Source organism: Glycine soja, chromosome 12 (assembly GCF_004193775.1).
Source record: "Glycine soja cultivar W05 chromosome 12, ASM419377v2, whole genome shotgun sequence".
In the NCBI taxonomy this organism is placed as follows: domain Eukaryota; kingdom Viridiplantae; phylum Streptophyta; class Magnoliopsida; order Fabales; family Fabaceae; genus Glycine; species Glycine soja.
Window position 1 is genome coordinate 15,016,738 of NC_041013.1, and position 72,089 is coordinate 15,088,826.

Sequence of the window (72,089 nt, forward strand, 5' to 3'; positions counted from 1 at the left end):
AAGAAATTCTATTTTATTCCCTATCAAATGAATAAATCAAATATCTTTTATTTTTCTTCAAACCATTATTTCTCATTATTTATTTCTTTATAAAAACATGATCATTTTTTTAAAACTCTATTTATTTATAAATAACAATTCTTTTTAAATTAGTTTATGAAAAATGGGATGTTACAATCTTGATCTGAGCTTCTACAATTTACTTCAAATCCCAGATTCTATTAGGAACATACATTCATTAGTAAGCTTAAATTTGGGAGGAAAAAAATTTGTGGCACTACCTGCTACCATCAAGGAACTTTCCAAACTTAGAATTTTGAACTAGGAGCACTGCAAGTAGATGAAATATTTGCCCGAGTTTCCAACAACAAAAGCAAAAAGAAATTGTCTCCAGGGATCATACATCTTTGATTGCCCCGTATTGAGTGAGATAGAACACTGTTATAGCATGGTTTTTTCTTGGATAATGCAAAACCTCGAGGTAATGACTCCACCCTTCATTTCCTATCTTTCTTTTCATGTGTACACTAATTATAAATAACTGAATTTTCTGGTGTATCAGGATTCCTTGCAACCCTCTAGTTCCTTAGGTAAGATGGATATTCTTATTCCTGGAACTCAAATTCCAAAGTGGTTCAATTAACAAAACGCGAGTAGTTCAATAAGCATGGACCCAACTCCTGTTATGGATGATCTGAATCTGATAGGTGTTGCCTCCTGTGTACTATTTGTGACACATGATGATCTTCTAATTTGGGTGATAGATGGCATCCTCGTGATTGTCCAAGTTTTGGATACGGTGTTCGAAATAAACAGCTCGGGTGATTGTTAGTAATTTTCTTTACTCGAGATCTTTTCATTCCTCTAGTAAATGAATGCTCAAATGAAATGCGCATGACCTTGATACGATGGAATTCGCACCCCTCATATGTACCCTGGGACACCCTCTATCCCAATATACATATAAATAAATAAAACATATAAAAATATTGATCAACAAATTCACGTGGTTAAAAGGTTCACATTTACTTCACTATTACAAAATAAGACTTATTAAAAACATATGCAGTTCAAAACAAGACTGTCAAAGTTTACAAAAATTGTTTTTGATAACTGCTAAATAAGAATTTTTTTTATAAAAGTAGAGTTACAATATATTTAAAAATAATTATTTAGCAATTATCCATGCTTAATTATTAGGAATTGATGTTTTTTGTTTATGGCTTGCAGATATAAAAAATGAAGAGATTAAAAGCAAAAAGATGCAGAAAATACGAAAAAATATGAAGATTTTAGCATCATGCCCAGCCCAAGACGTGCTCAGTGCACTCGAAAACAGGTACCTGCGCTAAGCGAGCAGCGCACGCTAAGCATGAAAACAAGCCCATGTGCTAAGCAAGCAGAGCGCACTAAGTGCGAGTACACAGGCCCAAGTCCACTCCAACAACTATAAAAAGGAGTCAAGCCAAAGGAAAAAGACACATCAAGTCTCAGAGCACTCTCATACATACCCAAAGCCTGAGAACTCTTCCTTATAGAATTATTTTCTCTCTCATCATTTTTTTTATTCTCTTCTTCCATCCCTTGTCCTCCACCAATTCTTATACCCCCATTTTAGTGTAAGGCCCTTAATGGCCATGAGAGGCCAAACCCCTAGTTTGGGCCTGATAGGCCTAAAAATCCAAGAAATGTATGATGTACTCCATATTTATCAATGCAACAAGTGTTTTCTATCCTATCTTTTCTTATTTATATTTCATGCATTACTCATCTTTAAATTATGTTAGGGGTTAAAAGCTCGATAGAGGGTAACTCTTAATAAAAATATAAAGAAGATATGCATGCATCATTTTTAGGGGTTAGGCGCTCGACAGAGGATAACTTCTAATATAACTAAAAGAAAAAGATATGATAATAAAATCATTGCTAGACATAGAATGATCGCATTATACCCATGCATTAAAGCACACATCTAGAATTTAAGCTTCATGCATTTTATCTAATGAATCTTTGCAAAGGCATTTGAGGGATAGATAGGTAAAATAGGCTTGTCATCGTGAGGCATCATGAGCAAGTAATTAAATAGATGTGGGTAGGATACATTCACCTAATTGATAAATAAAAATCCAAAAATCGTACATCCTAAGAAATACAAGGCATGCTAGGTCCTAACATTTGCATTCTAGTGAATTCTCTAATTATTTTGCTTTTGATTATTTTCTCTACCATTGTCTGTTATCTTTTCCTATTCTTTTACTTATTTTATACCACTCTTTATTTTTTTCCTTACAAATTGAAAATTATACAATAAAAGTACAAAACAAAAGTCTTGTGGAATTCGACACTTGAACTTCTGAGTTTTACTACTTGCACATTTAGTGCACTTGCCAAACCGTTAAAAGTTTTGTTAAATCAATGGAGTAAAAAAAGAAAATAACATCATGCAATTAAAGTAAGAAATCATCCTCAATATAACATCCTATCAAAGCATTGTGTCCTAACGTTCTTTGCCACGAGGTTTTTTAAAGTTATCCATCTAGTCATCTGCTCTCACGAACACAAAATTCGAGATCATCATAGGATCCAAACACAAATAGTACACAAGGAGTGAGTTATCACACAAAAAATAACGAAAAAAATAAACAAGGCATAATCAAAATAAATTATGGAAATATTTATACCATAACTCAACTTAATACAACCCACATCACTTCACCACTTTATCTTTAAAATTCATTTTTCAATCACTAATCACATTACACATGAATCACACACTTGAGTCAAGACACAATAACACTCATTAATTTCATAATAAACAATTAGCAAACATTATGCAACAATTATACTAAGACTCAAGCCTACATGCTATGTGATACCATGTTAGTGAAAAACCACCTTAGGACGATTAGAAGTACATAACAAGACACACCACACAATGGGTATGTCAAGTCACTCTCACTAAGTAAAGTCATAAGGTGACCAATCAGGGTCACTTTGTTTTGCGAGAATACTCCAACCATATGGGGTCAACATAGGCTTTAAGGAGCACTCAAACCAAGTGTCTTTACCCCCAAGGCCTAGACTCCGAAGAATTTGTTAGGGTCTCACCTTCTTGATTCAGGTCCAATCCCTAAAACAATTTTTGCAAGTTTCTCATGAATTATACAATACTCATGACCTCACACTCATGTTTCAAAAACATTTAACACATTGCATTATAATTTTACACTGGTTCCTAACTAAGAACCTATACTTTCTTTTTAACACTGCACATAAATATTTTTCTCAATATAAACACTGGTCGTGTTATTGTATAATTCAGAGTTCACAACACAATTATTATCACATCAAGTGTTCTACACACACTTATTCACAACCAAATATCATGCCCGCAATTTAACATCTCATAATGTCACAATCCAACATCACAAGTTTACATTATCTCACAAATGAACACATGTTCAACTTTGTACTTATACTTGATTTCAACAATAATATTATAAGCAGACACTGTTCATGAATTATACAATACACACGACTTCACACTCGTGTTTGAAACACGTTTAACACATTACGCTATAATTTAACACTGATTCCTAACTAGGAAACCTACATTTTTCCTTTAACATTGCGCATCAACATTTTTCTCAAGATAAACACTGGTCAGTCTGAAAATTAACCTAACATGTCCCTATTTATAACTAGGTACTATCAACCTATTATTTATGTTATTTTTCTTTATTTTTTTATTTTATAAAAAGGATCTCTATTTTATCTCCATGAATAAATAAAATCATTTTCATTTTCCTTCAATTTATTATTTTAAAAAAGCTATTTTTCCTTATTTATTTATTTATAAAAATCTTAGTATTTTTATAAAACTCTATTTATTTTTAAATAAAAGTTATTTTAATTTATATATATAAAAAATGGGATGTTACACACCCTCCCCATTTGCATTTGGAGGTGAAGAATTGTGGGCAAGGTTATCAAACTCCAGAGTTTACGCAAACTCATGAGAGTTCCATAGACTCAACTCATAGACTCGCAATAGTCTACTTATATAAAAATAATAACAAAATATCCATAAATAACATACTAATTAAACATTTCAATAATGTAATAAAGCAAAACAATAAATCATAAAGTTTAGAATATTTAAATAACCAAGTCTAGTAATAATACATCACTACTAGATAATAACTTACAAACGTTATGGTAGTGGTAGATCATTCTCATTGAGGGTTTGATGTTATTAGAGAACAAGGGTTTGATATTATTAAAGGTGAGAATTTTGTATTTGAGAATAACACACAAAATGAAAGTATGTTGAATGCTAAACAGACAAAAAACAATCAGAAATGACTTACATTTTGATCTAATTTTTTTAACTTGCTAACTTGTTGACTAAGTGGTAAATTCGAGAGTCTACCAAGTTTACTTAGAGTTTATAGAGTTTGTCCAGAGTCTACTAAAAAAAGAGTTTACTCAAGAGTCAATTCACAGAGGACAAGTGGACTCGTAAGAATTAGCGAGTTAACTCAAGAGTTTAATAACCATAATTGTGGGTATCGTTGGATATTTGAGGAGGATCTTCAACAATTCAAATTAAATGTGATATTCAGTGGAAATTCTTCATCTCGCAAGCGGAAGCGTTTGACAAGTGTGATTAACCACAATTCGATCAAAGAAATTCCAATCCATTTGAGGTAAAATTTAATAAAGAAAGGCATGTCCATGGTTCTATGTGTGATGCATCTTTCTCCCTCTAAAGACATTATTTGGCAAATCCCAACGGTGAAAACGTGCGCAAATGAATCTCGAACCACATAACAAAATTGCATGATAATCCAAAGGTTAACAAGTTCGAGATCGTAGTTTTACTGAGACAACTCAGGGTTTCTACGTGAAAGGAAAAGTTACAATGTAAGGGTATTTCTCTCAGCTCCGACATGTTTTCGTAATTCCCAATGGTGAGAATTTTAGGGAATGAGTTGCGAACCTGGTGCTTAAATTGTATGATGATCCAACAGTAAATGAGTCCGAGATCATTATTTTTTTGGGATAGATTTGATGGTATGAGGGAAAAGAGAAGGTTTTGGGAAGAGGAGAGAGGAAAATGAAATTGGGAGGAAGAGGAGGCTGAGAAGCTATCATCAGACCTAACATTTCTCTATTTATAACTAGGGTACTTACAACTTATTATTTACTCCATTTATTTATTTTTATTATTTTATAAAAAGAACTCTATTTTATTTCCGACGGGAAGGTTTGGCACCTCGATGTCGGTTCTTCGCCACCTTGGGTTGTAGTATGTTCCAAGGGTTGGACTGTTCGCCCATTAAAGTGGTACGTGAGCTGGGTTTAGAACGTCGTGAGACAGTTTGGTTCATATCTGGTGTGGGCGTTAGAGCATTGAGATGACCTTTTCCTAGTACGAGAGGACCGGGAAGGACGAACCTCTGGTGTGCTAGTTATCGTGCCCACGGTAAACACTGGGTAGCCAAGTGTGGAGCGGATAACTGCTGAAAGCATTTAAGTGGTAAACCCACCCCAAGATGAGTGCTCTCCTATTCCGACTTCCCCAGAGTTGAATAAATAAAATACTTTATTTTCTCAAACCATTATTTTAATTAATAGAGCATAGATTAAGAGAAGAAGCAACAATTGCCGAGAACGAATTTGTTGACACAGTAACAACAACTGCTAGTGTTCAATTCATTAGAAACCTAACAGAATAGTAATTCAGCTATTGAGCTTTTACTTTTACTTTCCTTTCTTCTAGTAAGCTTGAGAGACTGATGTAGTATGGTAAAAAAAGTCATTCTAAACATATGGCTGAAGCTTGAAAATTGTCTGTAGCTTGTTGTGTGTTCACATATTTTGTGAGTATATGATGTTGTTCAATAATATTGCCTTTATTCAATCTGTAGAAGCGGTTAGAGTCCCTAATAGAAGCAGAGAAACAAGCACTGCTTGAAGAAGTTGAGGAAGAGAGCAGTCACTAGCTAGAGGTACGCAGAGGAATTGGAGTAGCTTGTGTGTGTATATACACTAAAATGAAGTTTTCCCAAAGTAATTGAAATAGAACTTTCAATCTATATGGACTAGTTCAGAAAGGTTTTAGCTATGTTTTCTTCAATTTACTCAGACAAAAGGATTATACTTCAAAAACCTTAGTATTCTACTCACAAAAAATTCCAGATGGAAGCAACTCTGTAAGATATATCTATAATGCTTTTAAGTTCTAGGTCTCTTATTTTCAACAGTAACATTTTTTTCCTACTAGCTTTACCCATTTATATGCTACAAATTACACCAAAATCTATTTTCAATTTCTTCTACTCCTTCTAATTTGTTTTCTATGTAAATTTTAGGTAACCTGTGTGGCATCCTGGAAATTTCTACCCGAAATTTTTGGAAACGATGTATTTTGAATGATGATATATATATATATAAGTATTATTCAGTGTATATGCATATATGTTCTTGATAGAAGTAAGAATAGTGGGGACAAGATATGCGGGTTAGGCTAATTAAGGAAGAGAAATCCATAACTGGGAGGTTATGGGTTAATTCTTAATTAATTAGTTTAAAAATCATCGTTTTGCGTGTGGGGTTTTATTCTGAGCGTTTTGATATATATATTGATTACTTTCGAAAATTGGCCCCGACGGACGCAGAGAAACGCGAGAAACTGGAACCAGAGAAATGGCACGCAAACCGAGGCAGGATTTTAGCGTTTCAAAGGTCAGATTTTTCTCACTTTTTGTGACTGAGTATGAGTCACATCAAGAGGAAAAAGTGAGCCCTTTTTGCTCCACTCAAATGGAGACATGTGGCATAGCTTAAATAAAATAATAGGAAAAGAGAAAACCCTTTTTAAAACCAAAAGCTGTTCTCCTCTCTCACGCAGCCTTCTTCTTCTTTTCTCTCATCCACCATTGTTGCCCAACAAAGCTTCAACCTTTGGTGCCCATTTCTGCTCCAAATTGCGAAAGGAGGGCATTTTCGGAGTCGTGAAGCGCGTCTCTACGTGGGGGACTTCGAAATTTCAGGTTTGGGTGGACTTCTTTCTCTCTTGGTTTTCGTGGGTATGGGATTTTGGGAGATATGATGGGTAGTTTTGCTAAGTTTCTGCTTCATGATGGTTATTTGGGAAGAAATTTGTTGAAAGCATGTTGAACTTGCCATGTTTGGATGAGTTAAGCTTACCCATTCAGTTTTAGGGTTTTTATGATGATGCTTGTGATGTTTATGTGCTGAAATTGCTTATGGAAAACTGTTAGAGATGAAGGGTAGAATTAACCTAGGGTTAGAAAGTGAGAATGTGGTGTTATGAGTGGAAAAAGAGTGAGGCTTTGAGAGTTGGAAGGTTAAATCTGGATTCTGTGGTAAATGGAGGTTAAAATGAGTTAATCCTAGCTTGAAATGCCATTTAGAACATGTGAGAAAGTTTGGGCTGTGCTAGAGAGGAAAACAAATGACCAAAGTGAACAAAGAGCCATTTCTAGGGTAAATTTGGGTGTTGAAGAGTCAAATTTTGATTCGGTGAGATTTTAGGCGTAAATCCAGTTTGAACAAGTTTAAATTGATGTTATAGACTTGTGTGAAGTGAGAGTTTGCTTCAAATTTACCTCATTCTCAATTTCACTTTTCAAACCTTGAAAATCCATTAAATTGAGGGGTTTTGGATACCTAGATTTTGTGTTGCTGTGGTTTGAAGCTTGACTTTGGTTTAGACATGATTGATACATGATTTGGGACTTGTAGGATTCGATTTGGGCAAGATTGGATGAGGGAAAGTGTAATTTTCGAAATCTGCACTTATGCAGAATTTTGCTGTCAAATAGGTACAGCAGAATTTTGGCTTTGTGCAGAAAAATGCTATGCATTTGCTGGTTGTGGAAAGAGTAGTGCAGAATGAGTTCTGGATGTTTGCTAGTAAATCCCAACGGTCAAAATGTAGGCTTATGTACTAGAGATTTCCAGTAAAATTTCCGAGTCGATCCAACGGTTAACGAACTGGAACGAAGGAATTGTTACTGGGGTCTTTAAGTGAGAAAAGCTGTGATTTTGGTTGGTGTTTTGGGCAGAGTTTTCTGCCTTTGCCCTGTTTTATTGGCGGTGATAGTTTGTGTTGTTTGAATGTTGAATTACTTGGATGCTGGGGAAGCTTGGGAGGATTGATGGGGACCCGGTGTTGAGAGAAACGAGGATATGGGCTACGTGGGAGTACGTGAGCTCAGTTGGAGGTGGGCAACAGGGGATGGTGGGTTTATGCGCGATTTGTGGATGTGGAAAACTTGTTGTGCACCATCGCCCGACCGCCACCTAGTACCACATGTGAGGGGTACCCCATAATCCTACAAGCTTGAGATGAGGAAGTGTAGAAGGGTGAAACTTCCTGCTTTTATTCGTTGACCACAGAGTGGTACCTGGAGATATGTCGCGGGGGTCAGGAGACCTTGGGGACGTCAGGTGGGGTGCTATTGCCCAAAACCAAGCTTGACCAATCCCGACCCAACCCGGGCATAGTCAGTCAGTGAGAACCTGTGATGTACCTAAACAGGCGAACTTATGGCAGTCAACAGATAAAAGGAACAAAGACCACAAAGCAAGGAGGCTTGTGTGGTGGCTGGCCAGCTATAAACTTTGATTGATATATGGGATATGGGCTCTGGTAATCGATTACCAAGGGTGGATAATCGATTACAAGGCTTAAAAATGAAGACAAGAGGCTAAGATGGTCTCTGGTAATCGATTACCACGGGGTGTAATCGATTACCAGGCTTGAAAACGAGGTCAGGAAGCTATGAGGGCTTCTGGTAATCGATTACCAAGGGGGTGTAATCGATTGCCAGGCTTAGAAATGAAGGCAACAGGTTGTAGAGGCCTCTGGTAATCGATTACCAGTCTGTGTAATCGATTACACAAAGGAATGGGTCACTGGTAATCGATTACCAGGTATGTGTAATCGATTACACAGTGCCTTTTTCAGGTTTTCATGTCCTGAAGCTGTGTAATTCGAGTTTGGCCTCTGGTAATCGATTACCAAGGTTGTGTAATCGATTACCAGAGATGAACAGCTTTAAGATACCCCTTTTACTTGCATGTAGTGGTCATGAGACGCATTGTGTTGCAGCGTAGTTAGATTCTCGTGAAAGAGTCTACCCCTTTCTTTTCTTTCTTGTAGATCGTGATGGCGGCGCAGCTAATCCATGATCGAGTGGAGATGGAGTGCCTAGAGGGAACTTGGGAGACCCTCGAAGGCAACACGAGGTGCCGATTTCGGGGCACGATTCAATTTACGACTACTTCATTGGTGCATCCAGATGAACCGGCGCGTATGCTTCAGCGCACTGTAGAGTGGATACTACCCACGCCTACACCATATCGTCTAGTGGAGCCAGTCCAAGTGATCGAAGTAACGTCATCCGAGGAAGACCCAGAGGAGGATCTCGAGGAGCTACCTCCCGAGCCTGCTGTGGATGCTCTTAACTTTCTAGAGGGTGATGAGGACCCACTTCCTGAGGTGGATTCCCCCGAGGAAGTCATGTCGGCATCTGAGGCAGACTCTATGGAGGATAGTGGCCCGGGAGAGATGGCGATCAGTGGAGGCTCTTCATCATAGTGGACAACTCTTCGGACTAGTTTTATATACTTTTGAGGGTGGGTGTATCTAGGACTGACTGTTAGGTTTACTCTTTTGTTTTTGTATGGGTACCTGTTGTATAGGAATTTGATGATTGTATACATGTGGCTGAAGCCACCACTGTGGACACCTTTGCTCTGGATGACACTATGTATTTTGTAAAACTCCTATATTTTGGATAGCTTTAAATGATGAATGTATTTATGATCAATCTTGTTATTTGAAAAGAAAGCATTAGCAACTTTATTTGTAAAAGAGTTTATCGACCGTATATTATTCTTTTATTTTCACGTGACGACCTAAAGTAATGGCTGGTACATTCTTCCTTTTGAAACAACAAAATAGTTTAGAGATTATGAGCGGTAAGAAAGAAATGACTCCGAATAGAGTTGTGAACTGGCCATTCAGGACTCTATAGTGAGGATTTTCCTTCTAAACCTAGTTATGGTGAAAAGAGAAAGAAATGAAAAAGAAAAAGAAGAAAAAAAAATTTACCATGGTTTTTGTTATTTAAATCATTACTATCAAACCAGTCATTAATTTAGGGACGCCACAACCTGCAGTGTCAAAGACAAACTTATGACAAATATTGACTGAGACTTGCTTTCAGTTAGTCAAATGTGTAAGCATCAAGCGTCCAGCATTGACCAGATCTAAATTGTTTCACTATTATATCCTGGAAACTAATTTTAAAGACCCAACATACCTAACCTAGGTTAGTTATAAAAACTATTTGGAATTGAACTTAACTGATAACTAAATTCAACAAGGCAAACATAGGCACAAAAATAGGCGGACAACGGTACCATATGAATTAGTAAATGCTGGGTTCAACCATTTTTCTATCATGGAACGAAAATAAATGTTTCATGGACAGTGTGGTACTTACCTTTGATGGAAACTTCACTGATAGGTGAGCTCTAGGGTCACTGTAAACACAAACCCACAAAGGCACAGTGCAGCTGAGCTCCAGGGTCACTGTAAACACAAATCCACAAATAGCATTGAATCCCCATGAGGGTGAAATAATCAAACTCGAAGACAAACAATTAAGATGCTATTTTAGCTTAAAATTTGTAGCAAAAATCAGAAAGGCAGCTTGCAACGAAAACCATTCAAACAAAGGAAGAAGCAGACGCCACTCGAAGCGAAGCAGGGTGCTCACTCACACTCTACAATGGGGGAAATCACAACACGATTTATGACCAGAAAGCACAGAAAGAAGCAGGTTTGCCCATGTACCTAAATCGTGACAATGACGAACACGAACTCGAATGGGAACTGCTGCGAACTCGAACACCAACTCGAACGAGAGCTGGTGCGAACTCCAACTCGAACACGAACGGGAATGACAGCTTCAGGAGGACAAATAACCTAAGCGATGAGGAAGAAATGGAGAAAGAGTTTTGGTTATTGAATGCGTGGAGGGAAAGTTAAGTAGTTCATGTCAACATCGTTTTAAAAAACTGATGTTAACTTTCTAAAGTTAACATCGGTTTTGCAAAAACCTATGTTAACTAGTGGATGTTAACATCGGTTTTTCAATAACCGATGTTAACATATTAATGTTAACATCGATTTTTTAAATAACCGATGTTAACATCGCCACCGCATTTGTGTTAACATCGGTTTTTTACAAAACCGATGTTAACAGTTACATGTTAACATCAGTTTTCTATAAAACTGATGTTAATAAACTAATCTTAATTACAAGTATGCCACCACGCTTTTGTTAACATCGGTTTTTTCGGAAACCGATGTTAACTTGGCGATGTTAAATGTATATTTTTTAGTAGTGTAGCCAAGTGCGGAGCGGATAACTGCTGAAAGCATTTAAGTAGTAAACTCACCCCAAGATGAGTGCTCTCCTACTCCAACTTCCCCAGAGTCGAATAAATAAAATACTTTTTTTTCTCCCAAACCATTATTTTAATTAATAAAATTATTTCTCCTTATTTATTTAATTACAAAAGCCTCATCATTTTTTTTAAAACTCTATTTATTTCAAATGAAAACCTTTTTAATTTAATTCACGAAAAAGGGATGTTACACCCTTAATTGTTTAATATTCCGGTAAGGCATGATTAATTCAACTAGTCTCTCTTGATGAAAACCTAATGCTAAACACATGAAAGGATATTTTTCCCAAAACATATATCTTAATTCATTAGAAAGATGATGGAGGATTACTGAAAAGTTCACATCCCTAAGAATGGGCAAATTAAGGTGATTCATGTATTTTTTGATAGAGCATCCATAATCAACATTGTTTCTAGAAACTCTTCAGGACTTTCTTCAATAACTAAGGCTTCAAGATTTTTTGGCTTCCTAAAGTATTGTAGAAAGTAAAGAAATGTTAGGTTTTTTTTTAATAGTTTATAGATTTTGGAAAAATTACAACATAAGATTTTATAATATTAAAAACTCTTTACCTTATTTTTTTATCCTCACTTTTGGGGGACCTTTGTAGTCCCATAACTTACTCCTTTTTATTGGTTCCTTGTGTGATTTTTCTAAGACAATACTCTTTTCTAACTCTTTTAGCACGTCATGCATATGAATTTCGCCCCAACGATAACAACTTATTAGTGTTTTTTCAATGAAAATTTTCATACCAATGTCAAGATAAAAACCTTGAAAAGCTAGAAGTTTCCTCACTATCTTATCCTATATTCATAGGTAAAGAAGCAAGCAATATGTATAAAATTTTATTTTTTATTTTTTTTCCAATCCATCAAAACTTATGCACAATATATAGATGATATCATGATATCTTTGGATTTCCTTTCGGTCTAGCCAATGCATTTCTCCACTCACAAATGTCTCAATCAAACAAAAACTACCCCAACACTTCAATTGCTAAAGGAAGGCCACTAACATACTGTAGTACTTGGTTTGTCATCCATTTATAATCTTTCACAATATCATGAGATTTGAAAGCTTTTCTACAAAATAATTGAAGAGCTATATTCGTATTTAGGAGTTTAGCATTATAAACTTCATTCACTCCATAATTTCTTAAGATGTGTCTATCTCTAGAGATTATGATGACTCAACTACTCCCAGCACCTACATATCTAGGGTCCAAAGCCAAATTTTCTAATTGATCAACAATATCAAGAATAATAAGAGGCTTTAAGTGACACAGCCTAGTTCTTATCAACATGGTTCCTTGGCAAAAATTGTTTATCTCGATATTTCCTTGGTATAGAGCTTGATGTAGAAGTTGTTTCTGCTGTCAATCCAAAATTCCAATAAATTTTGCTTATGTCTTCAATGAAATAATAAAAATCATATCGAAAAGAGGTTTTTATTAAACAATGCAGTAGTCAACTATAGTCTTTCCCATTCTACCTGCCCCACTAATTCCTACAACTGGAACAATTTCATTTGAATTTAGATTTAAAAGCTCTTCCATTTGTATCCAAAACTTCAACAATTTTTTCAATTTCTTCATGTTGTGGTTTGAAACACTAAAGTAGAGCCAAAATACCAAATCATCACTAAGAATTTAGACTTTCAAAAACAAAATTATAATACATATGATAAATGCTGTGGCGAATGAAAAGAATGCCAGCCGTTGGTGCGCGAAAACGTATATTAGTTAAAATCTTTTTCCAATTTTTAGGAGTCCGAGGGTTATATAAGATTGTTCAATAAATTGTTATTGTGTTGCAACTTGGCGTTTTCCTCTGTAGTGCTTAGACGCTGCTCAACCAATTGATGAGAAGATTAATCATCATAAATTACTTTTTTTTTTGTACTGTGTGAAGGAAATAATTAGAAAGACTTTGAACAAGCACGCGTCAACAGGAATGAATTTTACACGACTAGAATGAGTCACATATAGCTGATATTTTTAAGTTTTTTTACTTTCAATTTGTGGGGTCTTTCTTTGCATTGCATGACAGTTGCATATCTTTTGAAGTTCTGGTTCATATTATCCTGATGTCTCATGTCAATTATGTCCTTTTCTAGTAATTAAGAGTGATGACTTTTTTTTTCTTTTCATCATGACATTGGTATAGATTATTTACCCGCTTTTCTCATTATTAATATTTTTCTGGAAACCTAATTATCTTAGTGAAATCTCTCTTAATCATTTTTTTTTCATTCACAATACTCATCTAATACCTTACTTGTAGATCGAGTCCATGACCAATTAGATCAACAACTTATTAATAGACTCCCTTATTTATAAGCTGATAGATAAAATATTGTTTATTAGAATATAAAAAAGATATATATATATATATATATAATGAAAAATTATTATTAAATGATTATATGACATGATACCAATTTTTTTTTCTCTCAAATCACATTGAATTATCAAATTTTATAAAAGATAAACTTCATGTTATGAACTATAAATCTACTATCAAGAAAAGCATAAGGTGTATAGCTGCTTTTAGCAATGAGTTCCGGAGCTGATTTTAATCAATATCCACTCACTTCAGACTTCACAGTATATTATACTGTTGCACCCGTATCCAATGCATTTCTGTTGTCATTTGGTCTCTGCAATGGAGACAATAAAAGACCATTAGATCAATAGCATTAATTATTAAACTTGAAAGATCAATATTAATAAAAGACCAAATTTGACAAATCAATCTATATTTTGAAAGTATGTAAAAGACACTTACATGGTGAAATCATCAGCAACTATATCGGTAATATCATTGGTTGATTTTCTTTTGGAACAAGCAAGGCATGAGTTCTTCGTTCTAACTGTGACACAGTATAGGCAGAAAGCAAGCACAAGCAATCAGCCCCTTCAGGAAGAGGATTTCTGTGGGGAAAAAGAAATTCTAGCTAACAACGCAGAACTAAAAAAGACTAGGTGAGAGTGAATGAAATTTTTTCTGAATCATGAACGAATAAAGATTAAAAGAGGGGAATAATCACCTTACTGACATAGCTAATCTTAAATATTAATGCTCTTATTTCATCAACTTTATTAACAATTGCCTCAAGCTAAAGATCAATATCCACAGTGAAGCACAAAATAGATAGGAGCTGCAGAATTAATGTCTACCGTACTCACCGCCTTACCCCTCATTCTTGGACATTCTCCACCGAATCATCCCACGCAGAAGCTTCAACTGACTGCAATCTAATAGGTGGACTAAGTTCTGTCAAAAATGGAAATGCTGTTAGCTCAAGAGTCAAGACCAAGTAACTTTGCTTTGAATCTTGCAATTCATCCAAGCCCTGGAAATTGGTGGAGCGATTGGTGGCTCGGGTACTACACTCCTGGAAATAGAAAGGGTTCCGTGTAAGGGTTTAAGATAGTCACCATAGGGTCATTCAATTTCTCTACAACCTCAAGTCTTTCTTTTTTTTCTTTCTCATAGGAAATAATTTCTGGAAAGTTCTATAACCAATATGTTTCTGGTCTCTTTTACAAGTTCTTTATCAAACATTATTAAATATTCAATGCCTAGTTTTATATTGTTGTCAATTAATTATTGGAAACTGAGAATGTTTCCACGGTATAATATGTATTAACTACGATGAAATTTTTAGATGCCTATGAATGTGTTTTGGTTTGATACAAATGTTAAGAGTAAGAGTTAAGTGGTCTTCCATAATTCTATATATGTTTGCATAACATTTTCTCAAAGATGGTGAGTGTACTAAACATGTACCAATGGGATAGAACACACTTGCACATATTATAATATACAATAACTCTTAAGTCTACAAGCAGATTGTCAAGGTATTTTAGGCTTCTGTCAGAAAATTCTAAATGAAATACCAAATAGTTCTCTGTAGGAAACTGATGAAAGGAATTGGATTCACTCAATTATTCCAAGCAACAAATGGATTATGGTTAGAAACTTCTATTTTAACATAGCTATTATGACTATTAACAATGTTCTCTAGTAATATTGACTTCAGTATCGAAATATAATAGAAAAGAAAAATCACCACTACATCATCAATTGAAGAAACAAAAAACAGAGTATATATAAATGAATATAAAATTAATAATAATAATAATTGTGCCTTTGAGTTAAATCTTACCTAAAATGGATTAGAATTTCTTGGATGGAACTGTGGTTGAAAAGAAACTACTAGCTTTGGGTGAATGAGCTCAATTAGCGTTGTTAATCACTTGATAAAAGCTTGCGCTTCCTAGATGAAGAATTTCCTCTGAACATCATGTTTGGGTTTAATTGTTGAAGATCTTCCTTAAATACCCAACGATACCCACAACTTTTCACCTGCAACCGCAAACCTTTAGGGTGGAGACGTATCAAAGTTGTGAATCCCCTTGTATCAAGACCATGCATATCAGTTTCGTCTTCTCTTGGAAAAAGAAGGAATTCTTCCCGAGAGGCAAACAAAATCAGCAAGTGATCTAATTCACCTGTGACCAGATCATTCTGCAAATGTATTGGAAGTAGTTGTGATGTTATAATCAAAACCTGTCTATTTTGAAAACTGTATCCAATACTTCCAAAATGATCTATCCATCTATTACCAATATTAGACGGATCATGATGTGCCACTAATAATGCACAACAGGCAACACCTATCCAATTTGGGTCTTCCATAAGAGGAGACGGGTCCATGCTTATTGAATCACCCTCATTTTGTTTACTGAACCACCTTGGAATTTCAGTTCCAGGAATAACAATAATAAGCCTTTTAAAGGAAAGAGAGGATTGCCAGTGTACCTGATACCAGAAAAATACGTTACAGGTAGACGTAGAAAAAGTAATATAGAGAAAGAAAGAGAGTCGTTACCTCAAAGATTTGTGTCGTCCAAGAAAAAACCATGCCATAAATAAGTTCCATTTCACTGAAATTGGGGCAATTGAAAGTGATTAATTCCCCGAAATGTTTGCGATTTTTTTTCTTTTTTGGTGTTGGAAGCTCGGGCATATATTTCAGCTGCTTGCAGTGCTCTAAGTTTAGAGAACGAAGTTTGGAAAGTTGCTTAATGGTATTAGGTAGTGTCACAAATCTGTTTCCCCCCAAATTTAATATTAGTAAAGAATGTAAGTTCCCAATAGCATCAGGGATTTGAAGTAGATTGCAGAAGCTCAGATTAAGATGACGCAAGCATGGGAAACGAGATAAATAAGGAACCAACAAACCAAGTGAATCTTCGTGTTTCCAAGAGGAGAAAATATAGAAAGGCAGCATTAGCATTTGGTATACAGAGGATGTTGATAATTGGATGGAACTTCTATTTTCATCAATTTTTTCCATATGTTCTGTCTCCCTTGGTTTCTGTAACAGCCTATTATTAAGTAATTTTGAACAGCCTGAGAGATTAAGGTCCACAAGAGAACTAAGCCCAAAAATGATATTCAGATTAAGGAAAAGATTTTTACAATTCCTCAAATTAAGAGAAACAAGCTCTCTTAGAGTACCAATGGATGGATCGATGCGTACAATTTTTGTACATCCTTCGAGATTGAGCCTCCTAAGATGTGGGACTCCACTTAAGTTTGGCATCTCAATAAGATTTTTGGAGTATTTGAGATCTAGAGTTTCCAAATTGGGCAGATACTGCAAAAGAAACCAAAGTATGAAAGTTATTATATCCATTATTTTTAAATTTTCATTTCAAAAAAGAAAGATAATCCGTTGTCTTTTTTAATTTTTCAATTGGAGGAGACAAAATTAAAAACATTTAAAATTTCACGTGTTTCTTTAATTGTGTTAAAGAAAGTTTAAAATAATGAGATGAGATAAAGTATTTTTTTATTTGTTGATTTAAAGACAAAGAAAGTTAAATACAGACAATATATTGTACCTTTGTATCTTTCCACAATTCTTTGATTATGCTATAAGGTAGAATCAATTCTACAAGTTGATCCGGATGAAAGCTTGATGGCAAAGACGTGAAAGGATAATTATTCCAATTTAAATATGTCAATTCATTAGAAAGAGAATTGAGGATCCCTGAAAATTTCACATTCTTAAGCACGAGTAACTTAAGATGAATCATTTTTGATAGAGCATCTACTTTCATTGTTTGTCGTGAAAACTCTTCTTGATATTCTCCTATACCAATAACTATCGCTTCAAGATTTTTGGCTTCCTAAAGCAATGTAAAAAAGAAAAAAAAAACACGTTAGATTTTTATAATAATGCATATATTTTTGAAAAAAATGACAGTGTAATTTTTCTATTGAAAAATACTTTACCTTATTTTCTATCATAACTTTTTGGAGATCCTTGTAGTCCCATAACCTACTCCACTTTCTAGGTTCCTTGGGTGCCTTTTCTCGGACAATAGTCTTGCCTAACTCTCTCAACAAGTCATGCATTTGAATATACCCCTTATGATAACTTATGAGTGATTTTTCAACAAGAACTTTCATACCAATTTTGGGATAAAATCCCCGATAGCCTAGAATTTTCTCAGGAGTTGCACAGGGGTTATAAAACCTGAAATGAACATTTGAAAGGAAACAAGCAATATCTAGAAATATTTCTTTTTCCATTGTCTCCAATCCATCAAAACTTATTCGCAATACATCCATGATATCTTTCCTTGGATTTTCTTTCATTCTAGTTAATGCACTTCTCCACTCAATAACATCTCGATCAAACAAAAATGAGCCCAATACTTTGATTGCTAGTGGAAGGCCATTGACATACTTCAGTACATCAGATGTTACCTCTTCATACCCTTTCACAATATCATCAGACTTGAAAGCTTTTTTGCAAAGTAATTGAAGAGCTTTATCCTTATTAAGGAGTTGAACATTGTAAACTTCATCTACTCCATAATTTCTTAAGATATGCATATTTTTAGAGATTATGATAATTCTACTCCCTTCACCTAGATGTTCACGATGCAAAGCCAAATTCTCTAATTGTTCAACCTGATCAACATTATCAAGAACAATAAGTGTCTTTAAGCGACGTAGCCTAGTTCTTATCAACATGGTTCCATGGGAAAGATTGTGTATCTCCATGTTTCCTTGATTTAGAGCTTGACAAAGAAGTTGTTTTTGTGCACTTGTTGCTCCAAAATCCCCACAATTTTTGTTTAAATCATCAATGAAACAATGAGCATCATATTGAGGAGAGATTTTACCAAACAAAGCAGTAAAAAGTGTTGTCTTTCCTACTCCACTCATCCCCCAAATTCCCACAACGCGAGCAACATCATTTGCGCTCAAATCTAGAAGCTCTTCCAATTGTTTCACACGAGAGTTCATATCAACTAAATCACCACTGAAACTCCAAATTTGATTATGACCCAGTAGGTTCATTACCTCTTCAACAATTTTTTCAATTTCTTCATGTTCTGACCTAAAACACCAAATTAGAGCAAAACCATAATTATCATTCATCACTAAGTGTTAAGAGACTTTAAAAAATAAAATCACATATATAATATAAAAAATATGGCCAAGTACTTACTTATTTTGTACATCCCAACCACTACGATTGCCAATTGCTTTGAGAGCTTCCCTCCATTTTTTTACCATTTCCAAATCATCTTTGAACCTTTCTTCGTGTTCAGCAAAAGTTTTTCCAAACTTTCCACTCTGTTTCCGGACCTCAGAAGGAGTGACATCATAGAAAATAGGGAGTACACTTCGCCCTGTTTCTTCAACCCCATCAAAAATCTTTGTCAGCTCTTTCAAGCACCATGTGGATGATGCATAGTCTTTTGAGAAGACAACAATGAAAACATGTGATCCTTCGATTGCCTGCAAGAGCTCAGGCTCCAAGAGTTCTCCTTTCTTGATATTTTGGTTATCCCTGAAAGCAACAATGCCTTTCCTTTGAAGAGCAGCAAAAAGATGATCAGTGAAACTATTACGAGTATCCAGACCTCTAAAGCTCACGAACACATCAAAATTCTTCGTGTGTGATGAAGAGCAAGCCATTGCAGAAGGTGAAAACTGAACCTGCTTCCTGAAGATAATTGAAGAGTGGGACGACAAAGTGCGTAGATAGTTAAAATTTAAAACACTAGTCTGCTGCCGGTAGGCAAAAATGTAAATAATTGGAAGACGTGTTCTAAGGTATAGGAGTCAAGTCATAGGGACCATAATACTGCATGTGTTTAGAACAAGGCATATAACGACAGCTAGGTATAAATTATATTATTTTATAGACTAATGTTACTGTCATTCATAACTTGTCATAATTGTTTAAAAAAAGGAAAAGTCTGGCTGTGATATTTTCATTTGTAATATACCATCAACTACTTTCTATTCGTTATTAAATGTGGTACAAAAATAAAAGCAAAACTTTTTTTTTTTATAAAAAAAATACTGATGAAAGCAGAAAAGGAGGAAAAGATCGGAGATTTTAGGTATGCTTATGTGTCCTCCAATTTAAATAAAAGTTGCATACTTGTAAATTTTATTGTTTTTATATATCAAAATGGGCGTTATAATAATATGTACATTAATATTTAATTATTAAATACTCACAAGCAATAAATAATATGCTACAAATAAAAGTCTCACAAAATTTTTAAACAAAAATTGATGACAAGTTATGAGATGATAGTAACATAATCATTTTATAAATTAATATAATTTTGTGTGTATACTGTATATTTATCGTCATCTCTTGTGGAATGTTTTTCCTACCATTTAGGTGTTGTTTCTAGGAAGCCTCCCATTTTGCTCTTTCGCAATCGACTTTAAGAAATTTCAATCAACTTCACTGGAAATTTCCGAGAAATTTCCTTCTCACTATTCTTGAAATCGATACTTCAAGGACTTGCACTATTTTGTGGTATTTGTTCGTGGGAAAGGCTTGATTAGAAGCTGCTGGAAGGGCGAACGAAATAATAAGATGCTGTTATAAGCTTATAACTAGACTTTGAACCCGTGATTTTTTTAAAATTATATATATATATATATTATTTATATAAATAAAATAATTTTTTAAAATATTTTGTATTATGTTAAACATAATTATATTATTAATGAAAAAATTGATTAATTTATATTTTTAATTGAGCTAATTTTATTTTAAAAATTGAATGTATTAAAATTTATTTTAATTTTTTGTTTATTCAAGTAATAATGACGATGTAATATTTTTGAAAAATAAGTGTACATAAATTAAATTATCTATTTTAAATATTTTTAGTAATGAAATAAATATATAAATATTAAAATTGAAAAATAATGTTAAATATTATATTTTTAATGAATATATGTTCTCTTTAAACTTATTAAGTCTCTTGAATTACACTATAATATATATATATATATATATATATATATATATATATATATATATATATAATATACAATATTTATTTAAATTTTAGTATTAAAATTTTTAATATTTTAATATTTTTAAATTTATTGAAATAATATGAATTCTATTAAATTGATATGGTCATTAATTATTTTTAAAATTATAAATTTACTTATTTTGAATATATTACTTTTGTATAATATTTTTGAAGTTTTAAAGTAATTAACGTAATATAAATCAAATAATCCTGATTTAATTATCATCATCATTATTATCATTATAATTATTATTATTATTATTTTATGTTCTCTTATTTTAGTTTTATTTTCATTGCTTACTAATTTTCAACTTATTTATAAAAATAATTATATGTTTTAAACTTTAAATATCTTTCTTTATATATTTATTAACTTATTAAATATGTCACCAATTATTTGTGTTTATTATTCATTTTTAATATGTTATTAACTATTGCATTCTATTCTATTGTTTCTTTGTAATAATAATTATATTGTTACATACGTTAGCTATTTAAAATTAATGTTATTTAATTGATATTTATTATGTCTAAATATATAAGGATATTGAGTTATAATCACTACAAGAAAAATGATTTATGCCCACAGATAAAAATCATCACTAGATGTTAAAAATACATAGATAAATGTAATAAAGATTTTGTCTTGCGGACATTTTGACCATCAACTTTGAGGGAGCATAGATTATAGTCTCTCGATATAGGGTTTTCCTACGAATTTATTTTTACTTACAATTACATTTGATTGTTGCTATATATAGTGAATGTGCGTAGGTAAAAGTCATTAACTTACATCTAAAACCTCTAATTATAGATAAAAACATTAACTTGTACCCACAACCTCAATTTGTAAGTAAAAGTCATTAACTTATGTTTACCATTGAAATATGGTAGATATAAAAAATTTAATTACTTGTACTTATAGGCTTTAATAGTAGGTAAAAATCACATAATAGAAAACTCACATTGCTCGTTATCTATTGAGTCCAAGTACATGGCTTCTCTCTTAATCATAATCAAACTTTTCCACTGCCTTGACAAACCAAAGAGGCTTCCATTCAATTTTTACACATTGAATCTCCCAATAATCTTATCTTCACAAAAGCTTTAGATCTTTTTCCATGTACAAAGAGAGCATTGACAAGGTTTGTCTCAATTACCAGGTGAAGAAAACCAAGATAAAGAGGAAAATGAACAGTGCCAGCAAACCCAATATCATGGCCATTTGCACTAGCCTTCTTCATGACCATTGCCACTTTTTTCTGATATCATAAACAATGAGACACACTTCGACTTTCACATTCAGCATTAAAAATTTTCCTGTATAGTAAGGAGCTCTTCATGTATAGAAAGTCCAACACCTCCTATTATTTGTAGACTTAAACTAAGCTCATCCAACTCCTCATCTTGTCTCCTATCAGGACCAATAGATAAAATAAAAGACAAAAATAAAATAGAAACCAGAGATTGATTATTTTCCCAAAACTCTTGAGCACTGTATTTCCAGCCTTTATCTGTGTTAAGGCTACCTGCCAGTCTTTACTCTCCCCCATTTTCTTTTTCTTGCACAGAAAAAAAGGGAATCCACCATTTTAGTTAATATTTCTTATTTAATAGAAATAGTAGATCCAAACAAAACTCAAATAATTAGCAAAAATGATATTAAGAAATAGAAATTTATAATTTGTAAAGAAGCACAAGAAACATAAGCTCATGTGTCCACAATTTCATACAGAGGAGCTCACTTATGTCTCAGAAAGCATAGAGGAGGAGTGGACAACATAATTCAATCAACTTAAGAGGTCAAACTAATGACCAGAAATATACTTTCCACCTTGGATGCACAAAAGTCACGGTCAAGTCAAACAGTCATTTCCAGCATAATGATGCAAGTCAATGGTCATTTCCAGCATGTTTAACAGCCATTACCTTGGCAACGGAAAGAGTTTGTGCAGAAACACTGCAACTCAACAATACTATTCCTTGCAAGCTACAGAGTATCAAATAAAACTCGTCAGTAAACAAAAACATAATTCTCCCGAAGACAAATATGACAGAATGCTATAGTGAGAGAATTACCTCTGAATGGGCACAGCAACAAGCAAACCATCCAGTACGGCACATAAATCAGTAACAGCATGGCCACGCTCCTCTGCCTTACCATTAGCCTCTAAAAGACCAGCCTTTGGAACAGAGGATGCAGAACAAGAAAGTAAAAACCAAGTGTAACAGCAAAAAAAGGTATAAATCATAACTTTATTGTAATCACTAGACTTTATTTTATTTACTTGAACAAGAATTGCCTATACAATAATAATTTTAAAAATGCTTTATGAAGATAGAGAAAATTATACAACTCTGAGCCTCTGATAAATATAAGAAATACCTTAATTGCAACCTCGCAAGTATCAAGAAGTGCTCCAGAGTCAGTATTCCATAATCGAACGTGTGAAAAGCAATCCACATTACTTTCATCTAAAAGAGATTCATAAAGAAAATAAACAGGGATGTTGAATGAATTACTAACTGTGAAATCACCACTGCCAGATAGAAGAAAGCCTTGAGTGCATTCCTGAGACTGAATAAAGGCAAGGCAGAAAACAAACCTGCAAATAAATACATTTTATTTATATAGTAGCAGTAAGAGAAACTTTTATTGAGCAAAAAAAACATGTCAACTTCACTAATTCTTCTAGAAGAAAAAGTAGGGAAAAAGGAATCCGGCTGAAAATAACTGAAGTTGTAAAATTCTTATAAGATGAGCTCAAGTACTCGAAATAGATCATACCGAAAAGGACTTACTTAGTATTGTATAATACTTTAAGTGGATGAATTACCAATTACGTAATATACTCCGTATCCGCAATCATCAAAAGTTGGTATTGTCAGTCAATGAAAGTCATCAAATTCAACAATAATAGAAGAGAATCTTACTCTGTACGGCCGAGACCGAAACTTTGTATCCATTGAGCTCCATTTCAAGGCTTCTTGGAAAATTAGTAACCTGTGATGTGCATATAATGATTAAGAGGAACCATAACATAACACAGAAGAATTTTTTGAAATGTTAGCATACTTGAATTTTGAAATCGCAATCTGCGCTTAAAATATAGCAACCATCCGGTGAAAATTCCTGCAGAAGATAATCACGTAAAAATAGTTATAAGAAAATAACTAACTTAACTAATCTATGGAAAAAAATTCATATAATAAAATCTCTCAATTTTATGATACAGATTAAAGATACATGTCAGTAATAATCACTAATTAAACTTGTAATTAACAATAGAGTTGAAAATAAAGGAAGATATTCTACTGAGAGAGTTATCAGAAGTTTCCTCCTCATTGTAGCATTTTCACAAACACCTTATGGGAAGTTAAATATGGACATAATAGTATTTTTGAAGGAAGACATCATATTCGTTCACACATCATCAACAACAGCAACGAGGTATGAATCACCTACTCAAAACAAGTTCTGTTGAAAAACAACAGAAGAGACTAAACAAAGAATGAAGATGAGAAGCAATATTAATCCCTTCCCTATAGATACAGACACGAAGCCTTCGAATTCTTCAAATACCTTCACATACAAGCACGAAACCCTTAAATAACGATATCATAACGGTACTCTCGGAATCAGAGACTCCTCCGTTTTCTTAACGGTACTCTCGCAAATGGCGCTGATATTGCATTTTAAGAATCGATGGTGTGAAAACGGAACAACGGTTAAGAATGGTTTTTGGATTTTGGTTCCTCCACTTACCGGCGTGAACCACGTGAATATAATGATAGCTGCGCAATAGAGAGGGACGAAGGCTTTGAAGCGTTATCGCCGATTAACTAACAGATTCCGGTGGTGCTGCGGAGATCTTTGGGACTCGGGGTTTTTGGGGACTATTGGGTTTAGGTTCATGCTGTAACGAGGTCCTTTTAGTGCCAAGCTAATTTTATTCTACTCTTTGTAAAATAAACATTATAGAAGTTTTTATGTAGAAGTCTTTTATAATTTTATTTACATTAATTGACTGTAGGTATATTTTTTCTTTTTTTGGAATTTTACCTTCACCCAAGTTACCTATGTGTAAGGTTTTTAAGATTTTACACACACTTACTATTCATAGGTTGAATTTTTTTATTTTATTTTATTTTTTCTACATCAAATAATTATATATACAAGTCTTTGATTTTATCTATGATAAATATTTGTAGGTAACACTACTACAATAATGTCATTTTACTGTAAAAAAAATGCAATGCATTCTACTTCGGTTTTGAGATGACCGATGTAGAATGTTCAGCATTCTAAGACGGTTCGTAATTGTCGTAGAAAAAACTTTCCTTATTACGACGTTCCGTATGACAATGGGTGATTAACCGATGTAGAACGCCACTTGGAACTGATGTAGAAAGGATATATTGTAGTAGTGTAAAAGTTTTTCTTAGGTTTTACCTACCTAGATTAAGCACATAGGCAAAAATGTCTCCAAGCAATAGGTCATTTTTTTGTAGTGAACTTCTTATAATTGACTTTTATAATTAACTATTGTATTATTAATATTATTGTTGTTATTATTATTGTGTAGTATTTATTGTCAATTTAATTATTTAAATTATTTATTGTAATTTTTAGCATACATTTTAAAATTAAAAATATTATTATTAAATTGATTGTGTTAATGATAATTATTAAATTATTTACACTAATAACATGTATTTTAAAGAAAATAAACTAGTCAATTGATAGTTAAAAATTATCATTGGATAATTGATTTGAATTCAAAAAATAAAAAATTATAATTGATTTATTGAAAATATGATTGATAAAAAAAATAAAAATGATCACAATAATAAAATCTCTTTGTGTCTTGTTAAACAAATATAATGTAAAAATAAGATTTCTAATATAGTAGTTATATAAGAAAAAATATGAAACATATAAAAAAAAGTTGAATAAAAATAATAATTAAAACTTATAATAACAAATACTAGAATGAAGAAGAAGAAGAAAAAAAAGTAAAAAAGGAGAAGCTAACAAAGAGAAAATAAAAAATAATGAAAGACAATGAGAAGGATGATTCATATAAGAACTTCTCATCTGATCTCATTATATATACAAACAAGGCTTTGACTGTCTGTTGTATTTCCTGCTGACACTTGTCCAATAAAAAAACAATAAACCCTCCAATCCTTCTTTTTCCACTTCAATCCATGTGCCTTGCCCATTTTTACTTTTTTTTCTTTTCCCCTTCCCATTATTTTGCCCTTCCCTCCACGTGTCCTGCCCGGGTTTTTCCATTTCTTCTTTTCCCATTCTCACTCTGTTCACTCTTTTTGTCCTTTGGGCTTGCTTTCTGAACTTTCGGTTTGTCTTGCATTTGCTTTTTTTTTTTTTGCGGTTGGGTGACCTTTGTGAACGTGTTCATTCTCTATTTTCCTTTTTCCCCGTTATTTCTCTTACATTTTATTTGGGTTTTTGTTGATGGGTTTTTGTTTTGCTTCCTGCTCGCTCAGCTTTTTGTTTTGTATTTTGCTTCCTTTTCATTCTCGGCCCTTTGCATGTAATCATTTTATTTTTGCTTTGGTTTCTATGTATATTGCTTTGGACTGAAAAATTGAAAAAAGGCGTGACCTTTGTCTGATTCTAATTTAGTTTGCTACTGTTTATCTTGCCTCCTCTGTGGTTTTGCCTTTCTGTTCGTTTTGATGTCTAAAAAATTTTGGCTTTGTATTTGGTTCCTTTTTATTCCCTCTATTCTTCTGCATTTTTCTTTTCCGGTTACACTTGACCTTTTTTTCTTGGGTTTTGTTGATATCTATTGCTATTTTGTTCTTCTATATCCAGGTCTGGAACTACAATTTTGTTCTTCTTTTTCCAGGTTTGTATTTGGTTCCTTTTGGCCTTTATGTTTGTTTTCATGCGTAAAAAGTTTTCACCTTTGTATTTGGTTTGGTTTTATATTGTTTTGGACTGAAAAAAATGTAACCTTTGTCTGATTCTCATTTTGTTGCCTACTGTTTATTTTGCCTCCTCTGTGGTTTTGTGTTTTTGTTCGTTTTGATGTCTAAAAAGCTTTTACCTTTGTATTTGGTTCCTTTTTATTCCCTCTATTTTTTTGCATCCTTCTTTTCCGGTTACTCTTTACCTTTTTTTCTTGGGTTTTGCTAAACGTCTTTTGCTATTTTGTTCTCCTATCCAGGTCTCTATTTTTCTGCATCTTTCTTTTTCGGTTACTCTTTACCTTTTTTTTCTTGGGTATTGCTAACGTCTGTTGCTATTTTGTTCTCCTATCTAGGTTTGGAACTACGATTTTGCTCTTCTTTTTCGATTGCTTTCATTGACCAAGTTTGTATTTGGTTCCTTTTGATTCTCTGCCCATTTGTTGGTTTTTAAAAACGTCTCTAATCACTAAATGCTGCAAATACACTATTTTTGGGTTTGCGTCTGTCTATGTCTTCCATTGTCAGTGGTATTTTGTCTCCTACTATTTCCGTGGTATTTGGTGTGTATTATATGCTATTTTTTTCCATGGCTTTGTCGATGTCTTCCATTGTCAGTGGTATTTGGTCTCCTACTATTTTTGTCGTATTTGGTCTGTGTTTGTTTGTTTTCATTCTGAACAAAAGGTTTTGGATGTTGGTATCCCTCCCGTTATTTGCTCTTGTTTGCTATTGTTTTCAGTGTACCAGTTTGTTTTTATTTATTTTAATTTAAATTTAACCAGAGGGTTTTGAATGACCGGGCTTTTACTTCAACTTTGGTTTTACTGTGTTACCCAAGTTTGTACATTCTTTCTGTTTGGTTTAAACAGTTATTGTTGTGTTCTTTCTGTTTGTTGTTATTAGTCATTTGTATTGTATGTGATGTCACTTCATTTTGTGGTTTAAGTTATTCAGGGTACAAAAATTGGGGCTACTCTCTGGCAAGAATTGTTCACTGAGTTGCGAGACAAGTTACATTGTGGTTCTTCGTATTTGATTCAGAACCTGAGGATTGTTGACAACCAGTCTGAATACAGAGTCAGCCCAGTTCCACTTTTGGTTTATTTCCTGAAAACTACATTTGTCAAGGAAATCCAGCATCCAGAAATTCCTTCTAATATTTACCTGATTACTCCTTTTGTTGATATAATCTCTGGGGTGGCACCCTACCATACTTTAGTGGGTCAGTTTGTTTAGTTTTTCGTATAACCAACAATTTGATATACATCTTTTTCTGGGACTAACATTTGTGTTGGGTGACCATGTTTGGCAAGACATTGTTGGTGTGGTTGCTGATCTCATTGATGTTAAGATAGTTAATCCCCCACAGGATGACAGTCAGGCTCAGGGATAACAGGTATTCAAATGTCCTAATTTAACATATATATCCTCTCAGACTAACCAAATCAGACCATTCCAGCTTCTCCTTATTATTTTATATGATCAATGGGTTAGCAACAACTAATATGCTAATTGTGATTGTCTGGTGATAGTAACTGCGAAATTCTAATGGCTATTTGGGAGGACTATGCTATTCAACTTCATGATGCTATTGACAAAAACCTTTTGCTTCAGGAACCATTGGTTGTTATGTTGACCCTGGGTAAAATCAAGGATGCTACAGGTCAGTGTGGTGTTGGTTGGTCTTTGTTTTACAGATTTATTCACTTTGGTTAATAAATATCTATGTTGTTGATCATGTTGACGGATATCATTCCAGACAAGTATCCTCTAAGCGTCCAAAATGTCAAATTTGGATCTAGATTATTTGTGGACACTGACATTGCAGAAATACAACAATTTCATCAAAGGCTTGCCATTAATTTTACATTTTTAAAATGTTGTCATGCTACAGCTCTCATTTTTTTACTTGCTTTGCATTTTTTATATGTTGTAATGCTGCAACTCTAATTTTTTTACTTGCGGTCCATTCAATTTGTGTGTCCCATTTTACTGTGGTGGAATAACCCATGATAAAGGTTGTTCTCAGTCCCAATCTAGTCAGAGTAATCTGGTGGAGAAGTTTTTGCACAATGTTCAGGTGGTCAGTATAGGTGAAATTAATAGCCTCAGACAGGTTACTGATTGAACAGTGCTTTCCTTTATGTGTGCTTTACCCCATCTTTGTTTCGTCACCTATTGTTTACCGTATTTCAAGATTGTTACTGCTTGGCTGTTGAGACAGTTGATGAAATCATCATTGATGCTCCATGGAGTTATGACAGTTGTCCTAACTGTACCACCATATTTGATCCATCGAAATGTGGCTCAGCTTGCCGTTCTTGCCAAAAAACACTGTGATCGATACAGTTCCACGATTAGCCATGATTGTTTTTTGCACTAATTATTTGCTTACACGTTTGATTGAATTACCAAATTTTGTTGATACTGTTATGGATGTCAAGGTATAAGTTAAATGTTAGGATGGAGCATAATAGGGACAAAGGAAACTTCCTTTTCGGGGATGCAATATGTATCAAGCTATTTGGTAAGACTGCTGCCGAATGTCGAGATGAATTGATAGCGGTATGTTCTGCACGATACAATCATAGATTAAATAATATTGTGGTTTGTGATTGACACAAATTAATTCCCCTGTGTAGGCTGGGGACGATATTAAGGAGTTTCCACCCCGTGTTGATGAAATTCTATCTAAAACTTGGGTTGTCAGATTTAAGTTCCGTTCATAATTGTGCCAATCATCTGTGTTGGATGTTAGTGAAGAACCCCATCATATTCAAACATTGACAGCCACCCTTGGGTTGAAGGTAATAACTAATTAAGTTTATCAGAACATAAGGTCAACAGAAAAAATGGTGTTTCTCCTGTGTTAATATTTTTCATACCGGAAGAATCAAGTAAGGGAAAGGCAATAACTGTTGAGCCTGAAAGTTCACCGCCAATTTTCCATCCTACGGCGGGTATTTTGTTTCGATATTTTTCTGGGTGTAGGATTGACAGATGTTTTAAACTATTATTATATGACAAATTTTTCCTTATCATATTGTTGTTAATATATATGTTGCTAAATGGGTCCACAGCCATTGTTGTCACAGTCCGCTGATTATGATCCAGGAAACTCAACCTGTTTAACTCCAACCAAAAGGATTAATTGTCAACAAACCAGTTCTAATTTAGATTTTGATGAGTATACACAGTATTAGCTATCAACTAACAAACATATCAAAGCTGAGTAATTAGTGGTTACAGAATCTTGTGGTATTAGCCTGTATGTTTTGTTTTACATCAATTTGATCGTTTTGAATGTGCTAACTCAGTACATATGACAATATATTTTGTGAAGTCCACCATCATTTAATACCAATGATGTATAAATAATCGAATGTCAAATATATATGTGAATATGTATTTATCCTTTGACTTTTGTTTGTTTTTCATCCGTCTCATACTCTTTACTATCGCCATTGCCATCATAATTATTAAATCAATTAAATCGGAGCATAACAATTGACTGTGCATTTTACCATATAATAACATATAAATAAATTCCGTTTGCTTTGTTTGGATGTTACTAGGTCTACATTGAATGTGTCACGAACAAAATACTTCCTTCGTTGCTTTATCCTCCTATCATACTTACTGGCGACGGTTATAAACTCATCCTTACTACTAACATCGGTTATTTTCACAAGATTATCAAAATATTAAATTAATATTAATACTATGTGTTACTGTCTTAATATATATCCAAATATTGGGATATATCCAAATATTAGCTTATGTGATTTAATGTTTTTATTTATTTATTTTTATATTCATATTTATATTTTTATATTACACACACACACACACACACACATATATATATATATATGTATATTAAATATTCATATTTATATTATATATTATTATATTATACTATATTATATTTACATTTGTTGTGCTTTAATGTCACAGATGCTTATTACTTTACGAGGGATGCAGCTTCCAATATGACTTTAAAATAAATCGGAACTTACGGAAACTATCAAGATCCATTCTTTGTAGTGTGTGATTATATTTCTTAGGAAATTTATATAGCAATTTTCGGGGTTCTGCCTTTGTCAGTGACCACAATAGCTATAGCTTACAATCCTTTCTCTGTTGCAGGTAAGATGACCATCATATCTTCACATGGAGATATTGATATACAAAAGCACGTCCATCCCATTATATTTAACTGCATTGGTTTAAATATTACTGTTGCCAGTAGATGGTGTGCATATCATTGATCGCAGATCTCAATATCTTACTGTTAACCTGAGGCACAACAACCTGATGCCTCAACATGAGGTTGTCTTTTATTACCAGCCAAACCAAGGTCTATGGCTGATCATCCTGAGGGAAGACATCGGATGGGATGAAAATGAGTCTACCTAAATAAGAGGGATAACAGTTATAACAATGTTTCGCTGCTTTGGTTGTCCATTAGAAAATTTATATGTTTTTTGCTTTCATATGTGTTGGGATATTAGACAATATCATATTTGTTGTTCCACTTGAATCAATATTATATATGGTATAATAAACATGTTTCTTAATCAACTGTTCAATTTCTTGGTTTTTGTGATCTTAAATTTTAATTCAATTATTACTATTATATACATGCGTAAAACATTGTCTACCGAGGCACAAAATCAATTCTATTTATTTAGTCTATAACACAACACAATAAAAGTTCATGAATTCATCACATCAGTTATATTAATAATTAAAATCCCATGCTTAAGCTATCCCAGGCATCCACAAATTATTAATCATGTGCAAAAGAGTAACCACAATGCCGTTAATATATGTTCATTGGTTTGTGAATTTTTTAATACTTAAAATTATTGTTATATTGTCACTAATCTCATTAGCTGCAAACGCATTTAATGTGTACAGCTAAAAAAACGTATGGTATGATTGTTCTGCCTTTTATAGGCGGCTATTTTTTGGGATGCCATGCTCCATGCATTTAATGAAACAAATTTAGATACAACTTTACCAGCAACACTGACTAACCTTGATTGTTTAGGTGGTTTCACCCCGTGTATAATCAATCACCACCCAAACTTACTTCCCTCATTCGACAGCCTTTGTCAATCCTCCATTGATGTCAATCAATCAATATCAATATTAATGCTATGGAAACTATTCTTCAAAAATTTTTGTTACTTTCAATTCATCTGGCAATGCACCATTTAATTTCAAAGATTTTGTTTCCTTCCTCATCAAAAACTGAATGTATTCAACTTCAAAAACAAGGATGATGATCATAAATGTTCACACATAAGAGAATTTGCAAACCAAACATTTTACAGCAAGAGACCATTCGCACTAGACCAAACCATCGAGTATGAAATTTAATGCGTGTTTTAATACAAACTTTTGTATTCTTTTATGCTATTGTGCTTTTTCAATTGCAAATAAATATCCCTTTACTCGCTCATCCAAATGGCTGTAATATTGGTATCATTTTTAAATCCAACTACTATAACTACTTATTTAAGTCAGTTTCAACGTCTGATTTTCATGTTGTTTGACAATTATAAACCATTTGTAGCAGAAATCAAACTTCTGATGGACAACTATGCTGAACGAAGGAAGCGTAGGAAAATTATTTTACAACGAAAAACACAACGTCCAGTCACTAATGATAACAATTAATACAAATTTGTAATTCATTTATACATTATTCAAATTAACATTATACTTACAAAGACTATTATTATAGACAACTTGTAGTATACCTCACAATGTAGCCCAACCATTAACCATAATAATAACCCCACTACTACAAGCTCCCAATGTACACCACCAACATACAGAACTTATCGCATCATTTTCAAATCTTATTCTACAGTCAACTTATATATATGATGTCGTATTGTGTGTTTATTATTCAGACAAAAATAAGTCAATCAAATACTTTCAGTTGATGTGTTTTATACTAAATAAATATATATAGAATACTCATTGAATGACCCAACGATAGATGATCTTGATGATTATGATGAGCAGACCATGATAACCGCCTCATCTGCATATCAAAATACAGGTTTTACCTTCCAACTTAAAAATGCATTCAAATGTGTTTGATATATATAATTACTGATAAGTTATTTATAGGTGGTGCTTACATTGATATTGGAGATCCTGTATGGGAATGCCCACATTGTAAAGCTATGATGTGGTATGATGAGAGGATAAATAAAGACAGACAAACCAAGAAACCAAGGTTTTCATTATGTTGTTCTAATGGAAAAATACAATTGCCTCTGTTGCAAAAACCACCCCATCCATTGAATTACTTACTTTTCAATAACCAGGATCCTACAACGAAGAATTTTTAGTAGAACATACGAACATATAATCTAATGTTTGCATTCACATCACCTGGTATCAAAATTGACACATCCTATAACACTGGAAAGGGACCTCCAACTTTCTGTATACATGACCAAACACATCATCTTACTGGAAGCCTCCTCCCTATGCCTAATAACCCACCCAAGTTTGCACAACTATATATGTATGATACAGACAATGAGATCAACAATAGACTTTCACAGAACCCGTCAGTATTTATACTTATGTTACGCCTATAAAAAATTACATTTTCAAATGTCTGCCTATTCTGCTCTGACTAATTTTTAATTTACAGCATGCATGGTATGCTTGATGAACAGATTATCATTGCAATAAAAAACATGCTTGATCATCACAATCATTATGCCCAAAAGTTTAGGATGGCAAGGGACAAATTGCAATCTGGTGCACTTTCAAACCTAAAGCTAAAACTGATTAGTCAAAGACAAATAGACGGAAGGTTATATAACTTACCAACTACCACTGAAGTTGCTGCTTTGATTGTTGGTGGTGAACACTCAGTTGATAAAAGAGATATCATAATAGAAAAAAAAAATCCAGAATTCTGAAGAGAATACATGAACTTCATCCTGCATATTTGCCTTTGCAATATCCACTTTTATACCCAAAAGGAGAAGATGGTTACAGAGTAGATATACCTCATAAAGATCATGCCAATATACATACTGCAAAGAGGAAAAAAGTTACGTTATGCGAATATTTTTGTTTCAGGCTACAGTCAAGAACCAATGAAGCACAGACTATACTTCATTCCAGAAGATTATTTCAGCAATGGATTGTTGATGGATATTGTATGATTGAGTATCATAAACTGAACTATGTGAGGCTACATCAACAACAACTCAGGGTTGACAAATACATCAATTTAAGTGCCTTTAATGATCATCCTCAAACACTTGGTAGGGATAAAGGAAAGAGAATCATACTGCCAAGTAGTTTTTTTGGTAGTCAAAGATATATGGAGTAACTCTATTTTGATGGGATGAAAATTTGTGGACATCTTGGATTTCCAGACTTATTCTTAACAATAACATGTAATCCAACATGACCAAAAATACAACGCAAGGTCACACAATCCAATCTCACCGCTCATAATTGCCCTGATATTATCACACGAGTTTTCAAAATAAAACTCAATCAATTGATGAATGACCTAAAATATGGCAATATCTTTGGTAACATTATTGGATGTAAGTAATAAAAAGATCTATGACTTTTCTCCTACTTTGTAAATTGATGTTTATAGTATCACTGATCCAACTTTATTGCAGTTATTTAAACAATTGAGTGGCAAAAAAGAGGATTGCCACATGCCCACATTTTAATCTTTCTGCACCCTTCAAACAAATTACCAAATCCAGAAGATATTGATCACATCATTTCAGCAGAAATACCTAACAAACACACCCATGTAGAATTATTTGACATAGTCTCCAGCCATATGATGCATGGACCATGTGGGTTTGCAAATAAAAGATCACCGTGTATGGTCAATGGGAAGTGTGTTAGATGTTTTCCAAAAAAATTCCATGGAGCAACAATTGCTGACCAAGATAGATTCCCAGTTTATAGGAGAAGAAATGATGGACGTACAGTGATGAAAAATGGTATTGAACTAGATAACAAATTTGTTGTACCGTACAATCCACAACTGTTATTGAAATATAAAACACATTTAAATGTGGAATGGTGCAATCAAAGTACATCAATTAAATATCTGTTCAAATACATCAACAAAGATTCTGACCGTATCACAACCACTCTTCTTAATCATCACACCTCGAATGGTGGCCTCTCTCAGGTTCAAGATGAAATTAAACAATATCTTGATTGCATGTATGCTTCTATTCTCACCTCATTAAAATAACAACATCATTTCACATAACTTTATTTATTATAATATTATATATTAAGCTCAAACTTACCTACATCCGACTGTATCTTCATGAATATATCTATCCTGCTTGAATCATTAGGTATGTATCTCCCCCAGAAGCATGTTGGAAAATTTTTGCATTCCCGATGCACGGACATTCCCCAGTAGTGGAGCGGCTATATTTCCACCTTGAAAATCAACAACATGTTTACTGGACAGATGATCAACAAATTGGTGAAGTCCTATCAAAAAACACAATCAAAGAATCCATGTTCACATCCTGGATGCATTCTAACAAAATATGTTCTTATGGACGAGATCTTACTTATCATCAATATGTCTCAAGATTTGTTTATGTTGCCCGCAAAAGATGCTGGCAACCAAGAAAACAAGGGAATACAATAGGCAGACTCATATGGGTCCCACCTTCAGCTGGTGAATTATTTTACCTCAGAATGATGCTATCCACTGCCAAAGGTGCATAGTCTTATAGTGACATTAGAAAAGTCAATGGTGTGGTATATGGTACATTTTGGGAAGCATGTTTTGCAAAAGGCTTTCTAGGTAGTGATCAAGAATTTATTAGTGCTTTACAAGAAGCTAATAATTGAGGCACTGCACACTACCTAAGGAAATTATTTGTCAAGCTTTTATTTATGAACACCATGGACAGACCAGAATATGTTTGGCAACAAACATGGCAATGGATGGCAGATGATATCAGATTCAATCATAGAAAACAAGGTAATTCTATATATTCTAAACAATTATTGTTTACTCATAATCATTATGTTTATTACTTTACTAATCACAGGTATCCAGCTTACTGAAAAAGAAACAATTCATTTATGCTTGACTGAGATTGGGAATATGCTACAAGCTAACAGAAGAAGCCTGCGAGATTTTCCATCCATGCCATACCCAATAGGATATGCACCCAACCAACACCATAATAAACTCATCCACAATGAAATGGCATATGACAAACAAATGCTAGTAGCAGAATTCAACAGAACATACCATTTGCTCATAGGTATTCACAAATTATTTCAAATTTTATTAAGCCACTCCTCAATCACAATAGTGCATATTACTATTTCTTAATTTGTCAATATATAAATACAGATGAGCAAAAATCTATTGTTGATACCATTATCCGTGTAGTTGACACTCAATCAACTGGAGTTTACTTCCTCTATGGATATGGTGGAACTGGCAAAACATTTGTTTGGACAACCTTATCATCTGCTATACGCTCCAATGGTGGAATTATTTGTACAGTTGCTTCAAGTGGAATTGCTTCATTACTATTACCTGGTGGTCAGACAGCACATTCCAAATTTGCTATACCAGTGCCTGCAACACAGAATTCAACATGCAATATTCATCAAGACAGCGAGTTAGCTGAATTATTGAAGGTTACAAAACTAATAGTCTGGGATGAAGCTCCAATGTGTTACAAATTCGCTTTTGAGGCACTAGATAAAAGCCTTAAAGACATCATGCACAACAATCTGCCTTTTGGAAGCAAAATTGTAGTTTTCAGTGGTGATTTCTGACAGATATTACCTATTGTTCCAAAAGGTAATCGCTCAGACATTGTTCATGCAACTATAAATGCATCATACATTTGGGACCATTGCCAAATTCTTAGATTGACAAAAAACATGAGGTTGTTATCAAGTGCTCCCGAGCAGCCCAACAATCAAGAGCTCAAACAATTTTCAGATTGGCTACTCGACATAGGAGATAGCAAAATTGGACAAGCTAATGATGAATTTTCTGAAATCAGCATCCCAGATGAGTTCCTTATAAAGGACTATACCGATCCTATCCACGCTATTGTTGAAGCCACGTGTCCCAACTTGATACATAACTATAGTAACACAAATTACTTGCAAAAAAGAGTTGTTCTTGCCTCTAAAAAAGAAATTGTTGACAAAATAAATAATTATGTCTTATCACTTATACCCAATGACGAAAGGGAGTATTGCAACGCGGATAGTATCGATAAATCAGACGAACTACTCAATCTTGCTTTCGGATTATTGCCACCTAAATTTCTGAATTCATTGCAAACATCAAGCATACCTAATCATAAATTAAAACTTAAGGTTGGAACTCCAATCATGCTAATACGAAATCTGGACCAAGCTGCTGGACTGTGCAATGGAACTAGGCTCATTATCACCAAACTTGGCTCTAATGTGGTTGAGTCAGAAGTCGTTACTGGGCCTAATATAGGAATAGAACATACATATCCAGAATAAATATGTCTCCTTCTGAATCTCCATAGCCATTCAAACTTATTAGGAGGCAATTTCCATTTATAGTATCTTATGCTATGACTATAAACAAGTCTCAGGGACAATCATTGCAACACGTAGGTCTGTATTTGCCACACCCAGTTTTTAGCCATGGCCAACTATATGTTGCACTTTCAAGAGTTAAAAGCAAATACGGACTTCATATTCTCATACATGACAATGATGGTAATCCAAAAAATATTAGCACTAATGTTGTTTACAACGAAGTATTTGCCAATTTATAAACATGTATCCTTTCATCTTACAATTCAATTACATTGCATTTTTAAAAACTGAGTTGTCAGTTATATCTGATTGTGACATGTGCCAAATTAAAAAAAAGAACGTTTTCTTTTCCCACTCCCTCCACCTCTCCTGCACGTTTTCCATCCGTCCTTACTCTCCTATGGGTTTGCCTTTTGAACTTCCACTTTGTCTATAAAAAAAAAAGACTTTTGCACTCCCAAATCAAAGTTAGACCACTCAAGTCGCGTTCCTAATAAATGCACTGCACAATTGCTGCTGAACATTTTCTTTTCCCACTCCCTCCACCTCTCCTGCACGCTTTCTATCCGTCCTTACTCTCTTATGGGTTTGCCTTCTGAACTTCCACTTTGTCTAAAAAAAATGACTTTTCCACTCCCAAATCAAAGTTAGACCACTCAAGCCGCGTTCCTAATAAATGCACTGCACAATTGCTGCCGAACGTTTTCTTTTCCCACTCCCTCCACCTCTCCTGCATGTTTTCTATCCATCCTTTCTCTCCTATGGGTTTGCCTTCTGAACTTGCACTTTGTCTACAAAAAAAAATGACTTCCCCCACCCAAATCAAAGTTACACCACTCAGGCCCCGTTCCTAATAAATGCACTGCACAATTATTGCAGTTGTATCTCCCAATGATACATTAGATGTAATCATTGTCATACATTCGTACTCAACAATATTAATATCGGGAACTGTCACCGTTGTTCACATCTATCAGTTGTGACTCTTCACAACTCTTTTTTGAACCGATCATCGGGGAGTCACCATTTAATTGGTGTTTATATGGAACTAACCGTACCACCAGTTACAAGCCCAACAAATACTATATATATATATATATATATATATATATATATATATATATATATATATATATATATATACTACATCACTTATTCAACTTCTTTGCATCTTACGTAAACAAACAAACATGACCACTTCCGGTTCCCACTCAACTATTGTAACTTTTTTCCTGCGCTTTCTCCTTTTCATCTTTGTTATATCTATTTGCTCTGTTCGTTTGGTTACTTACTATTTTTACATCATTTGTGTAGTCTCCATCCGATTGCATGGCCACCATCAGATTTACTACACCATTCTGTGTTCAAAAGGTCAGGATTCACACTCACAACCATCTTACACTTAACTTCATTTCCATTTATTATCAACTACTTTGGTTGACTTCTTTTCCATGCAGAACCATATGCAAGTTCCATTCTTTTATCATAGGCAACGGATGCACAAATACCCAAACATTTCATTCGAGTAAGGACACATGGTAGCAAATGTTTCTTTGCTGATGGTTTAAAGGAATTTAGAAGGGCACACGATCTAAATGAGAGTGTGATTCTGTGTTTTATTTCTTTTGAAAAAAATACTACTTTCTCGATTGATGTCATCGGACCTACACACCGCCAGTCGTGTGTAAAGCCCGTTATATCAACTAGAAGATACATTTTTACAACTAATATCACAAAAGACATGATACAGAGCAGCCTCCCTTTGGTGGGTTTTACTGCACTTTTTATCATTTATAATAGTTTGTCGTTGTTTTTTTTCCTTCCATTTGCCTGATCATTCCTTCCTCATCAAATTGTTTGACCATCCTTTGTGTTGTTCATACAGATACTTCCTGCAGCATCTTCCAGATTCGTTTATGGTTGAAAAAAATCTATTACCCTACAACGCGACCTTCCAAAACGCACCGAGTGGGACATCACCATCCACAATGACGTCCCAACAATTATAGAACCATGGTTACACTTTCTTCATGAAAATAAATTGATACCCAAAGATGAGGTAGTCTTTTACTACCGTTTTGACGAACATGCGTGGGAAGTGCTCATCAGAAAAGATATCAAATGGGACAACGAGGAGATCAACTTCGATGACTGAGTTATTTTATTTTTATTTTTAATATCTTGAACAATTTTTCCTTTTTTAATCATCATTTTATCCTGTTTCTTATCAAATCCGACAATATATTAACTATAACTGCTCCAATGATATGCAATTTACTTTATCATGTTTTTTGTCATACATGGTTCCTATTATTTACCCAATCGTTGCTGCTTCAACGATTTTAAACGAAAATCCATGGATCTTAACTTCTGCTCTTTGTCTTGCATTTGTTTTTATTTTTCCGTTGTATGACCGTTGTGAACGTGTTAATTTTGTTTTCCTTTTTTCCCCGTTATCCATTCCTTAATGATGCACGAAAATATGATAATACTAATGTTTATCTTTACGCATTCATTCTATTGATTGTTGTTTAACAATACAATTGATGACTGGAACTTTTAATACACACTCAAACTTGGTTTATACATCTAGAAACATTTTTTATGGCTGTTTATATTTATTGTTTGAATCTATCTCTTTTGATAGTCATCTTTGTTTACAATTTTTATCTATTTTTTAGATTTGTTTCATATTATTTCCTGCAATTTTTAAAAGTTTCCAACACAATCAATCCTTTTTACAAACAATCTACATAGTGTTTATGTCACTTACAGTAAAATACCGCCCCATGCATCGCACTAGCATTCAACTAGTTCTAATAAAAACATGATACTAATTCAAATGTTTATTCAATTTCACAAAAATTATTTAAAGAAATAATTAGACCTAAAATCAAAATATAAATATAAAAAAATTTAAAATAAAAATTTATAGTAATTTATTTATTGTATCAATGAAGAATATAGATCCATATTATAACTTACTAATATAAAAGAGTTAAATTTTGATGACTGAGAATGATCGATAACACATTCAAAGTATCCTTTCACACATAAAAATGAAGAATAAAAGAAATGATATTATATCAAAACATATAGTACCATAACAATAAAATGGAGAAAAAAAAATAACCGGAGTGATACTTACAAAGAAAAAAATAATGATAAAAGACAAAGAGTAAGATGATATATATATATATATATATATATATATATATATATATATATATATATATATATATATATATATATATATATATATATGATCAAATACGGTCTTCAATTTTGAGTTCCATTCTTCACAAAATGTATTGGATAAATTATTCATATAAGAACTTTTTAATAAAAACATAATATTGATTCAAATATTTAATCAATCTCACAAAAATATTCAAAGAAACCATTAGACCCGAAATCAAAATAAAAATTTAAAAAGATGATTTTTTTTTATCATTTATGAATATAGATCCACCTTATACCTTACTGATCTAAAAAGGCTAAATTCTCAATTTTCAGATGGTCAGTAATACATTTAACTATCCTTTGTCACTGTGTAACTTTAATATGGTATTAAAATATTCTAAAATATTTTCATATCATTGAACAAATTTTTTTTAGAAAACATAATTTAAAATTAAAAAATATTGTTATCTTTATCATACAGTAAATTTTGTAACATTTTTTTACATATAGATATTTTTATATAAAAATAAAGATAATAAAATTTATTATTTAATTATTACATTTATAGTTTTTAAAAAATTAGTTTATAAAATAAAATTTACAATAAAAATAATGTAAAATTTCTTATATTTATATTAACTATTCTATCATTAATTTACATTTATCTAATTTAAATAATTAGCATTGAATATATATATATATATATATATATATATATATATATATACTAATTTTTATTTTTTATTTTCATATTATATTATAACTTTAGTCATGAATTTAATTTATTATTTTTCCAGATTAACTAATTATAAAAATAAATAAATTTGTGTGTAGATAGTAATATTAACTTAGTGTAAAGTTTTACATTTATTTAATTTAATTTTTCCTTCATCTTAGTTGAATATGTAAAATCAAATAGTTGAAATAACTTAAATTATTATTAATGTGAGAAGTTATTCATTGTATTAAAATATATCAATGACTATTAATTAATGTTATTTTTGTGAATATACGAATACATGATTTTGATGATGTCAAAGAAGAATCAAACATGGTTGCTTCAAAGGATAAACATTGTTTCAAGATTAATACAAGGTTGCTTCAACAAACCAACCCTTGCTTCAAGATTAACTAAAGATCAAGTCTTGCCTCAAAACAAAGTGTTTCCAAGACTCTGGTCATCGATTACCAGGTAGTGTAATCAATTACCAGAAGACAATTTTGAAAAACAACTTTTAAAAAGGGTTTTGAATTTGAAATTTGAATCATGTAATCGATTACCAGCAATGAAACTCTTGAAATTCAATTTGAAAAGTCATGGCCATTCAAAATATAACTGTGCAATCGATTACCAGAAACCTATAATTGATTACCAGTGAAGAATTAAAAAAAAAACCTTTTTGAAAAGACACATCTCTTCAAACCATTTTGAAAAGGCACGAAGGACCATTATTAGAAAATACACTTTCAACATCGGTTATTTACGACATTCTACATCGATTTTAAAATGCATGTTGAAAGTATCGATGTTGAATGTATTATTGTTAACATCGATTTTAAAAACCGATGTTAACATAAAAATGCTAACATTGGTTTTTCAAATAGCTGATGTTATATGTAAAGAGCTACAACAAAATAAGTGTATGCATGATGAACGTTGACATCAGTTTTCTAGAAAAACCGATGTTAACTAATAGAAAAACCAATTCACAACAAATAAACATTTTATTCTGCTTTCAAGCAGTTTTAATGACAATAAACAATGAATAATTGATTTATTATTAACAACTATCAACAAATAAATTCAATGTTCAAATAACATAGGAAATGGAAAAAATGTTAAACCAAAGTAAACTAAGCTAAACTTAATATCCCTAAATCCTAGCTCTGAGCTCTAACTCGGACATAATACTGTGCCCACTGGATCCGAAGCGCCTTTAATCTCTCTGGCTCCAATGGTCTAGGATCGTTAAAATACTGCATGATGAAATAAATGATAATAAGTTAATAATGTAATACAAATTATAAAAAAATCGAATTTGTTTGAAATAGACGTACCGCTTCCCAGTTATTCTTGAAACTTCTTAAAATGATGGTGGACATCCAGTGCATGACATAATAGCTGCACTCAGTGCTTCCTTTTTGTCTATTACACTAAATACATAATGAAATTTGGATATTAAATAAACAATTAGTATACAGACACATAAGAAGTATATATAAGTGGAAATTTTATGAAAATGACGTACCTTGACGACAATCCACCTAGCAGGAGCCTAAGCCTTTTATTTAGGCTATGAAGCATCATCAAGACCTTTTAAAGCACTGTTCCAGACGAGTAACAATTAAAAACTGGTGTTGTTGAGGTATTTGAATACAAATGCATTGAAAAGAACACTGACCTGTTAATTATCCCCTTAAGGTAGTTGTCTGGCCTGTTATGCAATGAACAAAACTAGACAACTAGGTGTTCCTTGGGCATGATGACCACCATCTGCCAGTGTCCGCTGCAGTGGAGACGAATATGGGTTAGTATATTAGTAAACATTAATTAAATTCAATTATTTTGTGTGACTTACCCATTTAGGTAGGCTCCAAGGTAGACATCGCGTTTTGAACTCTGCATCCAACTCTTTATGTAACTTTCAGTCTCAAACTGCGATTGCCCAGACCTCTGAATGGACTGTGGTTCGAGGAATCCATACAGATCAGAATTCCCCGCTCGCATAGCTGTTTCAGTCAGATGCCTATTTATGTTAAGTCAAAGTTAAATATTTATGAATTGAAAGCAATAACTTAGGTAATTAAAAGTAATCTAAAATGACTTACAGAATCCACAACTATAACACTGATATGCTGAGACATTGACTACCATGTGCGATTTCGGAGAGGTCTTCATGCTTTATGTAGAGTGGGAAGTTTGGATAAAAGACCCCGAACACGGTGGCATCCCATGTAACCTAGTAAGGCCTCAAGAAAAACTCTGGGATGATCAATGTCATTAGATAAAGCGGATCATTGACCTCCAGACCCGACTTTTGAGGTGGTTTTGCTGGAGACACAGTTGCCTGTTCATGAAACAAAGTTAAATGACTTGACCAAAGACACGTTGAATGAATTAATTCAATAAGCAGAAACATATAGTAAGAGTAAAGTAACTACTATGATAAAGACTTGACCAGATGTGTCGGCCAAGTAAGGAAGGTGTGAATTGTTTGCCCCACTAGGGAAACCTCATCAGTGGGTACAGGAACGGGAGCATCTGGATCTTTAACCTCCTCCACACCCACCTTTAGCTGGACAGACAACAAAAGAGTGTTATGAACAATAGTGGATCCCTCATAAACTCTTCTCAAGGCAACCAGGCGGGTAGGATTTACTTCGATGTACAAGCCGCACCTCTCTGAGTCACCCGTCTCAGGATCATTTCCTGAGGGATCAACACAACTCTCCTTTGTGCTTACTCGAGGAGCTGAGGGACCAACCAGAGGCTCGGGAGGCAGTGCAAGTCCTTGAGATTGCATCTGGGACTGAAGCTGGGACTGCATCTGGCTGAACGTTGCCATGAGCTGCCGAGACACTTTTTTTGTGATCGGCTCCTCTAGCTGGTCCCTGATTTGCTGGGTCAGTTGCTACAATTCTTCAGGAGGCAGCAAGGAAAAGCTGCGAGACGTTTGTGGAGCTGATCTGAAGTATTGCTTGATGGTGACACTGGCTCCAGCAGCACGGACACGTCCAGGGTGCTCTGAACGTCCAATAGCAGCGGTGAGAACATCCTGATGTCCACGGGGGATGAAGGATCCCTGTGTCGCCTACTCCTCAAAGGAATCCTACACAGAAAAGACACATTTGTACATGGCATTCACAAAATAAAGAAATATAATTCTAATGGTTAGTTGAAAATGACTTACGATCTTCTCAGCGATTTCCATTGCGGCCTCAGTCGTCATCTCCCCTGTTTTCTTGGTGCAGACCATCTTCCACTTCACGTGGCATCTGACGGAGGATGGAGTGTCGATGACGCCATCAACGCTTCCTGACTGTGCAGCTTCCTCCAGCTTCTTCTCGGTCTTCTTAGCCAGGAGCTTCTGCTCCAAATATTCATAACCCCCACAAGACAAAACATGAGGGGGCATTGTTCTGTTTCTGGATGGCCTGTGCCTTTTTTTGCACATCCTGTAAAAATCAAACAATAATCTTTCAAATTGCTAGAATGAATTATAACAAGTTAATGTTTTTTGAAAAACAACTTAAATGGTAAGGTACATACCTCCCAAGAAGGGTCTCTACGAGTCTGGAAAAACTGGGTCCATTTTTCCTTGCTTATGCCGTATTTCTCACAGACAGTGTAGTCCACACCATCCTGATCAGCTGCAAGGGCCCATTTCCTCGTGAGGTCTAATTTAAACTGCCACCATCTCTCGTCGACAGTCTAAAGTAACTTCTTTTTCGTCCTACTGTCAGAAGCCTCTGGGATTTCAAATTCCTCCTAACAATGACAAATAAGGTTTATTTGTTACAATAATGTATTGTTTGGCTATTAATTAAAGAACATCAAATAAGAAAAGAAAAATACTTGAATATCCTCCCAAATCAAGTCCTTTTGAGCAATAGGGACCTCCTTCCAGTTCTCGTATGTGACGTCCACCTTATCACGCACCACAATCCCCAAATATGTTCTTAATTTCTTCCTGTGGGAACCGTCGGCCTTGCCGGTAGCAGGATCAACATGGACCACTGGTCTCTCAGCACCAAGTGGTCTAGTAGACAAGGATCGTAGATGTGAGACTTTGCGTGTCCGCTCACGGTAGACGGCGAAGCCGATGCGTCGGAAGGAGGAGGAGGAGGAGGCGAGGCAGGTGGAGAAGCCATGATCCTTTATACAAGAACATACAAAATGTAAGTTTCGATTACAGACAAATATCGACATCAACAGTTCTTTATGTAACTAATTTGGAATTCTGGGGTTCGGGGGTGCTTATGCTTTATTATTGTAGGGGTGTGTGTGTGTGTCTTTCTTTCTCTGTGTCTATGTCTCTCTCTCTTGTTTGTGTGTGTGTGTGTGTGTGTGTGTGTGTGTGTGTGTGTGTGCGTGCGCGTGTGTGTGTGGAATGAACTTAAGCTGTGGCCTTTGGTTCCTTTCATCACTATTTAAATTCTTTAACAAATTTTGGCAGACATGACTTAACTGTACCTTCATTATCTGGTTGGAGAAACACTAGTTATGATTCCTGCTACAGGGGTGCCATTCTCTTCTGGAATTTAATTAAGTAGATGCATGATGTTAATTATTAATGGTTTAAGCTATATAAATGTTATGTTATTAGGCTGTAGTTCTTGATATAGGACCCATCCAGGGATATGAATTATTTCTTAGAATTTTTGGTTGTTGGACGGCTATAAAAATCGGGATAGGGCATAACAGGTGTTGAACCTGGAATAACAAACCATAATAAGCTTTAACCAGCAGTAGAGAATGATCAATAAACGTAGAACAATTTAAATTCCTATGATATCATTTTTCTTGAGACAAACACTGGTTAAGAGAATCTTAGATTCTAGGGAAGCCTTAAGCAAATTAAAAACCTGACAACCTATTAGGAAGGGACAAAAAGACATGATATGTTATCACCTATACAATTATTGAAAGTGTTGAAGAGAATTTTTCACACATAAATATCTCTTTGCATTAACTCACGAAGGATCAACATAATTTTCTTTAACATTATCATCATTCATCTCTTCACCATTTCTCTGGATGCAGGAACATAGCCATCTTTACTCTCTTCACCATTTCTTTAACAACAAGGTTTGTCTGGCGGAGTATCCAAGTTTACTAACGATGATCCTTTAAATGGAAATGCAGCTGTTTGGACTTCTCCTAGCTTGTCACTTACCGATGGATAAGGATGTCCTTGTTCCTGTTGATGTCCTTGTCTATAGACATCAATTCCTGCCCTTGTGTTACAAGTGTGTAGTTTTAGCTAGTCATAGCCAACTGAGTTATTCTCTTATATAATCTGCCTTTCATGTTAGGGAAAGACAATAAATAAATTGACTAACTTGGAGATGTATTTGAACCTTCCAGTGAAGTCCATGCAGAAATCAAATGGGAATTCAAGTCGTAGCAGTACTAGCACTCCACCACAACACAACCTAGATTGCCTCAAGTTTCCACTTTCCAGTAAAGGTTGCCCTTCCCATTGATATCAATGACAAAGGTTAGTTAGTTGCTAATTAAGTAACAAAGAATGTGATGTGATGTGATAATTAGCCTTCAAGCTTTTAAAATTATTGGGCTGGGCAAACTAGCTAACAGATAAGAAATGCCAGATTGTCTTATGTTATTAACTTTTACATCTCAGGAGAAAGGAATTAAATCATTCATATTTCCTGCCTGCAACTTGGAATTCAAGTGAATTGCATATCCTCTTTTGAGGATAAGAGGATAAGAGTGAGGTGCTTTTTAATTGTGGTTCCATAAGAATCAGTGGAACCTCAAAATGGCTGATATTGGTGTTTGGAGATGATGTCAAGAGCCACACATGTCTAGGATAATCTTTGTTAGCAATTGAGGTTTTTGTTTATCTGCTTCTATATATATATATATATATATATATATATATATATATATATATATATATATATATATATATATATAAACATTTTGTTTTGCTTTAGGCGGCCTTATTAGTTTTTCGGATTAATTGGTTTTGAGGACATGTGTATCACACTTTCAAGTCTGATCTTTTGCCTTTCTCATGCTAAAATCTAGGGTCCTATCATTTTTAATGAATTGACTCTTGTTCTAAAAATAAATTAATCAATTAGGTTGGCTGTTATAGTACTAGAGCATTAATTAGTCCAGAATTTAGTTTGTTACCAATCAAACAAATAGCAGTAAACATTTCTTTTTGTACAACAGAAAATGTGATAGAAATGGGGTGGACAAAATGGATGAGCTGAACTGAATTGAACGGTAAAAAACAGTTCGAACAAACTAAATTGAACTACTCTGAATTGTCCTAAATTACTCCAAACTGCTACCAAAGTACTCAAAATTGTTTGAATTATTTTTAATAAACATCTTATTTTGAAGGATTTTTTTTTTAATCTCATAAGATACAAGTCAGTTATGAGGACGAGCCCTGGTGCAGCGGTAAAGTTGTGCCTTGATGACTTGTTGGTCATGGGTTCGAATCCGGAAACAGCCTCTTTGCATATGCAAGGGTAAGGCTGCGTACAACATCCCTCCCCCATACCTTCGCATAGCGAAGAGCCTCTGGACAATGGGGTACGAAGTTTTATAAGATACAAGTCAGTTCGGTTCATGCAGTTTGGTTTTGGAGCAGTTCAATTTTTTAAAACTGACTTAGATTTTTTAATCTCATAAGATAATTAATTCTTGTTTCTACCTATTTCCTTAGTGACTTATACATTCTACTTTTATTTTCTGCAGATATAATAGCTATCTATATATCCTTGTACTCTAATTAAGTTATTGTTCTATGTAGTTCAAGATGTTGTCTTTATTTTATATTCTTTACTTCCTTTCATCCTTTTCATGCTATCTATATATCCTTGTACTCTAATTAAGTTATTTTTTGCATATATAATAGCTATCTATATATCCGTGTGATTTTTACATGCTTAGTCCTGAATAAGTACAACCAAAATAAGCTCTAACCATTCAAAAACCTCCAATTAATATAGCAGCAATGCCTCTAGGAAAAGATTGGCAACATTAAGACCTAATACAACTCCAATGATGCAAAGAAACATGCTTTAGCTTTTAACTCTTGTCTGCAAAGAGTTTAATTACATTGTCAATATACTTCTCTTTCACTATTAATTAATTAAATACCATCTTAGATATAATTTTTCAGTTAATTATTCCAAAAAATGATAATTTCAATTATATGAAAATCTGTGTTTATATAACAACCGTGCGTACCATTAAATTCATATAATAAAACAAAGAACAAGTAATAGAAGCAATAGGTATTGGTGAGTGAGATGGTGGTAGGTAGCATTTCATCTTTGATTTCATAACAACTTACAAGCTCTCAAGCTAGAATAAACGAACTACTTCAAAAATAAAAATATAACTACCTAACTGAACTTGATTGGTTAAATTAGTTTTCTATATAACTACCTATGATTATTTTATGAGAAATTGTCTCTCTAACATTGCATGCGATTGCATTTGCATAGTTATTTTAAGGACATGCTGCTAAGTGTCAGGATAATTGTAGTCAACAATATCATGGAATTGGATATTGCATTGGTAGAAATTCTTTCAAATGTATTTGCATTTAAGATTGTTCTTCCTAGAACCATATATCCAATGTTCCAATTTGAATAAAAAGAATAATAAAATAAGGTTAATATATTTATGATCAAACATAGTTTTTCCTTAATATTGTTGTCACCATTATACACTAAATTTAATATTTATAAAATATGTTGACTTAACAATGCACTAAAGTGGCATATCAAGTATCAACAATTCTATTAAACATTGGATAACATATTAACAGGTGGACTAAAAACTATATGATTAAAATACTGAGGATCAAATTAAAAAAAGGAACAAAGTTTACAAAATTAAAAAAATAAGGAAATCAAAATGTACAAGAGTCTTAATTTTAGAAACTAATTTTTATGAGTTGGGGTTTTAGAAACTAAAAGTGATTTCCTTTTAGGACAAATTTAGATTATATATGGAGTTGTTTCAATTTAATTTAGTCTATCTATTCTTTTGAACCATATAACCTTTTTAAATAATTATATTTTAATAATAAGACTTCTTGACTCAATAGATAATATTGGATTGTTTTTTATTAAATTTTATGGTGTATTTGGACATTGGAGTTGGACAATGAACTTAAGAATGCTCGATGTTTTATTGTTACTTTTAATATTTAATAGATGTTGTAGAGGTATAAGTGTTTTGATGATTTGATGTTTATGAACTTTTAATATTTTGACATTCTAATTTAGAAGACATTAAGAGTTTTGCTTGAAGGTTTATAATTATATAGAAGTGGTTATAGAAGGTGGAATTTGAATGGTAGGAAAATACCATAAAATTGATGGGAAAATAGGCCAACATAATAACAAACTCTATAACAGAGTAATAAGTAGCGGAAATAAATTTTTCCAAACTTACGAGAACATGTGAGGAGCACCAATAAAATATAGAGTGCAAGATAAAAATTAAAGAAAACAAAGGTAAAAATTACGGGTCGTCCAAACTAAAGAAATAACTCCACTATAATCAATGAAGATACAAGAGAACTTCCAACAAGTGTACTAAAACGTGCTACAAACAGTCAAATCAAAACAAACCCCCAACTGGTACAATAGAGACAAGAAGATAAAACCCCAAAATATAGAGCAGATAATGCAAAACACTTATCTATCTCTCTAGATATCTTTTTTCCGATCCAACCGGACAATTTGAAGTATCGCGCGTAGAACCTGCTGTCCAACAATTAGCCCGATCCAACGGTGAATGAATCTGCAGTTGTAATCTGAAAAACACTCTCTAGTGGGTATGCGAAAATCACAATGATTTTCCCTCTTCTTCTTTCTCTCTCAATGATTTGTAACTATTTTTCCTTTCAAATGAGTCTCTCTCACTGTATTTCACTCTCTAATTTGACTCCTCTCCACTTAAATAAGTGAGACAAAATGAAGCTTCTCATTTGGACCTTTACTCTACATAGGAAGGGAGCCCAAAAACCCAACAAAAATTACTAATATTAGAAAAGAGTGAGATACCATTTAGGCTTTTTTTTTCAAATTGGAATTTTTTTTATAGCAATTTTAACTAAAGCCCACAGAACAGTCCGTTTAATTGCTGGCTATGCGGATTAAGAAATTAAGCCAATTTAATTCATGGACCAAGCTGACCTGGTCTGTCAACAACATAAGTCTATACAAATGGGTCCTAAACAAGATGGGCTAACTCGTATACTCATCCCTAGCAATAAGGATATATAAATGCTAATTAATTTTTTAACAATAAAGGGGAAATTATAGAAAGAGAAAAAATGAGATCAAATTAAGAGAATGTATAGGACTAAGGTTTACTTACATCTCCTTCATGTAGTATTTAAGATAGAGTTCAAACTAGCTATTAGTCAACATGCATGGTCTAAATGCTTTCAGCATGCATGACTTGGACTCAGTCTAATGTTTTCATAAGTTAAATTTAGTGTCTAACGTGCTGCAAATGAACTAAAATGTGTCCAAAGCTTTTATAAAAATCTAGCATCTAATGTGCTTTGTTTTTGTCCAATAGGCAGGAAACTCACACTTCAATTTATATTTACACTAGATTTTCTTTCTTCTAAACAAAAAAGGTGAGTGTATACTTTGTTCTATATGTGATGATTCTTCGAAAAGTTTCATCTATCTTTTGTTCCTCGTCTTATTCAAAAAATCTTATCATTTAAATTTCAAGTGTGTATTTTAAGACAGGATAAGCGGAATCAACAAAAAAATATGCTCTGCAAAAGTTGTTTTTTGCATGTAGTGAAGACAATGGGAACACTGCTCACAAAAAGACAATACCTATAGCTTTTGTCTTTCTCTCTACCAGAAATGGACACATAGCAAGCAAACATGTGCTATGTCTAAATGGGAAAATCACAAGGCTCTCATTCCCAAATCGATCATTTTTCAATGAAGCCTATATATAAGATTGAAGCTTTGAAAAAATTAATGAAGTGTTGAACATATTCAATAGAATAGTGATCTCTAAAAAAAACTGTCACATTTGGACGATACACTCTAATACTAAAAACTCTACTATTTGCTTAGTTAGTTTATTTGCATTGTATTTACTTATCTTCACTTTGTGAGTAGAGATCTCTGTGTAAATCTTTAAACAAATTTATTTGAGAAAGTCACAAGTTGCTTGATGATTAAAGAATACATGGGTGTATTACAATCTTAGGTTGAGTTTGTGTTAGTGTCAAAAGTAATTTAGAAAATACTATTGCAAGCCAAAAGTAACTTAGAAAATACCTTTTTATTTCTTTTTTATACTATTCATGTTATTCTACTTTCTCGTTTTTCTCTATCTACTGTTCCTATTTCTTTTAGTTTCTAAAAAAGTTGTACAAATTTATATATAGTACAAATATAATTTGTCTTTAATATATCACTGGCACTTGTCCTTTTTTATCTTTTTTTTTTTTTGCTAATAAATACTGCATAGATAGATATAAATTCTTAGGAATGGGTGTTACAGACCAAATGAATATTTTAATTATTCTTGGGAGAATTGAAAAATAGAATTTCTAATAATTTTTAACCAATAACTAAACACATTGTTTTAGAGTATATGAGAGAATAACATCATTGCCACCATTATATTTATAGATATTTCATTCTCAAGAATATATAACCTTGAATCTTAAAACAAAAGTTCCTCAGGTGCACTAGCAAACACACAAAATACTGATTGTTGTGTTTTGATTTTAGTTCAACTGATTTTGAAAAAAATGAATTTAGTTATAATAATTTATTTGCATTAAAAAATAATATTTCCATGTTTGTTTGGTTAAATTGTTTTATTTCAATAATATAAAGTAAAATTCCTTTTTGACATAAAATTATTGAAAATACCATAAGGTCTTGAGTTCGAACTTTATAAATAGACACAGCCTTAATTGAGAGGAGAGATTTCACTAGAAATTGTGAGTCAGTTTCTTCAAAGTTAATAAACATTTCATATCAATATCATGATACTAAAAAATATTATAGATATTTTAGTAAAAATGTTTATTACAATAAAGATCGAAATGATTGAAACTCTAAATTTTAATAAACGAATAACAATAAAAATACTTGCGAAAATACAAGGTATGAATTTTTAGAGGGACAACGGAGCCCAAATAATGGAGAGAAATGGAGATTCCTGCACATGACCTCCTCTAAAGCATTTCACGAGCATTCAGTGCAGAATTTGGACCAATTCCTATCGTACTGTGGCCTGAGAGGCAGTTTTCCATTTGCGTGTTACAAACAGTAATGTACCACACCTTTAGCCAACTCACTTTCCAAATTAACCAGAAGGGTGACAAAAATATAGTCACATTGTGATGGTACCATGCACTTTTATTAATTGGCACATGGGCATCTCAGCCTAGATATCCACAATCTGCAATTTCATTCCATCTCTCATTGAGGCAAGGGTGGTTTAACCTTACAAGTTACAACAAAAAAATTACTCAAGCTTTTCACACATTCGTGCACTTTAAGAATCTTGAATGCAATTTCTTGTTGGCCGGCTACTTAAGTTTGAGTATTGGTTCTACCAGATATAAGGTTGATGCATTGGTTAGGAAAGGATGAAAGAAGAATGGAGGGAGGAGAGGTCAGGGGCTCGAATCCCTCCAGCTGATATTTATGATAAAACTAAACAATTAACATTTATTGATAAACAAAATTTAAAACTTAATTCTTTTTCAGGATGATCATTAGCGTAGGTGAACAAACATGACTTTCTAGCGGCCCTAAGGACAGGTTTTTATACAAACAACTGGCTCTTATAATAAACTAAAACGACATTTTGTAAAACAATGTGAGAGTCATTTTAAGATTTCAAATTTATGGTCGCAGTTACATTTTTGTCGCATTGACATTGAGGAAAATTATAAACAAATGCAGCCGATACAGTCATAACAGTAATCGCGTTTGTGATCATAAACACCTCAACAGCCTTGATATTGTGACGAAAATTGCTGTCAACTTGTTTCTAAAATTGACAGCACTAAAGCTGAATTAAGAACCTTCACCTTAAATGAACCTTATTGGACATGCCCTTAACTGATTATTACAAAATAATAAACATTTCTTTAAGATTATCAAGACTAGGTTTTGTACATATATTCTTTCTCAACCCATGATTTAATGCATCAATCATAAAGGACGCTTTTTAGTTCTTACACGACCAAATAACCCTACTGGATTCAGTGTCAATAATATAGAACTTATACAGTGATTTAATTAAACTGGGGCTGAACTTAGACTAAATCCTGAAGCCTGTGGCTGAAAGCATCTACACAAGATGACTCGAAATTGTTACTTAGCAAGAGGCTCCTCACTTTGTTGTGATTTGCTCTGACTTCTCTGCCAAGCTGATCAATCTCATCATCCATCACAGTTTTCACAGCTTTACACACACTTTCCTTTGTGAACAAACCATCTTCTTCCCCTTTCTCAACTTCCACACCAACCCTCAATTTTCCCCCCATGGTTCTTGCATTGATGATGAAATCGGAACCAAGTCGTGGCAACAGCACCAACTGACACCGGTTCACAAGTGCCTCAGTTAGAGAAGCTCCACCACAGTGAGTTATGAAGCACCCAACAGAAGGGTGTGCCAAGATCAACTGTTGCTGCACCCACCCCCCATACACAACCCCTCTTTCTTGAACCCTTTCTTTGAACCCTTTTGGGAGAGCTTTCTCAATGGACTCAAACTCAATAGGGGGCTTAAGTGCTGCAAAAAATGGCATTCCTGTTAGCTCAAGACCCAACAACAACTCATTCAATTGGTTTTGCTGCAAAGAGTGTTCACTTCCAAATGCAATGTAAATCACTGAACCAGCTTTGAATCTACCAAGCCATTCACCCCATTTTGCGTCCAAAGTTGAATTTGATGGCTCGGGCACAAGAGGACCTGTAAGCAAAACGGGCTTACCAAATTGTGTCTCTAGATAGTCCACATAAGGCCCTTCAATTTCTCTACAACCTTTGAATCCAATAGCATCAGACAAATCTGCACCAACTGAGATACGATCATAGAAAAGAACACCATTGCCAAACTCTAGTTTCCTTGCTGCAGCAAGGAACCGAACTTCATGTGCATGCAGCTTGATGGAACAATCAGGGAACCCTGAAGGTGGCTTTCTCATGTCATCTTCTCTTTGTCTAGCTGGGGATGCCATGTACCCTACTGTTGCAGGGCTAATAATCCAGTACTGAAGAGACTTTATTCCTATTCTACGAGCCAAGTTTGGTAGCCAATATGTGGAAAAATCGAACAAAACGATGTGTGGTTTGAGATCAAGGAGGAGAAGTTCAATGTTTTTCTCTGTGAGGTCCATGGCAGTGGCAATGAGTGGGAACAAAGAGGAGGGAACATCTGAAGTGGTTTCTGCATCATAAGGAAGACCATCAACGTGAGGAACATTGATGGGGACAAAGGTGATGAGGTTTGGGTGAAGATTGAGGTCTTCTAACTTGGCTTGTGTTCTTCTGGGTATGAAGAAGGAGATTTTGTGTCCCCTTTTGGCTAACTTGTTGGCAAGGTGGAGAAATGGGGTGAGGTGCCCCATAGCAAACCATGGATACATTGCTATGTGCAAAGGAGCTGCATCTGCATCCATTGTGCAATAGACAGAGTTGTAGGCTTGTAGTGTATCTCAGACAAAAAAGTAATAATATATGTGAGTGCTATACATACCTAGTCCACTTTTGTTATGACAAGGAGGAAGGGCAAATAATTGTGATAAAGACCTTAGAGGAATGCTAGGTTTCTTAAATTCCATTACTAACCACAAAGGTTTTTATCAATGTTGACAGCTTCTTGGTACCTTCAAGGTGAGTGCTATACATACTAGTCCACTTTTGTTATGACAAGGAGGAAGGGCAAATAATTGTGATAAAGACCTTAGAGGAATGCTAGGTTTCTTAAATTCCATTACTAACCACAAAGGTTTTATCAATGTTGACAGCTTCTTGGTACCTTCAAAGTGACAAAAACTTTTTATGTACGATCTTTCAAGGGGAAACCTTTATTCTTTTCGGGCACGTCTCTCTTAGGCCGGTTAACCACAATTAGACAGAAAATTTGATTTAGCAACCATTCTTCTCTACGTATAAAGATGAAGATTATAATAATACTAATGCTTTAAAAAAAATTAAAATTAATGATTTGATTTAATTTATAAAATTTTACTTTGGTTACATATATTGAATAATAATTTATAAAATTTTACTTAAATTCCATTCTTCTCTACGATAGATATTCAAAATTAATATATTATATATGAGTCTTTTTTCTAATTTGGTTACATTGTAATGAATAATAATTAAAAAGGATATTTTATATAGTATGTAGCCACATATATGTCAATATATGTATGAGTGTTACATACATACGAACATGCACATGTACGCCCACACCCGTACTTTGGACCTGGCTTGGAATATGTGCGCTGATTGGGCTTGGGAGATGTGTGCTGGAGACTTGAATCCTACACCTCCTTGTTTGTATCCTACACATCCCTCTTTCACTTGAAATTATCATAATACCCTTAATGAAATAGTACTCCTTCCCCAACTCTAACATCTCCTTCCCTCCTAAGCCTAACACCTCCCTCCCCCTGACAGCGCACCACTTCCCCTTGCTTCCTCTTTCATTATCTTCCTCCTTCGTCTTGTAAGGTATGCCCCTACTTCCTCTTTCGTTCCTTCCTAGTGGGTGTGAGTTTGAGTTCTGGTGTGGAAGGGGGTGGTGGGTTCTAGTTTGGATGGGGTCAGGGTGGGTTCCAAAACATGAATTTTTGAATAGTAATTCCAGAATGGCTAATCCGGTAGCCATTCTAGAATGACTATTCCAAAATAGCATTCTAGAACAGGCATTCCAAAATGACTATTCTGGAAGGCATTCCAAAAGGCTATTTTCGGAATGCCTGTTCCAAAATGGTTATAGCCATTCCAGAATGCGAAATGCTATTCCGGAAGGCTTAGTAAACTAGTTATTTAAATCTTGTTTGAAAATGAATTTGATTTGTTGAATTATAGTCGTGTTAAATATAATAATCATTGCATTATCACAATTGAATTCCTATGATTGAAAATGATCAAAGATGAACACAACTTCTTTGAATTCCCTACATTCAAACTACTTTAAAAAAATCTTAGCATTGCCTATTCTAATTTATTATTGTTAGTGTAAAAAATAGAAAATATATTTTGTATGATCAACTTGAAAACTTGTCGAAAATTTGGTTGAATCATAGTGGTATGTGTAGTATATCTTATTGATATTTGATAACAACGACAAACACATATTATGAGTAGTTGGAAAAATGCTATAATTAGATTTTCATTTGAATTGTTTAGAATACTTGGAACTGCCTAAGAGAATTCCTCTCAACCTATATGAATTTATATTCATATCTGATCACATTTATGAGTTTCTAAGATTCAGCAAGTGTGAAATAATACTAATTTTTGCAATGCTTTTAACCTATCTAATTGTAGAATCTAATGATTAAAATTTAATGTTCAGATGGACCATACAAAAAGAGTTAGTTTTGATGGTGATTATGACAATGATAGACGCAATAGACCTACAATGTCTGAACGGAGGCAATGTGTAGAAGCTCAATAGGTGGATCCTTTTGGAGCAACCTATGCAAGTAGAGACTATTGAGCATGTTGACCGAGTCCAGGCCGTTCAGGAAGTGAAGCCTGTTGAGCATGTGCAGCCTACGGACCAGCAAGAGCCAAAAACAAATGTTGTCTTTTCTGGTGGCATTGAGGACACGTCACTGCTAACCTCATACGCTGATCATGTGGCTTGGGAAGTATGGGGTTGCATGGTAAACTAGTAAGTTTGTTTGAATATTTAAAATTGATTCAATCATTGAAAGGTTTTTTGGTTTTGGGACTTATTTAGTATATGTTGTTGTAGGAATGTGGTCATCATCTTAGAATTATATTTTAATTTTATTACTACTTTGATTTTCAGCCTTGTATTTTGGCTATATTATTATAGTATTTGAACAATTTACTATTTCCTTATTTGCATGGTATGTTTGGACCAATATTAAGTATGTTATTTGACTATGTGGAGTTTATAATTAATCTATTCATGGTTGTTGCTTCATGGTTTTCATGGTTCTTGCTTCTTGCTTCATGATTTGGTTGATATTTTTTCATGAACATTGTATGGATGTTTAAGTTATATTTGTATACCTTAAGTTTGATACGCACTTTGGCGTTTTGTTGATGCCAAAGGGGGAGAGAAATGGGATTAAATCAAGAATTCACATGAGTAAACTTATTTTTAAGATAAGCATAGATTCAAAAACAAATGGGGAGAATTTATGTGAGTGATCGACTAGGAAAAAGTGTGTGTGTGTTTCTTGATTTCAGAAGTTGTCATCATCAAAAAGGGAGAGATTGTAGAAGCAAAGCTTCATGGTGAATCAAAGGCGATTCAAAGGTGTTTTAATGATAACAAAAGATGATGACAAAAAGCTCAAAGATCAATCAAAGAACAACTCAAGTGAATCAAGCACAATTCAAGAGTTAAAGATAAGAATCAAGAAGAATTCAAGACTCAAGAAGAAAGTTTAGAGTCAAGAATCAAGATTCAAGGTTCAAGATCTCAAGAATCAAGATCAAGATTCAAGACTCAAGATTCAAGAATCAAGAGAAGGCTTAATCAAGATAAGTATGAAAAGTTTTTCTCAAAAATTGAGTAGCACATAATTTTTCTCAAAACATGTTTACCAAAGAGTTTTACTCTCTCGTAATCAATTACCAAATTGTTGTAATCGATTACCAATAGCAAAATTGTTTTGAAAAAGTTTTCAAATTGAATTTACAACATTCCAATTAATTTCAAAAAGTTGTAATCGATTACAATGTTTTGGTAATCGATTACCAGTGCCTTTGAACGTTGAAATTCAAATTCAAATGTGAAGAGTCACATCCTTTCACATAAAAGCTTTATGTAATCGATTACACTTATTTGGTAATCAATTACCAGTGAGTGTTTTTGAATAAATCAAAAGATGTAACTCTTCAAAAGGTTTTTGACTTTTTCAAATTGGTTTTAAGTTTTTCTAAAAGTTATAACCCTTCTAAATGGTCCTCTTGGCCAGACATGAAGAGTCTATAAAAGCAAGGCTTTGATTTTCTTTTCAATATACTTTTTACACTTATTCATACAATCCTTTACAAGCCTTGAATCTCTTTGAACTTCTTCTTCTTCTTTGTACCAAAAGCTTTTTGAAGTTTTCTGGTTTTCTAAACCTTGAAAACTTGTGCTATTCATCTTTTTCATTCCCTTCTCCCTTTGCCAAAAAGAATTCACCAAGGACTAACCGCCTAAATTCTTTTTGTGTCTCTCTTCTCCCTTTTCCAAAAGAACAAAGGATTAACTGCCTGAATTCTTTTGTGTCTCCTTTCTCCCTTGTCAAAGAATTCAAAACGACACAGTCTGATAATTCTTTTGATTCTTCCCATTCCCTTATACAAAAGTGTTCAAAGGATTAACCGCCTGAGAATTCTTTTGTATCCCCATTCACAAAGTATCAAAGGTTTAACAGCCTGAGATATTTGTCTTAACACATTGGAGGGTACATCCTTTGTGGTACAAGTAGAGGGTACATCTACTTGGGTTTGACTGAGAACAAGAGAGGGTACATCTCTTGTGGATCAGTTCTAGTGGAGGGTACATCCACTAGGGTTTCTAAGAGAATAAGGGAGGGTACATCCCTTGTGGATCTTTGCTTGTAAAAGGATTTTTAGAAGGTTGAATGAAATCTCAAGGACCGCAGGTCGCTTGGGACTGGATGTAGGCATGGGTTGTTGCCGAACCAGTATAAAAACTCTTGTGTGTTTGTTTCTTTCTTCCCTACTCTTTTACTTTCCGCTGTGCATTTAATTCCTGCTTTTACTTTGTGTTAAGTTTCTCTTCTACTCCTCATTCTCTTAACAATTTAGTAAAAGCCTTAGAAGAGTAATTTTTTAATTAGTAAAGGTTTAGGAATAATTAATTCAACACCCCTTCTTAATTATTCTGAGGCCACTCGATCCAACAGGGGACAACTTTTTGTTTTTTGAGCATACATGTAGAATTACCATTTTATGTAGCAACTTTTAGGAGAAAGATTGATTGTTTAAGTATTTGAAGAATACATAATGTGTTTTTTGGGAAACTAGAATACTTGTATTTATTAACATTTAATTTTGATCTAATGGCAATTACAAATTTCAAAATTTTACAATGTCCATGAATTATATGGTGCGATAGGATAGAAAAAGTCATTGCAGTTATTCAATAATGTGTTATCTTGTTTCTTGATAATGTATATTTTTGCATTGAACATATATATATACCATTATTTTTCTAATAATGTTTTGATTTGCAGGTTGATTCATTATAAAAACAGATAAAATATTAAAAAAATTACAAAAGCATCCATTTTACCAAAAATCAATGTTGTATATGACTTTCAACATCAATTTTTTCAGAATACACAATTTCGGTCATATTTCTTAATCGGTTTCAACCAGAATCGATATAAAGAATGATTTTTAACATCGGTTTTAAAATCAATGTTGAAAAATGTCTACTTTTAATAACAATCGTTTTAACATCAGTTCTAAATCGATGTTGAAATTCCTCCGGAACTAATATTAAAACCCTTTTATGTAGTGGTGAAACATCAAAGTCACAAAACAAAGGTCACAAACATAAATAAGTTGCTTTCATTTAAATTCATGTTTTCCATGGAATGATAAAGTTATAATAAGAATGTAATAAATTTATCTATCTATCTATATATATATATATATATAATAGTATAATATAATATAAACATTAGTAAAATCGCATGGCTTAGTAAAGTCTTTACCAAGTGAAATAAATTAATATTTGAATTCTATACCAAGTCTTCTTATTTGAAATAAATTAAAATGCACTCATTTTCCAATTATTCTCTTCTTCTCCAAATAAAGTCTTCTTCTAACTCTCTACACCAGAGGTTCCAGCATAGAAGTCCCTCTCCTCTAACTCTCCATGCTAGGTACGTTTCAACACTTCCCAGTCATATTGTGGACATGTTTCCAGAGCATACATGTAGTCAACGAGAATAAACAAGATCCCTTGACCACATCCTGTATCTAGTCATGTAGCACAATTTGTGACTGCAACTTTCTCCCATGTGCTACTAATTTTAGCTGTGGAAGATCGAAGCTTGACCGGATGTAAGATACATCTTCTTCAACCTTTGTCATTCTTGACTCTATTTCATTGAAGCGCATATCCACTTGCAATTCCAAAGTGTCAAATCTCTCACCAACAAAGGTTTGAAGACCATCAAACTTTTCCAAAATCTTCGAAAGAAGAGATGAATCTTCTCCCTCATGTCCTTCTTCACCAACATTTCTAGCACCCTTCTTTATCCAAGAGCCATCATGCTCCTTAATATAACCAAAGGATTCTATGATTGAAGCGCCTATAAGGAATGATATCTTAATTGGAACATAGGGTTCAGAATCAAGAGGGATGTTGAAGTGTTGAAGGAAAAGGGTAATAAGATGAGGATAAGGCAAAGGGGCATTCAATCGCAATGCCTTATTCATGCGATATCTAACAAGGTGTGCCCAATCAATTTGTAAACCTTTATGAAAGGCCCACATGACAATGAGATCTTCTTCAGAAACCTGGGCAAGGTTTGAAGATCTAGGAAGCAAAATGCGAACAATAAGGTAATGGAGGATGCGGCTTTCAAAAGCCAATGAACCGACAAGAAGCCTTCCGATCATATCCGCTTGGTTGGTGCAAACCAACCGGCGGACATCATGCACAGAAAAATCGAATTTCCAATCATCAATCAGTGTACCCTCAAAAGGCACACCTTCACTAGGAAATTTTGTTAAATCATAAAATAGGGATTGGTCAATGACCATCTTAATCCCATAAACTTCATACATTAGGGTACCTTCATGGATTTCTAAATTAGAATAAAAAGCTTTGACTAAATCAGAATAAACAGGTAATTTTAGAGACATGAATGGAATAAGATTGGAGTTTTCAAATGCTTGAAGGCATTCAAAACTCTCATTTGAGAAGAAATCCATATCTATGAATTTTGGGTCTATAATGGAACAAGAGGAAAAGAGGTTTGTGTACCGTATACGCTGTTCCTCTGAACAATGATCCAGAGGGAATGGAGGAAGGCATTAAGGTTTCCTGTGCCCCGGAATGCCGTTGACTCCGACTCGAAGTGCCTTTCCGCTTTTTTGATGGTTCTGCCATTTGAGGAGTTTTTTCGGGATTTCAATCGGTTCAAATGAAAGAGATTCAAAAAAGATGAAGTTTGGGCTTTGTGGGGAGCGATTTGGACAAGAATTGAGTGAGATATGGCTGGAAGAAAAATTGGGGGCAAGGGTTTTCGAGAGAGAGAGAGAGAGAGAGGAGTTGCAGGTTTCAGAATTTAAAATTTGAATATATAGGTGCAGGGACACATTGTAATTGATTACACAAATATGGTAATCGATTACCAGAGAGCAACATTGCCAGAAATAACTGCTTGTAATCGATTACACTATTATGGTAATCGATTACCAATGGTTATTTTAGCCAGAAAACAAAAACAAAAGGCTTTCTAGGAGAGAAGAAGTTTTGAGTTTTTATCAAAATATTTTTTATGAAAAATATATTTGAAGATACTTTATGAATAATTCTCAATCATGCAATTCATATATCATGTCATGCAAAAACATTAAAACATGAAGATAATCAATTTTATCAAAAACAATCAAAACACAAGTGTGAAGAATATTGATTTTACTTAAATATGTGAATGAATATTTCATGCAAATAAGATGAAATCAATCAAGCAAATATACTCATGATTTCAAACAATTAAAAAAACACACAAATAAAGAATTGTTAGTCATCATAATCAAATTGTTTGAATAAAAATTTCAACTTTAAGAGAAATTTTAATAAGATAATGGTTTTGATATTACCTTTTTCAGGATTGAAGTGTCTAGATCTTGAAAGATGAGGATCATGCTTTTTCTCCTTGTTTTTAATTCTTGAGAGATGTTCTCGTCACTTTCATAATCTTTGGTTAGAAGATTAATCTCCTTTTCTGAACCATCAGATGAATCATTGTCATCCCATGCAATGTATGCTTTCTTAGTTCTTCTTTCGTCAAATCTTTTTCTTTTCACTTTTCTCCGACCATTCTTCATTTGACGGACAGTTGGCCTTGATGTGACCAATTTGGTTGCATTTGTAACACCTAAGGACTTGAGAATCATCTTGTGATTTTCTGCCATTATTGAAATTCTGATGCCTGTCAATTCTTCTTTTCTTGATGTATTTCTAAAATTTCTTAACAAAGAAGGAAAAATCTTCTTCATCATCTGAATCTTCTTCTTCGTTTTCTTCTTGTATTGAAGATGAGGCTTTAAGGGCTATGCTTCTCTTCTTTTTGTCATTTTCTTCATTATGATTGAGGCATTGAAGTTCCATCTCGTGTTCCTGCAATTTAACAAATAAAGTGGCAAGAGACATGGAAGAATGGTCTTTACTTTCAGAAATAGTAGTTACCTTGGGCTGCCATTCCCTACTTAAACATCTTAAGACTTTATTAATTAAATCTTCATTAGGAAAGACTTTTCCTAATGATGCAAGATGGTTTACTATATGTGTAAATCTTTTTTGCAAACTATGAATATTTTCATTTGGATTCATCCTAAATAATTTCATATTCATGGGTAAGGGTATTTATTCTAGACCTTTTTACATCTGTGGTTCCTTCATGGGTTAACTGGAGAGTATCCCACATATTCTTGGCATTTGTACAATTTGACACTCTAAAGTACTCATCTATCCCTAGGGCTAAAGTGATGATGTTTTTGGCTTTGAGATTGTACTGGATTTTTCTCCTATCTTCTTCTGTCCACTGATCTCTAGGTTTTTGGGTTGTAGTGCTTGTGCTTATATCTACTATAGTGGGTATATGTGGTCCTAATTCTATTGCTTCCCAAATATTTAGATCTATGGCTTCAATGAATATCTGCATGCGGGTTTTCCAATAATGGTAACCCTCACCATTGAAAATGGGTGGTCTGTGAATGGAATTTCCTTCAGGAAACAAGGGATTTGAGGAGGCCATTTATCTTGAAGTGGTTAGACTTTCTACAAGATACCTGCTCTGATACCACTTGTTGGATCGAGTGGCCTCAGAATAATTAAGAAGAGGGGTTGAATTAATTATTCCTAAACCTTTACTAATTAAAAAATTACTCTTCTAAGGCTTTTACTAAATTATTAAGAGAATGAGGAGTAAAAGAGAAACTTAACATAAAGTATAAGCGGAAATTAAATGCACAGCGGAAAGTAAAAGAGTAGGGAAGAAGGAAACAAACACATAAGAGTTTTTATACTGGTTCGACAACAACCCGTGCCTACATCCAAGCCCCAAGCGACCTGCGGTCCTTGAGATTTCTTTCAACCTTGTAAAAATCCTTTTACAAGCAAAAATCCACAAGGAATATACCCTCCCTTGTTCTCTTTGAAACCCTAGTGGATGTACCCTCCACTAGAATTGATCCACAAGAGATGTACCCTCTCTTGTTCTCAGTCAAACCCAAGTAGATGTACCCTCTACTTGTACCATAAAGGATGTACCCTCCAATGTGTTAAGACAAAGATCTCAGGCTTTTAAACCTTTGATGCTTTGTGAATGGGGATACAAAAGAATTTTCAGGCGGTTAGTCCTTTGAACACTTTTGTATAAGGGAATGGGAAGAATCAAAAGAATTCTCAACCTGTGTCATTTTGAATTCTTTGACAAGGGAGAAGGGAGACACAAAAGAATTCAGGCGGTTAATCCTTTGTTCTTTTGGAAAAGGGAGAAGAGAGACACAAAAAGAATTCAGGCAGTTAGTCCTTGGCGAATTCTTTTTGGCAAAGGGAGAAAGGAATGAAAAAGATGAATAGCACAAGTTTTCAAGGTTTAGAAAACTAGAAAACTTCAGAAAGCTTTTGGTACAAAGAAGAAGAAGAAGTTCAAAGAGATTCAAGGCTTGTAAAGGATTGTATGAATAAGTGTAAAAAGTATATTGAAAAGAAAATCAAAGCCTTGCTTTTATAGACTCTTCATGTCTGGCCAAGAGGAACATTTAGAAGAGTTATAACTTTTAGAAAAACTTAAAACCAATTTGAAAAAGTCAAAAACCTTTTAAAGAGTTACATCTTTAAAGAGTTACACCTTTTAATCGATTACACAAAGCTTTTATGTGAAAGGATGTGACTCTTCACATTTGAATTTGAATTTCAACGTTCAAAGGCACTGGTAATCGATTACCAAAACATTGTAATCGATTACAACTTTTTGAAATTAATTGGAATGTTGTAAATTCAATTTGAAAACTTTTTCAAAACAATTTTGCTACTGGTAATCGATTACAACAATTTGGTAATCGATTACCAGAGAGTAAAACTCTTTGGTAAACATGTTTTGAGAAAAATCATGTGCTACTCAATTTTTGAGAAAAACTTTTCATACTTATCTTGATTAAGCCTTCTCTTGATTCTTGAATCTTGAGTCTTGAATCTTGATCTTGATTCTTGAGATCTTGAACCTTGAATCTTGATTCTTGACTCTAAACTTTCTTCTTGAGTCTTGAATTCTTCTTGATTCTTATCTTGAACTCTTGAATTGTTCTTGATTCACTTGAGTTGTTCTTTGATTAATCTTTGGTTCACTTGAGTTGTTCTTTGAGCTTTTTGTCATCATCTTTTGTTATCATCAAAACACCTTTGAATCACCTTTGATTCACCATGAAGCGTTGCTTCTACATCCCAAGTGGGCCATGACAGTTCCTAGAAAAATTAGTCATTGTGCATTCAAAAAATTTATAAACAGATGACAAGAAAGACAATTGCCTTGCATGTAAGACTACAGAGGTTCTAAGTTGACATTTGGCACGGACAAGGGACAACAAAATATTTTTTTTCCTTGAGCAATCAAAACAATGTTAAAACATACACTCATTATAGAACATTATGAAGCTAAGATTTAACATATAATATTAACATTAAAACTCATATCTTAAATTAAAATGAAGACATAAATGTTTCACAAGTCAATTTATTGTAGACACGGAAAAATACTATATTTAATCTAATCAACATTGTGTCTAAGGGTGGGAATAGGTCAGGCCAGACTTTAAAAGGCCTAAGCCTAGTCTACGATGAAATTTTGAGGCCTGAGCCTGGCCTACAACCTATCAAAGACTTTTATTTTTGCTCGACTTGACATTTTTAAAAGCCTAATCTGGCTTGATAGTCTTTTAAAAGTCTTCTTCACATTAAATCATTTATAGTCCTTTGCTCTGGAATATGAATGGTAATAAGAAAGTTAAAAGGAAAAGGAAACATTAACAGGAATAGAAAAACCCATAAGAATAGTGAGAAATATAAAGGGGCACATGACTGACACCTAAATTGTAATTAAAGTCTTACTTGATTATATGAATGGAAGTTATGGAGCACTAATGTGTAATCAAAGTCTGCTAATTTCAAAAAACATATTAATTGTACCCAAAAAATAATATAAGTATACATACATACATACATACATACATATATATATATATATATATATATAGATCGGCCTATCAGGCTTATAAGACTTTAATAAGCCTAAGCCTGGTCTATTTAATTTAATAGGCTTTTAAAAAAGTCTGAGCCTAACCTTTTAATTAAATAGGTCAGTCCAGGTCAGGATTTATGTAGGCCAGGTCGTAGGCCCCTGTAGGCCGGCCTGACCTATTCCCACCCCTAATGGTGTCCCACTAAAAAAACAAAAACAAAGCTCAAGTATCATATAGGACACTAGTATAGCAACGATTTTGAAGTATCTGGACTTCCTAGCTTCCTTTCCAAGACATGTTAATATGAATTAAAACTACAAATGTCCCAGAAAAACAATTTTTTTCTAGAATATAAAGTTGAAACCTTTGAGGAATTTATTGTTTTAAACTTTAAGGAAAAGGTAATGGAAAAGAGTACAAAAATGAATTGGAACTTACTCCTTACTCCCACGGAACATCAACCATAAGCATCCAATCACCATGTTTGTCCTCGTATATAAGAACATATTTTGATCCATGAAGAAGGTCCTTCTGCTTGGTTTCATTCAGTATCTCCCTGCCTAGAATTCCATGAGATCCACACACTACTAGAAAAAAGACATTCTACATCGGTTAAATGGGACCTTCTACATCGATTTATGATCATTGTCGTAGGAGACGATGTTAAAAGTGGCCGTCTATTCTACGATGGTTGCCAAGAAACGATGTAGAATGTTGAACATTCTACATCGGTCCTTTAGTTGTGACCGATGTAGAAAACTCAACATTCTACAATGGTCACAGCTTTAGGACCGATGTAGAATGTCAATTTTTCTACGACGGTCGTTGAAGAATCGATGCAGAATGCTGAGCATTCTAAGACAATCTTTCACTCGTGACCGTCTTAGAATAGTTAGTATTTCTACATTGGTTCTGACAAGACTGATGTAGAAATGCTAACTTTTTTTTGTATATGGAGCCTTTACATCCCCAAAAATAAAACTGGCTCAACTTCAAACTTGCATAGAGCAGGCATGAGAAACTTTGTATATTAAAATAAAAAAATTATGCTAATAAATTGGACAACAATAATTGAGAAAAAATTTAAATATTAATTTGCATACTCAAGGAAAACATTGTCAATACAAACAAGCCTAACCAATTCAAACTACTACAGCTATAAAAAGCATACCTGGACTTCTAGCCTAAATATTCTCTCATACAAAAATGGAATCACAGTGGTCAGAAGACTCTGGTAGCCATTTGGTTTAGGGGTTGCAATATAATCTTTCACCTAAAACAAAACAAACCAAATATTCCACACCAGTCAATGAAAATTTATGTCTCTTAAAATTCAAATTGTGATTGGAATCATATATGTATGAATGGAAAACTGTATGAATGATTACTACCTTTAGATTTGAGGACAAAGAGAGTGTCTGCATCTCTTCGATGTTGTTGAGACATAAGTGAATGCTAAACAACATAAGTGTTGAATGGTGGACACTAAATAGAGCATAGTCGATTTGTGAACCTCAAAGTTTATGTCGCAATTAAAAATTAAAATATTATGAAAGTAGTTAAAAATAAATACATTATTAAAGCCTGTAAGATACATGGCTTAAATACTAAAGAACTAAACAGAGGAACAAGAAATTAGAGATAAGAAAGGGATAATAAAACTATGAATTATATATATTACTTTTGATTTGAGAACAAGGAGCACTTGCATCAGCATCTTTTTGGTGGTGTTGTTGCCAAGCATTTTCGTTCTCTTCTTCATGTAATCTTGTTGAGGTTGGAATAACTCAAGGCCAAATAATATAATTATTTTGAATGGTGAAATTTATAAAAGGAGTAGTGATATGTGAATAATTTATTGTTCAAATATAATTTATCAGTATTCTTAACTTACTCTATTCGATCCCCTATTCTTATAACTGGTTATTTATTTTTATTTTTATCCTTGTTAATTTATTTGATATCTCTCTTTATATCAAGTAATTAAATCAAAATATTTATGTCATTTTATATTTATTAACAAGCTTATTGGCTAATATTATTAAATATTTTTATCCAATCAACTAGCTAGCTTATAAATTTTTATCATTTCAGCTCTTATGAGTTTCAACTAATTTATAAGTTTAATTTTCAACTAACTTGTAAATTTGTTTTGACAAATACTCTTGTATCAAATATTTTCTGTTTTTATCTGTATGACCTAGAGAGAAAGTAACTACCAATATTTATTGTTAAAAAATAGAGTGGAGTGAATTTATAAGCAACTAGATAACGTTGTAGTAAATTACCCATAGGCATCAACAATTTTTTGGGAAGAAGTGAATTTGTTTGTGCAAGGAGGTTGTACCTTCACTAAGGCGCCAATGACTCCAAGAGTGGTAAGCCTCAAATACTCAAATAATCTGGACTTACTGGTTGTATTAAGGAAGGGATACAAATATAGAGATATATGAGCTGCAGATGAGAAAAAGGTAAGTGTAAAGAGTGAATATAGTAATATCTTTTTCCTTCAAGTGTTAATTTCAATGAGCCAAAACCCTGCTGAAACATATATGGTAATGTCAAAGCAATCTCCTTAATTTTATATCAACAAAAAGGGTTGAAAATATTCTTACAAAATAGAAAAGAATGAATTGAAAAATATTAAAGTAAGAAAATTTTAAAAAGAAAAAAAATCTGAAAATACAAGCTATTATATGTCTATTGTTTGCTGCTGGTTAATAATAGTATAATCATAATCATAAGCTGACCAGAAACTTGTATATGTCTATTGTCTACAAGCTACTATCATGTTTTATCCAATAAATGTTTCGTGATAAGATAAAATCATTAGGTGGCAAAGTACACTTCATGTAGCCATTAATTTCATTAATTCTAACCAACTGTTTTGGGTTGACACTTGCATTAAATAAAAGATAATGGTGGACAAAGTTCATTAATTCTCACCTTTAAAGATAATGTTTATTTCTATGTAACCAGTAACCACATAGACCATATTGACTCAAACCACACAACTCACCTTTTTTAAACTTTTTTTTCCCGTGACTGCAAAACAATAGTGGACAAAGTGATTCTAGTATCATCGGACATCATCACTTGAAACTCAATTCATATTGAATAAGAATTAGACATAGACTAAATACAAATCAAATAAGAATAATTTTAATTTTTACTAACGTAGACATCTTAAATATATTCTTATTTATTAAATAAAAAATAAAAAAATAAAATTAATTATTTAAATACATCTAACTTTTTATTTAATATTTATTTTTATAAAATATTAGTAAGATTAATAAGAAAACAAAATAAAAATATAACAGTAGTTGCATCACTCAATCTATGTTCCTTATATAATCTTCCTACTTATTAAAGGAAGAAAAGGTCGACTTTTTCTTTTCTAAACAAGAATTTTAGGAAAATCATTGTTTAATATATAGATTCAGGATATATCAACTCAAAAAAATTGAAGATATGTAAAAGGATAAAGGGACAATCAATTTAAATTAAAATATTACTTTGTAATTCATACCTGTGACACAGTCCCATCAATTCCAGAAATGAGCATCAAGTCAGCAAACTGATTCTTATCAAAGTGAAATTGAGCCTTTAAAAAATATTGCACCCACAAAAAATGTGTTACCAAACATAAATCTAATTTTAAAATTTAAATTAAGGTCTTTATATTTTTGTAATCATACTTTCTATTTAAAATTAGATACATAAATCTAATTTTAGATTTATGTATTAAGTGCCTCTGGTACTAATCTATAATATATATCCTATTTTTGCCGAGAAAAAAAAATTAGATACATAAATAAATATTCATTATCTATTTCTAAAATTGAACAGGTGCATCCATATGTCTAACAAATATACAGGTTGCTTTGAGCCTAAACCAGTAAACACACCTTCACCGGGCCCAGAACATAACAAATATATAGCAACTTTAAGCTCACAACTCTGCTACTCTACTTCAGTGAATAACCAGTGTAAAGCACTAGTTTTTCTAATTTTTACTACTTTAGTTTGCTAAGACCAATTCCACATACGATAGCAACACAAACAGAAAAACAAAAATAATTATAAATGCTTCAACACTTCATCCATTATTAAGTTAAATCTCACATTGGTGTCACTAGATAACCTGGACCCACTCTTTATTATCGAGCCTAGCTAGAAGTTCATTTAACAATAGTGTTAAAAAGAGATTGTTATAATGACCAACTCATTATCAATCCCCTTCACATGATTAATCAATTAACAAATGTCCTTTTGAAGGAAATAAAATTACATGCCCTAGTTCTCATACATAACTAACATCCAAATTTTTCTAATAACTTGCATGCACAATGAAGTCTCAAACCTCCTGTATCACTTTAGACCGCCTCTTTCTTGCTTACTGTTGTTATGACTTTGCTCTAATGATGATACAGGGAATGCAATGAAAGCAAGCCTATGCACCACCCTACAACTTTTTTTTTATATAAATATTAAAAATACAAGAGAAAGATAAAAAAGCAGACTAACCAATCATTTCCTCCTTCATCTTTTCTCGTTTTTCTGCAGCAAGGGGCTCTAGTCGCTGAATGGATTTCCTAGCTTGATCATTTTAGGGATCAATTTCTAAGATCTTTTTCATATTTGCCAATTATTTTTGAAAAAAGTGGCAAGAATGATAGAAGATGGAAGTCTATAAGAATCAGAAAGCTATTAGTGTGGTAAATACACAGTCGTCCAATTGTACATTAAGACCAAAATAAAGGGATAATTACAAGAAGCTCCCTTAGGTGAGTACTCATTGCACTTGACACATTTCTTATTTGAGAAATTACACCTCCCTTACTTTGTATAATTACCCTCCACTCTATTATAAAATTTGAACTCACCAGCAATGGCCTCTTCAAAATGCTCAAGCTTTTCATGAGCTTCTCCTCTTCTTACCAAAGCTTTAACGCACACAAGATTCAGTTCTAATGCCTCTGTGCATTCTTTAATTGTGTTATCATATTTTCCCTGTGGCATACTTAACACATGTTAAAGAAACAATGGTAATAATACAAGATAAACTATATAGCTTCAATTCTTATTGTCTCTAGCAGTTTGCTATAACAGAGTCCCTCTTCATTGAAGTAGGATCAGGTTTTGCTCGGATTTATTACATTAGGGAATAATAAAGTTAAAATTAGATTCTTGCTACTCCTAAATTATCTTCTAGATAACAAAGTTAAAATTAGAGTACTGCACACAATTTTAAGAAGAAGAAAAAACAAAGCTAGCTTTTAGAGAAACAATACTTGTCATCGAAATCATCGGAGAAAGGAAACCTCTTGGTGATCTTGAGCATCATGAACTTGGAAGGTGGAAGGTGCGAGAGAGGAGGCCTTCCATGCGCAAGCTCCAACGCGGTTATCCCAAAAGACCATATATCAGCCTCGAAACTGTAACCTGTGTGTGAGTGAATCACCTCAGGAGCCATCCAATAGGGCGTGCCGACAACATTAGTGAACTTCAGAGACGAAGAAGAAGACGTGGTGGTGGTGGTGGTGGACTCGTATATGGAAGCGGAGACACCGAAATCAGCAAGCTTCACTTGCCCATTGGTGTAAATGAGGATGTTACCGGCTTTAATGTCTCTATGGAGATGCTGGCAGTGGAGGTAGGAGAGCGCGTTGAGCGTGTCTCTGAGAACCACGGTGATGTAGGGCTCCATTAAGCCGTTGGGGTGGGAATGAGAAATGATGGATTGAAGTGATCCTGCGGCCATGAACGACATCACCACCCAGAGGCAGCGATCCACTGTGAAGGAACAATGTGCTTTGAGGATGTTGGGGTAGGAAAGGAGGGATGGGGTTTTGGCCTCGCAACGGGCATCGTCTAAGTTAGGCCGGGAGCGGTCGAGTTTGATGGATTTGATTGCGACGGCGGCAGAGTTCATGGGAAGCTCGAATCTTGGATTCTAGGGTTTGCGACGATACAGGAATCCATAACTTTAATTTTTAATTTATTGTTTTTAAAATT

At 33.6% G+C, this 72,089-nt stretch overlaps 5 protein-coding genes and 1 pseudogene across 13 annotated transcripts; 2 read left to right on the forward strand and 4 right to left on the reverse strand.

The window, feature by feature from the left end:
* Nucleotides 1–12,494: 12,494 nt before the first annotated feature.
* On the reverse strand, nt 12,495–12,975 carry LOC114378804 (annotated as a pseudogene).
* Nucleotides 12,976–13,950: 975 nt separating this feature from the next.
* Nucleotides 13,951–19,662, reverse strand: LOC114378378 (TMV resistance protein N-like). Of its 7 annotated transcripts, none has more exons than XR_003659317.1 (8): nt 19,055–19,657; nt 17,827–18,943; nt 17,433–17,720; nt 16,415–17,185; nt 15,689–16,344; nt 14,714–14,914; nt 14,305–14,389; nt 13,951–14,176 (listed from the first exon to the last, which is right to left on the reverse strand). XR_003659317.1 is itself a non-coding variant. In XM_028336962.1 (6 exons), the coding sequence occupies exons 1-6, from the start codon at nt 19,525–19,527 to the stop codon at nt 16,046–16,048; spliced, it is 2,850 nt and encodes a 949-aa protein (XP_028192763.1). In that variant the 5' UTR covers nt 19,528–19,662; the 3' UTR covers nt 15,935–16,045. The 7 variants fall into 7 exon arrangements, 1 of the variants encoding a protein (XP_028192763.1); XR_003659318.1 differs by having other exon boundaries at nt 14,305–14,450; XR_003659315.1 differs by having other exon boundaries at nt 14,706–14,914.
* An 8,729-nt stretch (nt 19,663–28,391) lies between these two features.
* LOC114378805 lies at nt 28,392–36,689 on the forward strand. The gene is made up of 8 exons (XM_028337419.1): nt 28,392–28,506; nt 29,041–29,179; nt 29,288–29,408; nt 29,486–29,545; nt 30,911–30,992; nt 31,093–31,203; nt 35,945–36,163; nt 36,256–36,689. The coding sequence occupies exons 1-8, from the start codon at nt 28,392–28,394 to the stop codon at nt 36,687–36,689; spliced, it is 1,281 nt and encodes a 426-aa protein (XP_028193220.1).
* A 108-nt stretch (nt 36,690–36,797) lies between these two features.
* Nucleotides 36,798–37,400, forward strand: LOC114378806. Its single transcript, XM_028337420.1, has one exon. It carries the CDS (start codon nt 36,798–36,800, stop codon nt 37,398–37,400), a length of 603 nt encoding a protein of 200 aa, XP_028193221.1.
* A 15,913-nt stretch (nt 37,401–53,313) lies between these two features.
* On the reverse strand, nt 53,314–55,527 carry LOC114378629 (UDP-glycosyltransferase 79B30-like). The gene has a single exon (XM_028337276.1). The coding sequence runs from the start codon at nt 55,031–55,033 to the stop codon at nt 53,666–53,668; it is 1,368 nt and encodes a 455-aa protein (XP_028193077.1). The 5' UTR covers nt 55,034–55,527; the 3' UTR covers nt 53,314–53,665.
* A 15,234-nt stretch (nt 55,528–70,761) lies between these two features.
* On the reverse strand, nt 70,762–72,048 carry LOC114379574 (serine/threonine-protein kinase BLUS1-like). 3 transcript variants are annotated; one of them, XM_028338252.1, is made up of 2 exons: nt 71,396–72,048; nt 70,762–71,084 (listed from the first exon to the last, which is right to left on the reverse strand). In XM_028338252.1, exons 1-2 carry the CDS (start codon nt 72,004–72,006, stop codon nt 71,042–71,044), a joined length of 654 nt encoding a protein of 217 aa, XP_028194053.1. In that variant the 5' UTR covers nt 72,007–72,048; the 3' UTR covers nt 70,762–71,041. The 3 variants fall into 3 exon arrangements, with proteins under 3 accessions (XP_028194053.1, XP_028194051.1, XP_028194052.1); XM_028338250.1 differs by having other exon boundaries at nt 71,366–72,048; XM_028338251.1 differs by lacking the exon at nt 70,762–71,084 and having other exon boundaries at nt 71,136–72,048.
* Nucleotides 72,049–72,089: the final 41 nt, after the last annotated feature.

Excerpts from the sequence above, each read along its gene's own strand:
- LOC114378806 (XM_028337420.1), top strand. The coding sequence starts at position 36,798 with ATGAGGTTGTTATCAAGTGCTCCCGAGCAGCCCAACAATCAAGAGCTC.
- LOC114378629 (XM_028337276.1), bottom strand. The coding sequence starts at position 55,033 with ATGGATGCAGATGCAGCTCCTTTGCACATAGCAATGTATCCATGGTTT.
- LOC114378378 (XM_028336962.1), bottom strand. The coding sequence starts at position 19,527 with ATGGCTTGCTCTTCATCACACACGAAGAATTTTGATGTGTTCGTGAGC. Across the intron at positions 18,944-19,054 it reads GGTTGGGATGTACAAAATAA|GTCAGAACATGAAGAAATTG; the intron begins GTAAGTACTTGG and ends TTGGTGTTTTAG. Across the intron at positions 16,345-16,414 it reads GGACGACACAAATCTTTGAG|GTACACTGGCAATCCTCTCT; the intron begins GTAACGACTCTC and ends TTCTGGTATCAG.
- LOC114378805 (XM_028337419.1), top strand. The coding sequence starts at position 28,392 with ATGGCTATTTGGGAGGACTATGCTATTCAACTTCATGATGCTATTGAC. Across the intron at positions 29,409-29,485 it reads GTCGAGATGAATTGATAGCG|GCTGGGGACGATATTAAGGA; the intron begins GTATGTTCTGCA and ends TCCCCTGTGTAG. Across the intron at positions 31,204-35,944 it reads TTATTACCAGCCAAACCAAG|GTATCCAGCTTACTGAAAAA; the intron begins GTCTATGGCTGA and ends TACTAATCACAG.
- LOC114379574 (XM_028338250.1), bottom strand. The coding sequence starts at position 72,006 with ATGAACTCTGCCGCCGTCGCAATCAAATCCATCAAACTCGACCGCTCC. Across the intron at positions 71,085-71,365 it reads TCCGATGATTTCGATGACAA|GGAAAATATGATAACACAAT; the intron begins GTATTGTTTCTC and ends AGTATGCCACAG.